This window comes from Dermacentor albipictus, chromosome 10 (genome assembly GCF_038994185.2).
Source record: "Dermacentor albipictus isolate Rhodes 1998 colony chromosome 10, USDA_Dalb.pri_finalv2, whole genome shotgun sequence".
Lineage (NCBI taxonomy): Eukaryota > Metazoa > Arthropoda > Arachnida > Ixodida > Ixodidae > Dermacentor > Dermacentor albipictus.
In genome coordinates, this window is record NC_091830.1 from 33694943 (window position 1) to 33767031 (window position 72089).

General features: G+C 43.9%; 2 protein-coding genes across 5 annotated transcripts in view; both read right to left on the reverse strand.

Annotated features, from left to right (window-relative positions):
* Positions 1–1331: 1331 nt before the first annotated feature.
* Positions 1332–36816, reverse strand: parvin (beta-parvin). 3 transcript variants are annotated; one of them, XM_070527819.1, is made up of 14 exons: positions 36788–36816; positions 34512–34863; positions 29144–29568; positions 27177–27436; positions 25471–25560; positions 25073–25246; positions 21806–21949; positions 16850–16965; positions 13758–13816; positions 11193–11212; positions 7080–7141; positions 6927–6995; positions 5477–5651; positions 1332–1790 (listed from the first exon to the last, which is right to left on the reverse strand). In XM_070527819.1, the coding sequence occupies exons 1-14, from the start codon at positions 36799–36801 to the stop codon at positions 1717–1719; spliced, it is 2034 nt and encodes a 677-aa protein (XP_070383920.1). In that variant the 5' UTR covers positions 36802–36816; the 3' UTR covers positions 1332–1716. The 3 variants fall into 3 exon arrangements, with proteins under 3 accessions (XP_070383920.1, XP_070383919.1, XP_070383921.1); XM_070527818.1 differs by lacking the exon at positions 36788–36816 and adding an exon at positions 36237–36383; XM_070527820.1 differs by lacking the exons at positions 27177–27436; positions 29144–29568; positions 34512–34863; positions 36788–36816 and adding an exon at positions 26125–26294.
* An 8851-nt stretch (positions 36817–45667) lies between these two features.
* LOC139050433 (uncharacterized) overlaps positions 45668–72089 on the reverse strand; it is a 33530-nt gene continuing 7108 nt past the window's right edge. For both annotated transcript variants that reach the window (XM_070526805.1, XM_070526806.1), the window contains exons 2-17: positions 69472–69712; positions 66280–66384; positions 65596–65670; positions 65212–65292; positions 61933–62049; positions 58803–58856; positions 58546–58602; positions 56251–56307; positions 56087–56149; positions 51369–51395; positions 51223–51279; positions 50380–50439; positions 50227–50295; positions 47949–48008; positions 47228–47284; positions 45668–45909 (exon numbers count right to left, since the gene is read on the reverse strand). In XM_070526805.1, the coding sequence (XP_070382906.1) occupies positions 45820–45909; positions 47228–47284; positions 47949–48008; positions 50227–50295; positions 50380–50439; positions 51223–51279; positions 51369–51395; positions 56087–56149; positions 56251–56307; positions 58546–58602; positions 58803–58856; positions 61933–62049; positions 65212–65292; positions 65596–65670; positions 66280–66384; positions 69472–69712 (1270 nt within the window). In that variant the 3' untranslated portion in view covers positions 45668–45819. The remainder of the gene's footprint in view (positions 45910–47227; positions 47285–47948; positions 48009–50226; positions 50296–50379; positions 50440–51222; positions 51280–51368; positions 51396–56086; positions 56150–56250; positions 56308–58545; positions 58603–58802; positions 58857–61932; positions 62050–65211; positions 65293–65595; positions 65671–66279; positions 66385–69471; positions 69713–72089) is intronic.

Here is a 72089-nt window from a genome sequence, read left to right on the forward strand (position 1 = left end):
TTTCTTTGTGCTGTGACATCAAGGTGCATGTCAATGTGCCCAAGTGCGCAAAACAACTTGTGTATTTACTCTTTCGTATAGCAGTTTCAAACTGGTTTTCTGTTCTTATTGGTGTTGAGCAATTACTAAAGCATTCCCTTGTGACACCACATGCTCCAGCAAATGCACATTACTTATTTATCACGCATGTGAACACGTTAGGTGCTGATAGCACAAGCACCAAGAAAGACCTCATGAATGCATGTATAGCTATATATGGTCAATTGGAGTCGAAAAAAAAGTGAAGAAAAGCTCTTGAGGCCTATGTAATCTTGATGATGAGACGTCCTTTTTATCAGATTGGAAACTAAGAGCTCACGACTTACATGTTATAATCATAGACACCGGGCACATTACCGATTGCAAAGTTCTGAATAAGGCTGGGCAGGATACTGCATGTTAACAAACCTAATAAAAAACACCTTGTGTACCATTTCTACAAGATTCCTAGGAACAGCATATTGCTTTATACCAAGCACATCAGTGAAAGCGGCTTCTAGACCAGGTTACCTTAAAAAATAGTTGGTTGATCTCTCTTTCATAGGGATCACTCATAACATGAAAGTGAAACAACATTCCCCTGAGAAACTGTTTTGCATGCACCGGAGCACTGTGCTAATCTGCCAGAACCCACAGGCGTTCACAAACTAAAAGCGAAGCCGAAGGGGTTGTTCGTAAATCGCTCTGTGAACTTGTGGTCCGCTACTGTGAAACGCACACTATTTGCAGGTAGGCAGCTTTCTTCTAGCTTTGCTTGGCACATGGTGTCCTGTTGCCAAGCCGTTTTACTGAAGGTAGGAGCATTTTGGTCTGGCTCGGAAGCATCTTTTGCAGCTCGGTAACTGGCGATGCACTCAGCTTCACGAATACGTGAGGCACAGTTCATAGCGTGCGTCTGGTATGCACGTATGCATTGTGCTTCTCATGGGCATGTCTCTCACCAGTCCACCGTGGCCCGTTTCACATTTGCCTGCCGACGTCACTACCTTTCAGCTGCGCTTAAAGCAGCATCATTATTTGGTGCCGTTGTAAGTGAAGCAGTAGGCGGCAACCAGCCATTATAAGCTAATCCGATGTGGAAGAGAATCCACATGGCAAAACTTCGCTGTTACCGCACACCATCAGAGCACAAAGCTCAGAGAATGAAACAGACTGACAAAGTGGCACCATCTCACGGGGCGCCAGAAAAATAGCCTCCTCTTTTCGTGATGTTTGTACATGCGAGAATTCTCGGTAGAGCCCGACATAAACACTTTCATGTTTAAAAGAGAATTAAAAGAAACATGACCAAGTTTCTCAACAAGGAGAGGTGCAATTTATTGCGGACCAGCCTTCTACAATAACAGCAGAAGAAAGCATTGCAGGCACAATTAGCATCATCAGTGACTAAAGGCATGTAAATAAATAGCTTATTTTATCTTTGTCTGTTATGTACATATTTAGTTTTGCAACTTTCTTTGTGATTATATCATGGCAACTCTAAATCAACATGTTACATTTAAAACAAAAAACGAGTAATTCATTCGGTAGTCACTGCTTGGCATTGCTACAAACAATACTCATAAAAGGCACTTTAGAGTAAAAGCTTAATTGGTATTAAATGTTAAATGCAAGATGCTTGGCAGTGTGAAGTCTCCAGAGGCACAGAACCATCAGTTGCCTTCGGCCACAGACAGCTTACGTGTCTTTATACTTTGTGAACAGGTTGTACAGCACTCTCAAGGTAGACTTCAGGTCAGCATTTACCAAATCTGAAAAAAAGTAAGCAAAGTATGAAGTACAGATGTGGTAACCACTTAAGACTCCGAGTAGCCAGCCTGAACTACTCCAGGTTAGCATCCTAGTACCTTCTATAACGGGCATCCCAGATAACTTACAACACGTATAAAGAAACTGATGCCTGCTAGGTGGACAAAACCACCTGTTAGCAACTTCCTAAAGAATCTTTCAATATTTTTTACATTCTTGTTAAGTAGTTAGTAATTATTGAAGCTCTTTCTGAAGGTTGCTAACACAAAGGTGGTTTCATCCACCCAGATTTTGCTTTTCAAAACACCAGGTGTATTTCTCTCAGTCTCTTTGGGTGGAATTACTGCAATATACACCAAGAAAACAAAAACGAGTCAGGAATATTAAAGCTGTCACTATGGTGGCTGCAGGAGGATTCTGTCACTGATGTGGTTGACCGCAAGTTGATTTGTTATCAATATCTTTCTTTGGTAGCTATGACAACAAAATGGCTCGTACAGCTAGCAATATTATCTGTTTACCACACCTGTCTTGGGTGTTTTGTCTCCACATGATCACATCATTAAGCGCTGTAACCATGTTTCACAATGCCAGTCGCCAACCAGCCCTGCTTTCAGCGACAGTATCAGGATGTTAAACAGTGCAATCTAAGCACGAAGTGGTACTTGTGTTACAAGCCTCAAATTTGACTTCCTGCTTATGCTGTCATCATCCTTAGCGTAGTACAACCCCGTTTTCGCATTCCCAAGACTGCCCAGTGGGTCATGAGAGTCAGTGTAGTGGATGGTTCCAGATTGATTTTTGACTACCTGGGTAAATTTAATGTGCACCGAAAAATGGCCCATGAGTGTTTTATACCCTTTCTTGACACGCTAATATCCCTAATCCTCAACAAAAATGGCCAAATTCTATTACTGTAGAATCCTCCACAAAAACAATGTAGACAATATTTTAAAAGCATTTATTTATGCAAACCTCAATTGTTTATTGCAAAAATGAAGCCTGACAGCAGTATATAAAAGAAATCAGTATCGCTGACTAGAAGTGGAAAATTGCAAGAAAACTGAGTGTTGTAGACAAGCTGTGCTCCTCCTTTCCCATTTATTCCAGAAACGCGCAGACGAACGCAGCTTGACCATGGCATGGAAATGGCTATAGCACACTTTTCTTTGTCAACCCCTCGAGGTTTGGTGTGACTGCTGTGGGGTTGGTTGATATCTCAGTGGCTATATTTGTGTGTGTGTACGTATGTGTGTATATATATATACACACACACACACACACACACACACACACACACACACACACAAACACACACACACAAAGGCTACACACGTGCCAAATGTGAGCACATAGAATTGGACTCATGTTGGCTCCGCATGCAGACTGATGAAGTAGTGTCAGTAAGCGCAGCTCTGTTCTGTGTAAAAAGGAAAAAAAATGTGCAGATCCAATGCACATGTTGGCATTTACGTGAAGTGTGAACCTTTAGGGAAGCGGTAATTTAAACGTTTCACAACGGATGGCAATATGTGTGTGGCCAGTCTTGACCGATCCTGCAGAATGTGTCACTGCGACACAAGAGGTACACAATGTTCAAACGCAGAAGGATATGCACCACAATTTTGTGTGCATACACGTCATCACCATTCGTCCCTCAAAAAGCGTCACACACCACTTTCACCTTCGTGATGTCTCACACTGCGCATCCACTTGACTTGGCATTTGCATTTCAGTATATCTAGTGAGTGGTGTAGTAGATAAGCAGGAATATTTCATGAGATCAGAGCTGTGACCATTGTGGTGGATAAATATAAAGATTGCATGAGGTTGCTCGCTGCATACATAAACACAATATAAAAGTAAACACAGCAATCGTACACACGACCATTGCTTGTTGGATATATTAATAATCATTGTCATCACCATCATCTGCCTATTTTGTGTCCACTGCAAGACGAAGGCCTCTCCTAGCAATCTCCAATTATCCCTGTTCTGCACCAACCGATTCCGACTAGCGCCTCCAAATTTCCCAATTTCATCGCCCAACCTAGTCTTCTGCCATCCTCGACTGCGCTTCCCTCCTCTTGGCACCCATTCTCTAACCCTAATCGTCCACCAGCTATCTAACCTGTGCGTTAGATAACCTGCTCAACTCCATTTTTTTCTCTTAATGTCTTAGTGAGTTGGATATAATACACATCGCTAGACTGAAGCTTTGCATCGCATGTCTCCCAACATATGCGTTGGGCATGTTTATTTTTTTTGTTGCTTTTCCGCCCGCATCAATATGTGGCTGCTATGGCCGGGAATCACACCCCCAACCTCGTACTCAGCAATAGAATGCCACAGTCATTCAGCCACCATTGTGGGTCAAGCCAATTGATGGTTTACACGTCACTTGGGTGCAGATACTAATACCAAAATTACCAACCAATGTTGATAGTGAAATATTTTTACAACTTTCTTTTTGTAAGCAAACACTCAAAACTTGTGTGCCTGCATCTTGCATGAGTCAACAAAATGCACTACGCAAACAGAAAGGTCACCATGACTTTTGACTATAATAATAAAGCCTTTATTTTCCATCCCAAGGATGTGGGAGGGGGAGAGAAAAAGCTAGATATCCAACTTGACGGGCTCTCGCCTCCCCTAGCAAAGAGGAGACGAGAGCCCGTCTAGCAAAGGGGTATTAAATGCAAATGAACAAACAAACTAAAGTAAAGCTGACATTAGTGCAGAATTACTAATGAGTTGGTAGGTGATAAACACAGAAACAGCATTGATATTTTTAAAGACAGTTTCACTTGGCCTTTTAAAAGAATAACCTTGATATTCAACCCTAGGGAATGTAGAACAGAAAAATTGAATTACAATACAATTACAACGATAACAATACAACACAGTCATGAATGATGGCAAACTATCAGCAACAATGTTAAGGTGGTCTTGATTTGAACTAAGAAGACCAGCACATGGGGCCTGTAATTCGGAATTGTAGTTTGCGCTGGCGTGCAAGACTAACACTGTGATACACTTTTTTCAGGCTGCTTGCTCAAAGTGCAAGGAAATTTGGCGACTTCTTTGGGTTTATTTATTTATTTATTTAACATACTTTCAAAGCCTGAAGGCATTACAGAAAGGAGTGGGTGAAACTAACACCAACTCCTTTCTGGAGTTTGTGCCATTATGCATTCTGTCATTGTAACAATTGTACAAAAGTGCCCAAACTGAGGAAAATACGTAGAAGCACTGAATACCTTACACTGCTGAAAGAAATGCAGAGGCTTCAGGAATTTATCAGAAGCAACACCTACTACTATAACGTAGTCGAACATGGGATGTCTAGCACTAGACAAGCAGGGTTTCACATTAGCTATCGTTAATATAAGGCTAGTCACACTCAGAATTGTCAAGTTGCCATCCCAGAATTGGATTGATTTTAATGTCATACCAGTTTTCAGTAAGTTCTGAATTGAATAGAAATAACTTTAAATAGGAATAGGACCCACTTTAATATCAATAGAATTAAAGAAATGAAATCGACAACACCACTCCACAACCCTGGTCAAAGTGTGACAGGTGTCTTGTTGAGTGGCAGACACATTTGTAATCCATTAAAAAGGACAAAGGACAGTGAATCTGTTTGTTTGCTTCAACATCTCAGGAAGACGTGGACAAGACTAACCTTCTGGTCTTGCCTTGGGTTTTGGCAGACCGGCATCCGTCATAAGAGTAAATGAAAAGGACACATTGTGGACCTTCTGGTCAAATGTTGAAGGTGTTGGAAAAAATGAATAGAGGGGTACGAAGTACCCTTCGACCAGGCCCATGAGGAGAACCAGGTAGATGCCATCCTGAAACTAACAAAAAAGATAACTGTAAGCTTCTACACAAAAGTTGTAATGCGGTAATGGTTTTCTAGCAGGAAACAAATAGAGAACTACAGACAACTAGCGTATGGGTAGGCTAAAGGGAACACATATTATCAGAGTATAAAGGAATTTCTATCTGTGTGAAGTCTGGAAATAACAGCTTTGTGAAAGGCAGGTGCAAAAGATGGCACTGGGTCTTCTCTATGTACTGGCATAGCGCACTGACAGCACTTCTGCAGGCATCAGCATTTGCACCACCTGCCAAATGTTCGCTAGCTGCCTGCCTGTTCCCATTATCAATGGAAGTACCTATAGTTTTATAACATATGTTAGTAATGTCCATGATTGGGCTAGTTGTTATGCATCCTTCAAAATGTAACAGCATGACTTGTAACAAGAACCTAAACTGACACCTACTGGGTACGTAGGTTTACAGGAGAGTACAAGCGTGCAGTATAGGTGAGCAAGTGATTATTTTCATTGGTATTTGAAACTGTTATGCACTTCTTGCTTTTTCCTTTGTTCTTTGATCTCAATTTACATGCATATAGTTCTTGTTTGTAATAAAGTCTCAGTTGAAAGCCAGCCCTTGTATTTGTTTGCTCCTCAGTTTATGCCCATGTCCGAAGCCCCATCATTACATTCTGAATTAGACTTGTTATACTTAACAGAACCTAAAATTATCTGCATTTGAGTATAATATAGTATGAATAAAAAAAAAATCTTCCCCTAAACACAGAAACATTGACCTTTTATGCGAGTATATGACTCATCTACACGCCCACCACACTGTGGCTTATGGTATCACGAACATGCCACAGCAGATTAATGCTCCCAGAATTCCAGAGGCATTCCCTGCTGGCTACCACTTGTGTTCAGCGGTCCCGCGACAAGCTCAATCTTCTGTCACTGTAGTGGCAGCATAAAGTGCCCATTAAGCTGTAGTGAAATGTCTTAATTTAGTAAAGGACACTCATACTCAGTAGCAGCCTATCACTGTTCAAAGGGGGGGGTGCAATGTTGCTTTGGCCAAGAGTAAATGTGCACACCAAGCCAAAATGCCGTCATATACACATTCCCCATCATACCAACTGTTGTGTGCAATATGACCACTTCCATATATGCCAACAATGACAAAAGGAAAAGGGCACTTTCTATAGGTGCACACGCTTCACTGCACTGAATAAAACCTGTGTGCATCGAACTGTAACAATGGCAGCACAGAAGCTTTTCTGCTTCGACTGCGTCAGCGAAATCACGAACCTGTGTGTCCAAGTCCGAGACCTCGAGGTTGATCTTATTAAGGTGCTTGTTTACGAAGCTCATGAGTGACTGAAAGAGCAAATGGAAACACGTGCGCATGAAGCATTACAGAAATAAAGGCAGAACAAGAAGCTGCATACGTAGAAAACTAACCTTTTTCACAACTTGTAGTTTGTCCGGGGCATGGTCGAACAATGTATCAAAGGCATCTCGTTCTGCATAAAAAAAGCAAACTGTGTAAGCTCTTGGCATGGAATGTGGTTGCTTGTAGAGCAATGCATGGCATGGCATATAAAGGAATCTAAAAGGAATCAATCAATTAACCAACCAATGTTCATTAAACATATTTAGTTACAAAGAAAAATATATATAGAGACAAGACCCCAGAACTCCTCTTCCTCACGGAGTTGTATGAAGGGTCCATAGATTAACAAAGTATATGTTAAGACATTGCTATAAAGACCATACAAAGCAGGTACATAAGTAAAACAGTCATTAAAGATAGAACATATTAGGTAGTACAAGTAAAAGAAGACAGCACGCAAACAATAACAAATGACACTCTAACACTCTTGTAAGTTGACTACAAGGCACATGAAGCAATCAGGAAATGATCACGCGAAGTAGGTACACAAGGAAAACAGTAATTTACAACAGAACATAATAAAAAGTATGTGTCATGAAAAACAGCAAAGAAGCAAAGCTTTAACTTTAGAAAGTTGCAAAAGGTTATGTAAAGCAATCAGAAAAACTCGAATCAGTAGTGAGTTGCAGCTAGAAACACACATGGTTGCAAATGTATTGAGCATTACTGGGATTAAAGTTCAAGTGTATGAAGAATTTGAACGCGCAAAACGATGCTATTGATCTGATACCGTGCGGTAGTTTGTTCCAAGTTTGGCTGCAGCAAATGAAATCAAAAAGAAACCATAATTTGTTTGAATGGCTGGTTACTAGAGAGTTCGCTGAAGTTGATCATGTTCGATACGGAGCTAGAGGACTGGTGAGCTTTACTGAAGAACAATTAACTACAAGATGATATTTGTAGGTTAGAACTAAGATGTAAAAGTCAGTGCATGACTTCACGGACTGAATGCCTAATAGTGAATATGCAAATGATGATGAATCACATCTAAAAAAAAAGCATTGCATGCTGTGCAGAACACTGTGCCATTTGTAGTTGATTTAATGTTATACGTTAGGCTAGTACATAAACTATGACTGTGCAAGTGATATGAATGTGAATGAAAGAGTGATATAATAATAAGAGTGCTTTTAATGAAAGCAGATGCCTCAGCTTATAAAGAATTTTTTTTGTACATTTTTAGTAATTTCGTGCATATGCACGTAGCGTGACAGCTGTGAGTCAAGGTAGATGCCAAGAAATTTAGTCTGTTATTATTTGCAGCACGTTATGATTAAATAAGACACAGTTGGTATTAAGTAATCTCATGTTTTTAGAAATACAAAATTGAACTAGAAAGCTAGGAATACACTGCAACTACAGTAATTTGTAGTATATTTGCATTACTTAAGCTAGCAAAACTTGAGTTGAGTCTCAGGTGTTGTAGCTACATGCATTTCAGTTGGAAAAAAAAAAACACAGTAGTTCTAAACAGAAAAGCAAGGAAGATGGTTAAAACAAATGAAACTCCCCCATCCTGCCTAAAACTTATGAAAATCTGATGCCCAAATGCAAATTTTAAGTTATGCATTGCACTGTTGAACACTGTCACTTGCAAAAGCTCTTCCTTGCACCCCATTCTGGCAGTACCAGTGCATACTGTAGCATGATTTACACATGCTTTGCTTTGGCAGGGGGCATGTAGGCAGTTCCCATTTCGTTTGCTCAATTGTTACTTCGCACATAGTTGGCATCATTCTAGTTCAAATCATGACTTGCCTAGTGTGCTTTGTAAACAAATGCATAGCTGAACATCAAAGTTTTTGTGAGTTTACAAGTGTGCTGTTCTCTATTGCGATGGCTGAAATGGAGTTCTCTGGCGATTACTTTGTGTATACTAGTTGGATGAGCACCACTGTCTTCGAGAAGCCTCTCATTTGATTCGCATCACTGATGCTTGCAGTGCTATGGCCAGCTGGTAATGTACAAAGCGTTCCACTGTTAACACATAAGCATGGCTCCAGCTCTATGCCACAGAAGCTTTAAGTGCCAACTGAAGTAGTCCTGCAACTCCAATGCAGTGCGAAGGGACGAGATGCAAAACTAACAGCACCTGCATCATGTTTTCTGCTACCAAGCACAGGAAGTGCTGTAAAAAGGGTAGTGCTTCGAGGCATACAGTGAAGTGACATTTGCTCACTCCCTTCTGGTGGTTAGATGTCATAAATCAAAGATGTCGTATATCACAGTCGATGGCTAGATGTCGTAACACCTCTGGAAAGTGACAGCACATTGCTATTGAACCAAAACAAATATGCCAAGCTTCCACTGCTGTTTTGGAACCCACGCCTCTGAAACTGACACCATGGCACAGGCTATTCTGCTGTTCATGTTTATGCAATGCACACAGTCTGCTCCAGGTGGACCCCACGGCTCACAGCTCAAGCCATGCACCTGTGTGTATGTGGACAGAGGACTGCCCTGTACTGCTAACAGAGCAACTTGGCTTTCAGCTCAGGCAGATGCATTTTGTGCTTGTCGTCTCAAATGGCTTGAACTGACTGCAGTCTGCATGCCCCTGTGCTTTACTACTGTATCATGCCAGTTTCATATCCAAGCCAAACATTTTTTGAACAGTCATAGCCATACAAGATGTCACAGCCATTGTGTGGCTAAAAAGTTTGCACCAAGGCCTCTAATAGTACTTGTTTAAGTGAATTTCAATGCTTGTAGAGTGGGATTGCATTGGGAGTAGGGACTGCAATGCAGCTTTGTGTCAGAGGCACTCTACTACGTTACTCCACTTTATTTTAATCACATTGCTGTCCCCTTGGAGTTTGAATCTAGTGAGTTTCCACTGTATTTGGTTAGGCCGCAATGTTAAATTACATTTTGGAATGCCCAATTGGTTATTGTCATGATGAGTGGAGGCCTTGCATACACAATGTATCACCAATGTTTCACCACAATGTATCACCAATGATCGTTTTTACTGTTGCATTTGTATTTCTGCAGCAGTAATGAGCAGCATCACAAATACAGTACACTCATTACAACAGACCCGCATACAACAGACTTGGATATTGGATAGAGGCAATTTTTGTAAAAATCGGGCGTACAAAGAGCACTTTTGCCATGTCGACACTGGCTGGCAATTGACTTGTGATGGTCAGCCGATGATCGCAGCTCAATATCTCGCGTGCAAGGGAGGGAGGACAGCGGGGCAGAAGTGCGCCGTCTTTTGCACGCGCAACACGGAGGTGAGGCGAGGGAAAGAAGGGGAGAGGTCTACTACATTGGCTGCTGTAAACAGTGTGGTCGCATGGGCACCATATCCTGAAAGCGATCTGCGATGTGGACAAAGTGTGTGCCTTCACGGACCTAATCTTTAAAACGATCTGCGATGTGGACAAAGTGTGCTCAGTGCCGGTAGCTTTGTTTGTGCTGTGCTCTCGACATTTAGTTCGCGTCGAAGCGAAACTGCATGAAGGTCAATTCACTTGTTGCTGCTACCACGCTTATCTTGCTTAACTTGCTATCGCAATCGATGCTTCGCCTTTTGGGCGAAACTGTGACTTTCTTGTTTGCTTTTTTTACTTTGGACATTTGTAACTCACTCCTTGCAATAAAGTTGTTAGACATCGCGACGAGAATTTCAGAAGTGAGGAGTCTCGGATATTACAGACTTGGGATAAAATGGACGTTTTTTTGTCGAATTATCAGGGTCCGTTGTAATGCGAGTCTACTGTGCTACTAACTGCATCTGCTTGGGACTATGAAACATTAGATCAGAGAAGAAAGACTGCTTTGTATCGGAAAATAAATTTTCGCCCCTAATAATCTTATGCTGTCAGTGAAGAGAATAATGTACGCTCTACTGATTTAATGTTTAAATTTAGCGTCCATTTAACTTCCAAAAACACATCAGCAAACATTGGATTCCATTTACTGTTTTTATCATTCACAGTACCAATCACAGAAGAGAGTAATACTCATAAAGTAACATAGAGTAGAAAACTGGTTGAAATACATTTAAGAAACTGTTATCCCTTGACGAAAGTATCAATAAATAGATGCACTTACAATATTGTTTACTCCTTAATGACAAAACCACAAATGTGGAAATGCTGGTTGCCACTTACCAACTCTCATGCCAAGGTCACTGAAATAAAGAATAAGACGCTGTAAGTGTAAGTGAATGGCACAAGAATTATAGTAGTTTACAAATGAAATGGGAACAGGACATTGATACATGCATATTGCGTTCACGTAACAATATTATAAAATACAGCACTATTTGTAATAACTCAAGTGTGAGATTTCTGATGGTACTTATTTTGTCGCAAAGGATAATTTAGATTCAAATTAGGTGAATAAGCCAAAACCATGGAATCTAAGCCAACATAGTGAAATAGGAAATGAAAGAATGCACTCTAGGAAGTCTCAAGTTCATGTTTAATCTGTCCATGGTAGTACACTATGATGCCTCTGTACACAATCACAAGGTTGCTCATTAACTTTTCAAATTGAACATTGCGTTCTTCCATTTGGTGACATTCACGAGCAGCAACATAATGTATGGAGCTGTCACTAATATAAAAACATCACAAAAATCCCAAAGCTATAGGGAAAAGGCTAAATGATTATGGCAAATGCTACGAGGAGCTACTTTACATGTTTACCACATTCTTCTGATAAGGTAACGGTTGCCCATTAGTATCCTGTTTGCCGAGATTCACAAGGTTCTGCAAAATTCAAACAATCTATGTTGCTAGGACTTCAGATCAATTTGAGCTCACGAACGAATAAAAGCAATGTCCTAGATACACTTAGGGCACAGAACACCATCGCTTAGATGCCCAAAAGACACCGAAGGTTACTGCGCACATACATAAAATGTGAACTGCATTTTTGGGTTTTCCCTTCATCTGATTAAGCTCAATGTTTAAGAATATCAACAGACTTCAGGTTTACGCCACTGGCTATTCTAAGCCACTAAACATTGAGCAAAACTGCAATCTGATGTAAAGTCCCCCAAGGGTATGAAACAGTGTTGTAAACAACAAAAACTGCATGGCAGAGACAGATTACAATAGCAGCAGCATGGTGACGACACTCTGTTTACTGATATACAAGAGTGCAAAAAAGCCATTCTTGCAGAGGAACTATGAAAATGAGTGCTCTGCTGAAAGCTGCACTGAAAATTACTGGTGCACCTCACACTAGCTATGCTGCAAGAGCATACTGAAGCAGGACCACATTAAAGCCCTTGCTCTCTGCTTTAAGGCAAAAATTCTTCCACAATAGAAGCTTCTACATATCCTCAATGAGACACTTCTATGTATTCTCAACGAGGCAACATAGTACACAACGTTGCCTTTGTCCACAACAGTTTTGCATACTGTGGCCTCCAAAATACAAACACAGATGGTGCTGCTTTCAAGAGTTTGAAGCTAAACATTTCGACAGAATTGCCTGTCTGGTTGGGAAATTGATTAGGACTTGAGGCTGACTCCAGCCGAATAACTGAATTTTATTAGCCCGACGTTTCGGAGCCCATTCGGCTCCTCCTTCAGGGGGTTGTTCTTCAGGGGTGGTGGTGTGCCGCCTTTAAAGCGTTTTTCGCAAAGAAAGGAAGGGGGAGCACGGGAGGTGGGGAGAAGAGTTTGCACCATGCACAAAAGCCTGTGCAAGCTGAACTCATAACTGCTGTGACGGTAAAAGTGCACTAATCCAAGCTTATGCCATTAGTGAACGTAGCAGCACATATGAAACGGAGGGTGTCTTATATAATGAATTAGCAGTCATTCCTTAAACTTCCTTACAATTTGCCTCAGCCTCCACAAACCCTAGGTAAAAAGATGGCTGTTCCTCTTTTTTGTCCCAGTCGCTCTTATCTGGAATCACATGATTGAAACCTCTCAATCCTAAAGTACCAGTACACAATGGGAAAAATGTTAATTTGTTCAATATGAAGTTGTTCGGCGTCAAACAAGAAAAGTACCATGCAGGCCTCGCACACTTAGGTAGACAAAATTTTATTGCATCATTCTAATTTGAATAGCATTACTTCATCTGTTTTCGCAAAATCCAAGTGTTTTTGGCAAGATACTTCTTGCGGGCTGTTTCTTTCAGGCTCAATAGAGATGAACACCTGCAAAAAGGTGTGATTTGTAAAGTGCTTTCACAGCTGGTATTCAGCAGTGTGAAAGGTGGTGTATGTATGTACTCAGGCCTCCAAAGTTTTCACAACATCAATTGGAAGCTTAGTACCTAACCCAGCAACTAAAAGCTGGATACCAGCTATGGTACTTCTGTTTAAGATTTGGCTACTGCGTTTCTGTAGGCAATTGAATCTTTCAGTTCAACTGACTCAATTTATGATTCCATGATTTAATTAAGCTTTAATGAGGATTTGACTAAGTAAACACGCAGCTAAATTTTTAATATAAGAATACTATAATTGCAAAATGCAAAAAAGGATAATTAATAAATGCTTGTCAATTACCACACTTTCTGGTGCAAAAGATGTGTCTATATACAAAAATGGTGTGACATATATGCATCAAATGTGATCAGGGACTCTGTAGGCACTAGACTGCTTCAGCTGAAGCAGTACGAAGTTAATTTGGACATAACTAGGAGAAGCCTTTGGATTATAATGTGAATGAAGATGACGTCAATGATCATGCAGTTTTTGTGCTTACTCATATGTTGACGTCAGCTCTTCTTGAACAGTCCTAGGGTGCAGGATTCCATTGCGTTTCTGCAATCATTCAAATGCATAGCGAAAAAAAAAAACGTAAGGATATGTGATAAAGAAATGCAGATACGGGATGACCATCTCTAGATGTGAATTTGCAGTTTTATTATATGTCTGGATGACAAAAATTGGTTTCTTGATTCCAAAGTAAATAAAGTGCCATCACTGCCACTACCTGTATGTTTATGTGTCTTGTATATTTGCACTGCAAAAACTCAGTGTTTAAGAACAATGTACCAACTAGCCTGTGAATGAGGATTCTTTTGGAGAAGGAATAAATGCTGTCCTGCTTGCCACAAGGGCCACAAGGAAAGTTACTTTAACACAAACAGGACCAGAGCGAAAAAATTCATTATAACATTGCTCTGATGGATTTCCTTATAATTTTGCGTATTTCATGAGCAATACAACAGCAATGAAAATAAATCTGTGTTTGTTGTTAGAATAGATCAGGTAAATTGTATTCAGTAATTTGGAAACACACAAAAATTAGCCTTAAAGGTAAACTAAAGAGTTGAGGTAGGCAAATGTAAATTTTTAAAATTACAAACAGAATACAAATAGTAAATATCGAATCTCAAATCGAATATAGAACAGCCAAATGCAGACACATGCATTTACAGCATGAGTATTTATTATTAGGTACCATGCCTGTGGTGACTTATAATAAAGACAGCTAACCATCAGTGACATGCTTTCAACACAAGATCACCAACTGTCACTAAAAAAACTGCATGAACAGCTTCTCAGCAACTTTAGAGCCTGGCTGCACACAAGCTAAGAATGGCTGCTATATGATCTCGTCTTCAAAAATGCTAAAGATGTAGTTGCTGAAAAGTTCAAAGTTGTGTAAAAAGGAAAAAAAGAGAGAAAACCTACTAAAGGACCTGTGCGCTGTACGCACATGTAGAACACCCATTACAAGCAAACATCACAGGTTGTAGCATAAAAGATAGAAACAGCTATCTGACAAGACTGACAAAACGCCAAGCAGACTCCGAACAAAAATCACCGTTACCGTGTAGGCTCTCGCCACGAAATCGGAAACAAAGCTTGCATTGCTTCGAAGAATTTAATTGTTCCTCATTTCTGATAATTTCTGATACTTTGTTTAGCAGACGGAAAGCAGTAACGAGATTTTAATGTCTGGGTGCTGCGAAAATTTGGCTAGTTTAAAATATTTGAAAATAGCAAACAGTTCTTTTTTGAATATGAATAGTTAGTGCATAGTATTTGACTTGCACTTGGAAGCTTGAACATTGATCACTGCTAATAAAGTCAATAACAGTTCTGAAATGCTGGCCAGATCAACCTTGCCATAAGCAGGGGCCCATGTATGAACCAGACGACGAACACAAGCTAAAGGTGATGGTCAACAACACTTCGATGTTTACCCACCAGCTAACTGCGGCATGATAGATTTTGGAAGCATCTGCTCAGAGCTAGCTCGCTGCCTATGAATGAATGTTACACTCCATTCAAAACTGCACACGAACACCCTGGAAATGTTTCGTGACTTTTCCTATAAAAAGAAGAATTCAACAAATTTCAGTGATCCAGGCGGCTCTGAATTCCTTTACAGTGACAGCAGCAGGCTCTCCCAATGAATGCTGTCATCTGCTCAAGAACTCCTTTGAGATGCAGAATACACTGTCTTTGACCACTAAAGCTGTGGCTTCCAAAAACATGTGCACAGATGCTGCCACTACCTGAAAGCTGTGTCATGCATAAACGCCTACTCAAATTACCGTTTAGGAAGGAGGTGTGATAGGTAAGTGTGAAGCGCATCCAAATGCACATTGCTGCAGTGGAAATGGCAATGGCAGGGAAAATTTCGCTTTTGCAAATGCCCAAAATTCGCAATGTAAAAGCAGTGCAGAACGCCGTGGTGTGCAAAGAAAAAAAGAAGGCACGTGGTGACAGAAGTACAGACATGGGCATTCATTATCAAGTGAATTTTAGTCAGTGCTTGCATTCGAACATCTTTCCTCTAATCACGTACCTATCTTCTTCACAAACTTTGGTGCTTTGCACTGCTTTTACATTGTGAACTTCGTCCTAAATGGCTATCTTGATTCCATGCCATATGGTGAGGTTGAGCAGGTGTCCCGACGGCAACAACACCAGTAATGAAAGGACTGACAGAACGACATCAAAAAACCCATTCTCAGCTTGTCTCTGTCACAGAAAAAAAAGCAATAAAAGTTTAGTGGGGTGAAAATATTGTTAAATACACTGCGTAAGAATGATCAACTGGGCGAGTGGGTTAAGTTGTCATAATGAAAAGATGGAATGCATGTGGCTGTGATCCTGATTTTCAAAATGCGACCATCATGGCTAGGCATCTAATCGGACGTTTTGCAAAATCCCTGAGGCCTTCCACATCAAAAGAAAAGGCACAGCACATTCTAGCCAGGCATCGGTACCACTTTGTTATAAAGAGTTTATATTCCTTAGAAACACTAACCATGTTCCTTGAACAGTTTCCATTCATTGTTATACTACCATGTGACCTCTCCTATACCTATCACGATTTTATATATTCTGATTTCTTTCCAAAAAAGACTAGCAGTGAATAAGGGCTCACGTCATCATCTTTTCTTAGTATACCTGTCTTGTTAGTGGTCCTTTTTTCCAGCATGAAATTCACATCAGTGCTGTGGCTTGGATAAAATGTTTGCCAGGAAATTCGTCATTAAACTTTGAGGTTACATGTATACAGACTGCACAGAGGGGTTGTGGTGGTCACTGCAGTGAAAGATTTTGGATTAGCTTTGACTAACCGGAATCCTTTAACGTGCACTTAAACCTAAGCATACAAGCAATCATGCATGGCACGACTCCCGAAATGCAGCCACTGCGTTAACTCACTCTCTCTACATATAATCAATCTAGGTTAGGAATTGCATGCAGAGTCTAAACACACAGATGTACGCTGTGTTTAAGCAATGGCTTAAGCTGATTTCATGCTTTTTAGCGTCCCTGTAAATGAGAAAGATGATTTTTTAAAATGTGATCAAACATTCCCATTCTTACCTGAACAACAACAACATTCACGACCACGTTTTCAGGGAGCCTGACTGGTGCTCTGAAGTGCCGAGCCAGCGCGACCAACAGGTGAATGATGGACACCACATTCTTTTGGTGAATGCCTGAGAACAGAGATGAGCTTTAGTAAGTGGTGATTTACTGAAACATGTATAAACTCCAAGAAATTATAAAAAGAAAAACCTATGTACTTCTGGCACAAAAGTTGTACTCTAATAAAGCCGAGAAAGAAAGCAAACAGCTTACATAGCAGCAATTTACAAAAACAGCAAACCTAGCCTTGAAAACCACAATCACGCCTTTGCTCCAAACTTTCCCCCCAACTCTGCCAAATAGACCATGCTACCTACCACTTAAGTCTTTAATCAAACTAAGTATAATGGGTAGTACATAATAACTGAAGTAATCTTGGCCAAACTGCAAGGCTGGTTATAGTGTCATTTTTCTTTATCAGTCTTTCAGTCTTTAAAAAGCATCAAAGCAGACGAAACATGCCCCTGGTCGTTATCAGATACGATTTAAGCTGCACCATGTCATCTCCAAGATTTTTCAGCACTTCACAGGCATTTGCAGGCAATGCATAATCTCGGAGGTCGTGCTGAGGAATCATATGTTCAGAGTCGTGTCACTTCTGAGCAAGCAGTAATGGCGACATTCTTTTTAATAATTTAAAGGTTACAGGGTCACCATCAAATAGTCATCTTGATCATCAGCCTGTTTTATGTCCACTGCTGTATGAAGGCCTTTCCCAGTGATCTCAAATTACCTGCAAATTTCCTTATTGATCACACCACCTAATTCTCTGCCGTTCTCGACTGCATTTCTCTTGGCAGCCATACTGTAATTACTATAACAGACCACCAGTTATACAGCCTAGAGATTCATGGCCTGCCCTGCTCCATTTTTTCCCTCATATCTCCTTCAGGTGCTGCAGCAGCATTGCCAACCTTCCAAACCAGTTAACCACTATCTCACACCGAAAAATTCTCTAGATTTCCCATTATTTCTGCAATATGTGGTTGGTTCAGTTTGGCGATTTGATTTCAGGCAATATACTCTTATTTGTTTCGTGAAAATAGGCTGCAAACCTTATAGTTTCAATTTAGTTCTAAGCTCATTGTGACAATAAATAATGAAGTCACTAGACCCTGACATAATGTCAAAGTAAAAGTTTCTATGCTAACAACACAACCTCCTGCGTCAAGTCATATTCACAGAAGACATTAGCACACATTACTTTGTTGTCATTTCCAGAAATTCTGGACATTGTCCTTGAGGCCATCTGTTGAACATCACCGCAATTTTGAAATAATATTTCAACAGGCCATTAGGATTTCAACAACTTTCAGTTAGCAATGTTGAGAAGGTATGCCCTTTTAATATAATGTGTAATGACAGCACTTATTCATAACCTTGTGGCTGCATTAAAGCAGTTTTAAAGGGACTCCGAAACTATTTTGATGATTTTGTACAAACATACTGAATTGTTAGGCTAGGTCATTCTGATCATTGGGCAACACACTTAATTGCTCCATGTGAAGTGTGTAATTTTTTATAAGGTTTTAAAAAATGTACATCACTACTAATCCCAGCAGCACTGCTTCCCTGACCCCAAGTTTTCAGCCACCCCATCCCAATTGGTGTGTTTGGCCCGAATGGCATCAATTGGGTGAGGTTGGCTACCCAGGTCCCATCTTCAATAATTTTTCCAACTTTAAGCAAACAAAGTCTGTTCATTATAGTTGGAATGTTGGTTAATTTGTTTCTATAAAAAATTTTAGGGGATGAGAATACATAAGGACAGCTTATCCCTACATGCAAGCACTTAAGGCACACAGCAAGTGTCGTCTGCGTGTGTTACAATGTTCTCCATGTTCACTCGAGCTGCATGGTCAGTGTTGGTCTCGAGCTTTCTTTTCACGAGCAACATGGATCGCCCTTTTATGCTGTGAGAAGCAATTATATCGAACGGAAACATGTCAAGCTGCGACATTGTGCCCCTGTGCAAGGCAACATGCGAGCGAAGTGGTTGCAGCACATCAGGCTGTCAGTACCCAATCAGCACCAGCATCTGCGCGCTTGCAGCTGACACTTCACGATGAAGGATTATTGCCACAATAGACCTTGGCGTGTCCAGTATTCGGGTAAATGCAAGCGCAAGTGAACTAGGTGTTTTACGGGATGAGTGGAAGTCCAAACGTGAACTGCCTGCATGGTACAGCCATCTGGTGACACAGAGCTAATATAGCAGTCACCAGGCGTATTCTATTTTGCTGCTGGTGTAAGTTTTTGGCAGAAGTGTGATCGTGAACACTTCTTTTCAAATGTTTCAAATGTTTTACACTTGTTCACAGCAATATTAACTCTGTGTTTGGGGGGGGGGGGGGGGGGGCTAAGATCTGGCTATCAGGCCGCTAACGTATGTTTACATTAAAGCTCTTTCATCACAGCAGTAGTAGTATGGAGGGGCCTTTGCCAAGCTATCAAAACAACCAGCTCGCCACCAGTTATGGGAATGCCAGACACGGTTGGCACTATGACAGGATGCTCGCAATGTATGCAGCTTGGATAGCTCTTGGCGGGGATCAACAGCCAGGTGGCTAGTGGAGAAGCTGGATAGACAACTGGAAGTAGATGACATGACGTCAGATCATGATGCAGAGCCAGTGGAGGCTCAGCTCAGCCGTGATCACTAAACGAATGAGTTGAGGAGAAAAAGCATGGCTATGGAGGAGAGTAGCTTGTAATCATCTGTAGCTCTCTTTAAGGCAAACTGCATCGAAATTTCACTTGGGCTAAATTGACCATAAATGCTGAGTGTGTACTCTAAAAGTAATCTTTGCAAAGCTGCAAGGCTGGTAATTGTTTAATTTCGATATTAGCAGCTATTAAATAGTGCCTATGCTGATGACGCGTGCACCTGGCGGCAAATCGGCAGGTGCAAAGCAGATATGGCAAATATTGAAGAACCGTATGCAACTGTTGATCTCTCAGTTGCACCACACTGTGCCTAGGCGGCCAGGCGCATTGCTTGCTCATCATTTAAAAGTTGACAGGCGTCTCTCTCGGCGTGCGTCCACCCTGTTGCATCGTGATTTGAGCCGCTGCAAAAATGATGCTGTGTTGTGTGGCCATTAGGCGCTTGAATACATACTCAAACATGAGCAATGGCTGTGCAGCATACCATGCTGAGTAGATGAGGGCCAAAGACATCTTTACTGTCCCAGCTTTCACAGTGAAAGTGTGCGCCTCGGCATAACAGGCAGTAGTGACACAGACCAGCCAACGTGCACAATCCAGGCAGCCTTCTGAAGTATTATCTTTTTAAGTGTTGCCCACTGAGTTATGTTTGTGGCCTTCTGTGAACTCAGACACCCGAAGGGACAATGTGCAAGATTCCTGGACATGTGTCCCAAACTGTTTTGCACCGAGAGCAAAGCGCTAAGATTAAAGAGAACCTGATTAAAAAATGGCTGTGGCTTAGGTAAGGTTAAGCCCAGGATGCGAAGCATACTAGCCTTTATTTTAGTTGTTGAACCACTGTTTAGCCTGGTGAACTGCTGTTGCTTGGCTATATTTGGTTCGGCTAGACGAAGAAACAACTCATGCATTACTTCTTCGCCTTCAAGAGTGGAACGCGACAGCGTTCCCGTCGACCCGCCAAGGGGTGTAAGACAATGGGCTACAGGGCAGCGACTACGCGTCCCGCATTGGACGCGGTGAGCGTCGAGCAAAGCAGCGTTCGGCGCGGCAACGAAATGTGCGCCTGAGCAAGAGACGCACGCCTTAGAAACAGCGCGTTTCTAAGGCAACACCGCATTCACTAGAGGCGCTTTTGTACCGCTTTGAAGCGTTGTACTCGTGGCTCAGTGGTAGCGTCTCCGTCCCACACTCCGGAGACCCTGGTTCGATTCCCACCCAGCCCGTCTTGCAAGAGTTGAGCCAAAGCCACTTCTCCTCTGTCGTGACGTCACGGTGTCACGTGATTTCATGGTCACCGCCGCGCCTGAGGAGCTGGGTTGAGCCCTCGTAATATGCTTCGCATAAAAATTGCAAGAAAAATGGGGACCGGACCTCCCTTACAGAATGCAACTGTGTCAAAGCAGTGCTCCACCTCCCGATACTAATGTAAAATATGTGAATTGTTTTTGCATGCCATGTTATGATGTAGCACTAAGGTATACAGGTAAGTGTTGTCTTTCCTACAAAGCAAGACTCTCAAACAAATGACCACTAGGATTCTGTCCATGGTTGCTTTGCCTATGGGCATCTGCCAGTAACATTTAGTACAGCTGTGCATGGTTGGCTGTTTAGCACCATGATAGATTAAGAGCTAGGGCTCATGTGTCCACTGTCACAGATTTTTGCTCATGCCCCTTTGTTTTACATTACAGCATATGTTTGTTTTGCCGGTTACAAAGAAGTATTTTATTCGAGTGCACAGCAACCAACAGCACGGCCATCGACAACACATTTATCAACATCTCATTCAATTGTACATAAACTATTGACTAGTATGCAACACAACTTCAAGACCTAACTTCAATAAATTACCCATTTACAGAAAGAAGCATGGAAGCATTGCTGTGTTAGTCATGCAGCTCACACTCAAGGTTATTTCATTCAGTCTAGAATTATCCACACTGACATCTTGTATAACTGTAGGTTGCTACACTGTTGAAGATTTTCGTTGCCTGCAGTATCTACCTTTCAAAAAGTTATACACTGCAAATTACCTAAATGAAATCATTTCTACAACCTGGTCCACCCAGAAATGGACAGTTTCTATAGTGAGAAGAAATGAAGGCAAATGGACCTTGCAAACTCTACCACCGTGATAAACATAGTGTAACACCCCCCCCCCCCCCACACACACACACACACATATTATAAAGGAGCACATATTATCAAAAGAGGCAGTACCATGTGTACAAGTGTACTCACTTTCAACACTCCACTTGTACTGTCCCCACTTTGGAAGTCCAAGTACCTGGTTTGCACAGTCCACAACGGTTTTCAGTTTCTGCTTCTGACCTTCTTCTGACTGCGTCACTTCTACCACATCGAGCTTCTTCCCACTAAGTTTCTCTGTGAAAAAAAAGAGTAATAAAGTATAGTTTACAGTTTTGCACAAGACGTTAAAGGACGTTACAGAGTAAAAATGAGTCTAGGCCACTAATTAATCTTTCAAAACTTATTTCTATTCATTTGGAAAAGGCATAATTTCCCTTTCCTGAATTTTACGCCGACCCCTCAGTGTCAGTACATCACAGTGACATCAAAGATTTCAAGGTATTTTTTTGTGTTCTCTTGAGGCAGGGAATGTTCTTGCAACTAGCTAGGTTGAGTCATTGGTTTGTTTACAAAGCAATGTAGACCTTTCTCACTATTAAACACGACCTCTTGTTTTCACATTTTTTCTAACATATTGATCATCTGTTCAAAGTAACAGTGGCCATTTGTATATTGCAGAAATGTAGTTGACTAATACCAGGTTAGCTTTATCTACTCTTTGGAGTCCCGTTAATACAAAACTGGTCATGCTCAGAAAGCTAAGTGTGACGGTGCTGGAAGAACTAGCAACCTAATTATTCCAGATGCTCTGATAATAATGCTGAGAATTGGTGGAGTTCGCATAGTTCACTTTTACTTGCCAATAGCACGATACTAATCCACACAACACAAAAGAAAAGGCACATACACATACAGAGTGCTAGTAATTAATCTTCACATGAATTAGAGTATTCCTCGCATGCTAATTCATCATCAACATCATCATCAGCCTGGTTACGCCCACTGCAGGACAAAGGCCTCTCCGATACATCTCCAACTACCCCGGTCGTGTACTAATTGTGGCCATGCTGTCCCTGCAAACTTCTTAATCTCATCTGCCCACCTAACTTTCTGCCGCCTTCTGCTATGCTTCCCTTCCCTTGGAATCCAGTCCGTAACCCTTAATGACCATCGGTTATCTTCCCTCCTTATTACATGTCCTGTCCATGCCCATTTATTTTTCTTGATTTCAACTAACATGTCATTACCTCGCGTTTGTTCCCTCGCCCAATCTGCTCTTTTCTTATCCCTTAACGTTACACCCATCATTCTTCTTTCCATAACTTGTTGCATCGTCCTGAATTTAAGTAGAACCCTTTTCTAATTAGATACATTGAAATTTATGCAGGAATCAAACTGTTTCTACAATGAACGGGGGTTCTGGCATAAAAAGGAAGCAAGAATCAAACAATGATTACTAAAGGAATATGAGCTGACACATCACTTGCACCAATACGTCAGGCAGACCTCATGCTTGAGAAACTGTTTCATGGTACCTCTTCCCTTCACAGTAAAATACAAGTATGTTTAACACACTGAGACAGAAATTAGCCTATCGTCATCATCTATTTGATGTTCACTCTGGGACGAAGACCTCTCTCCCTGAGGTGAAAGGTGTTCCTTTTCATATTGGTTTAATGTGTACCAAGCAAGTTCAATGAAATGCATAGTGGATGAAAGAAATGGAAATAAGATCCTTTACATTTAAATGCATGCCATCCATGTTGCTGCTGTGCCCATAGTGCTATGCAATCAAGCAACAAACGTGCCGAAGTGATTCATTACAAAGTATTGCACTCATGTCATGATGGTTCATAAGATTTCAGTGGCTATCGCTCCTGTGTATAATTAACAATGCAATGTTGACATTATGCTATTAGTAAGCTGCCATGACGGTGTAGTGGCTATGACTTTGTGCTGCTAAGCCCGAAGGCGTGGGATCGAATCCCAGCCATAGAGGCCGCATTGTGATGGAGGCAAAATGCAAGAAGGCCTGTGTACCATGTTCTGGGTGAATAGTAAAAAACCACAGCTGGCTGAAATTAATCCAGGATCCCCCACTATGGCGGGCCTCATAATTGTATTGCAGTTCTAGCCCATGAAACACCAGAACTTAATATTAAAAATTTTAAGTTATTAGTATCAGCATTAAATTGAGGAGCACATAGTACAAATGAAGCGAAGCTATGATTTAATGAAGTACCTCCAAAAAGCTTAGGCAGTCATATGAAATGTTCAAGTATAAAACATTATAGATAGTTTCCCCGTGAAGTCTGGGGCTCAGCTCCTCACTGTGCTAGTACCCATACCATGGTGGCTATAATGACTTTAGTGCACAATATTATCACATGTGCACTGTGTTACTTTATGATGGTGATCGTTTGTCACTGGGTTATCAATGTTATTAATGAGCTGCTCGGTGCAAGATGTGCCTGTCAATCGTGCCGTCACATTTCTTGTTTGTTCAGCTTCTTGGCGTACAGCATCCCAAGATGGTCGCAACAATGGCGTCAATGCAAACCATCTTTAGTTAGTAATTGAGGGGTTAAAGGGGAATTGAAATACTTTTCTAACTAATCACAGAATGACCACACTATTGAAGAACACTCTCTCGTAAACTTCAAGGTAAAAAATTTTTTTGAATTCTCCTACTATAGATGGAGTGATGGGACCGATACAAAGCCTTTTCTGTCTTTTCATTTCTGTTAGCATGCCGAAAGCTACACAGCAGAGAAGCCAAGAGGGCATAACCCCACGCAAAGGTTGAACGTCGTGGTGACGAAACAACTTGTCGCAGCACCCCTTGGCGGCTGTGGTAGGGTACACTATGCAGCACGCCACTTCTATCTTGGAGGCCATGTGCAGCAGACACAGCTAAGCATTACTGTCATGTGTAGGCTGGCAGTACGAAGATGCAATTATTTTTCTGTCCTTTTCAGAGTGCCGACATATATATATTTCATTTATTTAACTAAAAATTAGCAATTAAGCACTACTGAGAATGCTCTCACGAATTCAAAATCAGCCAATAGTGTTAATGGGTCCGAATGCTTTATGATGACACTCCATGACAACACTGCGGAAGCGAGAGCAAGCAATTCTTTTTTGAATGTTTTTGACAAGAGCTTGGAAGTTCCCTGCTGCATGCAGTACAGTAATATTTAGCTCACATGTTCACAGCAGCCTCTAAGACAGATCACAAAATTTTTTTACTATGTTCAAGAAGTGATTTAGGTACCCTTTCATCGTAATATGTGTACAAAGCTCCTCAGAGAGAGCAACATGACAATACATGATGGTTGTCATGTGAGGTGCAAGATGTCCCAAGAGCTATCTCAATCAATTCTGAAAGTTTTCAGAATGGGCAAATGTGCTTACCGAGAAGTTTCTGTAAAACTTGTCCATCAAAGAGATCCTCTTCGATATCTTTCACAATGATTCGATGGCTGGCCAGCTCGTCGTTGATCCATTCAATGAGTACAGCTATCAGTTCCTTAAACTTTGGGTCCTCATAGGATGGTGGCTCAATCATGGCCCTTTCTTCCATTTCGTCTGTACAATTAAAAAAAAAAAACATAATCGCCCGTGGCGGTAAACGTTCAAGACAAGAGTTTACAAAACTTGAACGACAAATTGAAATGACTCGAGTTCCAACAAAGGCATTTCCCCGTAAGCAATATCAGTATCTATCGAAATGCTGACACCGATCTTAAAGAGGGGTGCCAGTGTGCGCAGCATAGTAAATGACCAAAATCACATAAAGGAAACTGTCATACCAAGGACATAATCCTGCGGGGGCAACTCCGGCAGCGTTGGACTTCCAGGCGTGTCGATGGCATTTTTCCCTTCTTCCTGGAGCTCGACCACTGCACGAACAACACAGTCTCAAATTTCAGATCAACGCCGCTTTTTTTTTTCTTCCTATTTACAGTGCTGGTTTGCCCATATCTGACGAGTACCGCGTTTATTTGCGAGCAACTCGTACAAACAACAGACATGACCACGGTAACGGCAGAACTACTAAAGTGCGCATGATTGTCACTACAAGTCGCGCAGTTACAGCGGTATTTCACGCGATCTAGATAAACCTTCGCGGTCTGTCAACATAAACACGGCTGTTGCAGTACAGGGAGCAAAACAGTCTGGCTTTGGGGCGTGGTGCAAGAGTTTCAGTCGGCACGAGAACAAGCCGAGGTCATCAATGTACCACAATGCCTTACATTGACTCCTGCTCTAAAAGAGTAGTGACTACGTTTGAGACCTATAGAAACATGGGAACAAAATTAAAGAGAAGCGCTGTTAGCCAAGAACTAGCACACGACCATACATGGTCACGAAGAGAAAGCTCGTTCATACGATCGCTAGATTATGACTGCTAGCAGCGATAACACGGCACACGCGGCATTTTAAATGAATGAATCAGCTACTACCTTCCTTTATCTTCTTCCTCCTGCCAAGCGTTCCTAAATATTCCAAGAAGGACTCGTCTTTTTTCTTCTGAGGAGTGGCAGGTTTGGGTGACTTCGGCCGCGGGGACGCCATTTCCAGTTTACTCCTACGCGGTCGGCACCTCAGGCCATGCAAGAGAGCTAAGCACACATACACGCCATCCAATGCGCCAACGCATTGGACAGGCGGCGCCATCTAGGTAACATCTAGGAATGTAGGAGCATTGCGCGGTTGTTTCAAAGGAAATGTGCCAATCTCGAGAGGCTGGCGCAGCTGTGCAACTAAACTGTTTCCTGGCGCGCGAACCGAATCTTCAGTACGTTGTAAAAAATGATTGCAAGCACAGTTTCTTACGAAGTGCTAAGCCTCAGGCCCAATTAGCCTAATTTCTTAGGTCAAGCCACGGAGAGCGAAGTCATAAGATACTACAGCCTGGGAAACTTGTTCACATGCCCTTTCGTGGCTGTTCTGCTTATCTCAGAAACATGAAAATAAAGAGAAGGGTAAATGTCCGACGAAGCAGTTGCACAATTCCTACGGAATGCGAGTCAGAGGAGAGAGAGAGAGAGATCATCTTGATTGGCAAAGGGCTCATTGTCCGAGGAATTATTTAAGAGAGCAGGCTTCATTCCAGAATACGGGAGATATACATTCATTTAAACAGCTGCAGCACAGTGAAAGCTATAAGGGTCGTATAATGTGGTTTAATGCGGCCAAGAGGGCAAGAACGGGACTAAGACAAGAGAAATTGAGGACGACACAGGCGCCATACCAACAAGGTTGCCTAACAACCACTTTGTAGTGCATTTTTTCTCAGGGGCGTTTCAAGCAACTAGGGGATACTATCCAAAGGGACTGCCCCGTACTCCACCGCCAATTGAACGTAGTGAGCGAGCGATATCATTCTTTGAAACGCGCAGCCGGTTTTCGTCCCTGATTGGCTGATGAGATCCGTAGCTTTCGCTTCGCCGCACAGAAGTGGCGAGGGGGAGAGCATAAGTTCCGCCATTACAGGGGTCTGTGTCCCGCTTACTTTTTGCTCTGGACGCATCCGCGTGGGCACTGAGTACGTCGTGCAAACTGCGGGCAAACTTCCTGCTCTTGTGAGGGCGAACTAACGACAAGGTCGCGACGCTGATCTGCGGTGACCGCTGTCCATCCATCGGTACGCGGACCGGTCCGATGTCCTCGTAGATGTTCTCGCTGGAGTCGGTAGAGTCCTCGGTACCACAATCCGGCATTGGCGGCGGCGGAAGGTCTTCGAAATCGTCGGTGTCGGAGGACGACGTCATCCTGAGGGAAGACACGGCAGAGCTCGATTGTATGCAGCACACATTGGGCGGCCTTTACTGGCAGTTAGCTATTGTGGGGTTATAGAGAAAAGAAAGTTCCAGGCTCTTGCCACGATTGTATAATTTGCTCAATGACGTGCGAACATTATACAGTTTTGCGCACTTTGCGAGAAGAGACGCCACTTATAAAGAAAAAAAACACAAATTCCGAAGTGTTACGTGCCAAAACCACGATTTCATTAAGAGCGTCGTAGGGCAGGGAGAGAATATAAATATAGATGAATTTTGACCACCTGTAGTTCCTTAGCATGCACCTAAATCTAAGTACAAAAGCGTTTTTGCATAAGAACCCCATCCGCATTTACCGACAATTTTTGCGAAAATATGAATAATAATTATGCATGTTACATTCAGTAGAAAGCGCCTTAGATCAAGAACAATCAACTGCACTGTGAGACGAGCGGAGTGAGACCAGCGCCGCAAGATTTATATGACCGCACTATTACAGCGAAGCAGTCGATGGCTAGGTTGTGGAAAAAATTGCGTCTATCGAGCCGCGTAGATCGAGAATTTCTCCCCGTACGTGGGCCGATGCCGAAGATAGTGCAACGCCGGGCCGCCTCACGGCGGAGGTGCAATTCGCCATTAAGCCCACATAAACAACTTCGCTGGTCGGCCTTCTTCAGAGAGTGGAAGGGCACTGAATTTTATACTTGCTAACCTTCCGGCATGGAACAACGTCTATAGGTAAGAAACAGGAAATAGTGATGTCTCCCCCCCCCCTCCCGTTACTGGCAAAAAAATCTCGCTAATGACGTAAAATGTATTTAGTGGGATGTTGACACTGTCATAGGTGTGTACACTTGTCGCTCAATAAGGCGGGGAGGGGGGCAAGGCCCATTGCCGATATACGTGTTTCCACATGTCGACGCCGCGACTTCCGTTAACCTGACTAATCCCCATGGAATCACCGCTGCAGCAGGGAAGAGCCCCAAGTTGCCGAGCATTAAAAAACGAGAGACGTCGCGACAGTTACGAACATACGCACACGCACACACACACACACACACACACACACACACACACACACACACACACACACACACACACACACACACACACACACAAAAAAAAAAAAAAACGCAGAAAGGCGTGTTGAAGTTCATTGAAGGTACACGACCTCGGCGTTTTATACCAGGCGCACCTGAAGCGGAAAGGTAGTCAGGTAGTTTTGGTTGGCGAAAAAAAAAATCTTTGCAGAGGCAGCTCACTTTACGAATTTCGCTACATCCCTTTGCGCCCTCTCTAATATAGGGAGAGTCAACTGCCCCTCCCTACCCCCGCCGGCCGCACGCTTTCGCAGGGCCTGTGACAGCGCCCACCGAGACAGCATTGTTTCTTTTCCGTTCTTCTTTTTCTCTAACCTTTCGCACTTCCCCGGTACAGGGTAGCCAACCGGAGATACTTCCTAGTTGGCCTTGCTTTCATTTCTTGCGATTTTCTCTCTCGCTAATGCAATATTACCAGTGGCGTAGCTAGGTCGTCTGGTACCCGGGGCCCATGGGTCTTCTGTCACCCCCCTCCTCCGGGTGTAGCCGGCGGGAGGGGTGTCTTCAGACGTATATGACCCCCCCCCCCCCCCCTGTTGCTAAGCCATTGAATATTACTTCTTCGATAAAACCGCGAACAGAGCTGTGAAATCACTCACGTTTCATCCTTGCTGTCGCTGCGTGGGGGCGCCCCGGGCGCCGGTGCATGACCGCCAGCAGCGGCCGCACCGGGCGTTGCTGCGGCCTGGTGGCCCGGCGTGAACTTCCAGCTGGTCTCGTGGGTGTCCAAGAAGTTCCCCAGCGTGGCCGACTTTTTTCGAGGACTGCTCACGTCCTCGGGACTCAGGGGGACCAGCACGACCGTGGGAGGCGCGGCGGCGAAGTGCACTACCCCGGGTCGGGCGGGACGCGCCGGTGACGTCGCCGAAGCATCCGCTGTGAGCTCAGCGCCTCCGTGCAGCCGCGGAAGCGCTTGCTCGTCGCCTGTGGCCGTCCCCGTTCCTAGGAGGCCGGCGTGCGGGTTCGGAAACTTCTTGGGTGGCAGGGGAAAAGCCGGAGTCACCGCCGTCGGTCTGGTGTCTTCCTGAAAGAATCGCGTTAACATTCATTCATTCATTCATTCATTCATTCATTCATTCATTCATTCATTCATTCATTCATTCATTCATTCATTCATTCATTCATTCATTCATTACATGAATATTATTATGTTGGATATGAACCTTGGCGCTCTTTGGCCATACCTGGCCATAAAACCTTATATATAATTCATTCATTCATTCGTTAGTTTAATAGCTCATACATTTGCTTGCCCGTTCTATCCACGAGATCAAAGTCGACGATCGATTGATGATTGGCTCTGGTATCAATCAATCAATCAATCAATCAATCAATCAATCAATCAATCAATCAATCAATCAATCAATCAATCAATCAATCAATCAATCAATCAATCAATCAATCAATCAATCTCTTGAGTTTTTTTCTTCGAGCTTCAGCCTCAAAAGCTTTTTTGCCAGCCATTTCGCTGACGCATCTACACGTATTTCAAGTTTTGCACTAAGGTGGCTCTATATCTAAACTATCCGGAATTAGGCTTTATTATGTGGCCCAAGATTTTGTTGCGGTTGGCTTTTAAAGTGTCCGCACCATCTGCACTCACAAAGCAAACGCTTCGCCACAACGCATACTACGTTTGTGGAGCGTACCTCATCCATAAGAAGTGAGCGTCTTGCGCCAGCGCAACATCTCTGGTTCCCTCTGATCAAAATGACAAGAGTCAGGCACGTACCCAGCAGGGGGGGAGGGGAGGGGTAGGGGTGCCCGGGCCTCCCAGAAATTAAGCGGCATGTCCCCCCCCCCCACTCCCCGTCCCCACCACCAATCCTCACATACATTCCTAAAGCGCCGCCAAATCAATGTTGAGACTTGACAGCTATCCGGTGGTCAACCTTTTACCGCCTTTCTCACTATTTTTGTATGAAGGTATTTATCGGCATCTCCTGGTGTGTGAAGGCCAGTTTTCTCATCGATTCGGTGCCCGCGTGATTAACTCGATATGCGTTCAGTCGTCACTATCCATTGAACGGTCACGCGCATGGCTGTTACTTTGTTAGTTCAACCTTCTTTGTTTAGACTGATCCAGGGACCAGGAAAGGGATTCGGTTCGTAGTCAGCTGGCCTGTGCTTGAGGAACCAGCTGTAGCCGGACAAAACGCCAGTTGAGTTTAACATTTCTTTTTGCTTCATTATTTGCTCGAGTGGCGGCTCGCCGCGACGCTGGTAGATCGTCGGAACCATATACCCGCGATATAGGTTAACTAAAGTGCAAATTAAAATAACGCGAAACAGAGTCCATCATCAACCCCTGCAATAACTCTTAAACCCATAAGCAATATGACGGTCACCCGTTAGCTCGTCTGGTTTTTTCCCTAATTATACAGCACTTTTTGTCCAAAATTGGCAACTGGAAACAAGTGTCGCAAGGAGTTGAGAAATTAAGCCAAGGCAACAGCCAAACAGGAAGGAAAAGCGAAAATTAACAAATTTAACCATCCTTTATGAAAATATTTATGGATCAACGTCTTTTTACTTAAAAAGGAAGTAGAGAAAACGCTGCCGGAAGTGGAGAATAATTCTGTGTATTTTGAATGACACTTCTACATTTATCAGTCGAGCCGCCCGACGTAGCCACTTCTCTGCTGTGCTTATGTGCTTGTGTATCTGTTTTTCCAACCTTCCGCGGTGGGCACAGTACGTCTAGAACCGCAGCATCCTGCGCTCTGCGCGGTTGTACGGGACTGGCGGCCACTCATCATTACGCAACTTCCCAAATAACAATACGAGTCGGTTTTGGCACTTCACTTGGTAGAGCAGTAAACGAGGGATCGAAAAGAACTGTGATTTTTTTTTGCAAATATATATTTCTCTATAATTCTTCAAGAGTTAATAAAAAAGATGCAAAGAAGAAAAACAAAACGCTATACTATGGTCGGATACAACTTAAGTCTGCAGTGAAGCCCCGCGCACGCCTTCACAACCGCCAGCCACTGTTCCTCCGCGAGGCTGCAAATAATTCGTACTTCAAACCTTTTCTGTTACCCAAATAAGGCGGTAACCCCCAACATAAAATTATTAGCGCGTAATTTTATACGTTTTTTCCTCGCCTATTATAGTGTAATGGCGAAAGCCTAACTTTTTATTGAAGTTAAATAAAATGCTTGCTTCTCTGCAACTATTTATTGTCAAGTTTCACTTCAGTTGGCACTAAAATTTCATGAGTGAAACGGGCTCAGCAGTGAACCGCACACTTTTGAAGATTTAATTAATTATGAAGTTTTATGTGCAAGAACCACGATCTGATAATGAGGCACGAAGTAGTGGGGGACTCCGGGAATTTGGACCACCTTGGGTTCTTTAACGTGCACCTAAATTTATGTAGACGGGTGTTTTCGCATTTCGTCCCCATCGAGATGCGGCCGCCGTGGCAGCATTTCGATGGGGACGCGACCTCGGATCCCGTGACCTCGTGCTTAGCAGCCCAACACCATAGCCACTAAGTAACCCCGGCGGGGAGACTTTTGAAGAGTGAAATGCTCAGACTCCGTACGCTCTGTCCATGTCTGTTGCACACCTCAGTGCTTCCGTCGATGAAAGGACTCTTCAAGAACAGCAGACCGCCGGAGGTATCAAGTACGACACGATTTTGAAAAGGTCGCTTGACGACGATTTTGTCTGCTTCTGTGAGTGGCTGGCGGAGTAACACAACCCCGCGCTGTCCGTGTGCCTTGGTTGCCAACTGCTGTTTGTTTAAGTTGTATGCTACTACAGAAATCTACTACAGGTAGAGGCCTTCGTCCTGCAGCTGACATAAAATAGACTGATGATGATGATGTGAATCTTTGTTTTGCACTTTCCTTTGTTTATTTGTTCTTGGCAGTGTTCTTCCTGCGCTTCTTTCCTGCGCGAGTCCATTCGATGTGGTCCCTTGTTTGCCAAGTAATGAAGAGGTGTATCCCTCAGGCATACTACCTGTGAGACACACCTTATTTCATTTCTCTTTCACTGGTTTACACGTCTTTATGGCGAATGGCGGGCGTTATTCACATTTGTTTTTTTTGAAGGTACCCCCCCTCATTTGCATAGAAAGGTTACCTTGGGTTGCCCCCCCCCCCCAGCGAAAAACAATCCAGGGTACGTGCCTGGGTGGGAAGTAGAAGTACGGTTACGAAACGCTATAACTCTCTTTCGAGTCACCGCAATGGCACTGCGCTAGGTAAGGGGAGGTATAGGGCAAGAGTGGAGGCGACAAATGCCACTGAGGAACGCGCCTCGCAAACGGGAAAGCGAGAGACACAGCTGAGAGCCGTGCAGTCACGCGACGCGGAGGCGGAGCAGCGGAGAGCCGTAGATCACGCGCGAGGCGGCAAAGGAGCACTCGCCGCCGGCACAGCGGCAGTGCCACAACAGCGGGAGACGTCACCGCAACGGCGCTGTGTGGGTGAAGGGGGGTGAGTGGATAGGCGAGAACAAGTAATCCGGCTTTGGAGGTTAAGGGGAGGGCAAGATTCCCGTCTATTGCGACAGATGGCAGCAGGAGTGCAGGCAGCTAGAGCAGCGCGTGAGCTTGGTTACGGTGAGGCCGATGGTGAGGCTCAGCGGCAACGCAAAACGCAGGAACGGGTGCCAAAGAGCGGCGCTCTAAAAGTCCACCTCCAATCGCACCTACTTTTGCATGCCTGACGCCTCTGTACGGTACTTTTTGATGGTATGCACCCAATATGATCAACAGGGAGTCCACTTTTCCTATAAGTTAAACCACCCGAACAGGTGCGATTTTTCTATAACGAATATACTTCGCCCATGATTATGCCCTTCTAAACAGAGATATGCTTTGAAAGCACTATGGTAGCTTCTTCTAGAAGCAAGTTAATTAGTTCAGGTTAAATTGTAGATTCTTATTAACTTTATACGTATATAACGGTCTTACATAGCGCCGGTGTAGGTGTATATGGACAGTTTATATTTTGATGCGAGAGAGTCAAATGGCTCATTGAGAGAGAAAGCCGGCATCTGTGATCTGCAGCAGCGAAACGGCAGGTAAATTCCAATTGGCTGTGGCGCCACGTCACAAGCGCGCCACGACGGAGACGAGCGGGTGAAATAGAACACCTGCTGACACGATAGCGCGCCATGTGTTACGTGAGGGGGGGGGGTGCACCTTCGCTTTTGCCCTCGGAGGCCTGAGTAATCCGTCCGTTCCTTGTCAGCACAAGCTGTGGCCTGCGTTATACCTGCGCCGCTCGGTAAGGCCAAATCAAAACACAGCAAGCGCCTCAACGCGCTCTCCTGCCCGCGAGGAGTTGATAACTCGAAGGACTCCTCAGCGGCGTTCAACCGAACATTAATGGTTTCGCATTCACAACTCATAAGAAATTCTTACGTGTCTTCGGATTTTTTAAAATGAGAATCAGAATAAGTTGCTTTACAAAAAATAATTTCTTACAACATAAAAATATTTGCACCGTCAGTCATCAGGCTAGGGAACGGCTCAATGTAAATGTTGTTGTTTATAGGGCAAAAACACACCAAACATTTAAATGAGTAACAACTCGAACTTTGTTTTTTAGGCAAAGGGCACTATATTGCAAATGTTGGAAGAATGCAAAGGACATTTGAACTATTTTGATTACAAAGCAAAATAAACTTGCACACAGACAGCCCGCACAGAGAACATATTGGAATGTTCTTCCCATATACCTGCAGTTATTGAATAAGAAACAACATTTCAAGGTGCTCAGTAGTCGTCAGAGCTTATTTTTCTAGTGTAGTCCGCGTTTACGTCTTTTGCTTTTTTCAGATTCAGGAAGTTTTTATACTTATGGTATGTATGTGGATGGTTACAGGGGAATGCGTAATTTCCACTTTCTAACGGCGTCCTGGGGTAGCCGACTCTTGGTAGCCTACTTTCCCGTCTCTTCTGCCGTTATTAAACTAGTCACCAAACGTCACAGCTGCGTATCTTACGTCATCGGAGAGGAACAGCTCCCGCGAAGGCGGAGGCAGCAAGGACTCCCCCGGCGGGGCCTGCAGCGAGTCCCTCCTGACCGGGGGCGGGGGCGGAACCTTGCGTGGTGGCGGAGGCAGCTCGTAGATGGGACCCTCGGGCGCCACCTGTATGCCGACGACGCGAGGCGGCGGCGGGTCTTCGTCGGAAGACGAATCTCCTCCGGCCGCCATGTCCGAGGCGGCTGTGGCGGCGGCGCTGTTGGCGTCCAGGAGTGTGGAGCGCCGGAAGAGCCGCTTGCTCACCGCCCTTATCTCCTCGCCCGACATCTTGCGACGAGGGGCGTCGCCCTCTGGTGCCGCCTCCACGAACCTGCGTTCGAGGCGCTAAGGCGTGTGGTGACGTATGTTTTGCAGAAGGGTTGCAATCCGGGCCGGTTGGTACACAGTTGAAGGAAAAGACCAGTCACAAAACACAAAGGACATGAAGGTTGTGGTGTGAACCTTTCTTGCTGACCTTTGTGTTTTGTGACTGTTTTTTTTTCCTTCAACGACGTACGTTTGACGACCCCGTATAAGGTCACGTCGGTTTCGTTTGTTTGGAGCACAATTGGAACATTGCTTGTGGTAGATAGTGCGATCACTCCTTTGTAGCTGGCGTATATAAAGAAATATAAAGAAAATTAATTACGGGGTTTTACGAGCCAAAACCACTTTGTGATTATGAGGCATGCCGTAGTGGATGACTCCGGAAAATTTGACCACCTGGGATTCTTTAACGTGCACCTAATTCTAAGTACACGGGTGTTTTCGCCCCCATCAAAATGCGGTCGCCGTGGCCGGTATTCGATCCCGCGACCTCGTGTTCAGCAGCCCAACACCATAGCCACTCAGCAACCACGGCGGGTGCGTATATAAAGAGCGGCGAACACCAATCGCACGATAAATTACAACGTTAAATGAGGCACGATAGCTAACAATTGCAACGGCGGAATAACAATGACCAGCTGTGGTTCTATACGGTGAAAGAGGTTCGGCCATTACCAGTCGTGGTGGCTCTGTGACGATGGCTTTACAGGTGCCGCTGAGCACGTGGTCGCAGGTTCGATTACCGGTCACGATTGTTGCGTTGTGGTGAGGGCTGTATGCAAAAACTCTCGTGAGCAGTGCTTTGTGCCCACGTTAGAGAAACTCACGTGGTTGAAATGAATCCGCACTCCTCAATTACAGCGTGCCTCATACAAAACTGAAGTTTCAGAACGTTAAGCTGTAATTTAGGTTTAGCTGTCTTTCTACCATAATGATGCATAATTAGGTGATTACACATTGTGATTCCGTGCTTTGTTACTTTATTACTAAATCTCTTTCAATCTAGCATTCAAACTAGGATTCAAGCTGTTTACTGTACATATTGCAATACGGGGGTTACTGCGCTATAAACACACGGACAACAGAAGTAGAAGTGGACAGGACTGCACGTGTCCTGTCCACTTCTCTATTTCTGTTGTCCGTGTGTTTATAGCGCAGTAACCCCCGTATTACAAGATGAACTTCCACCAACTACCCCAACTTGCCGCTCTTCTGTTTACTGTACGCATGTGACTTCTTAAAATCACTGAGCACAAAATAATGTAAGGGTAGTCTCATATATGCAGCGAAAATGGGACGGAGTTAGAGCACGAACTAATTAAGGGTCTGGAGTTAGAGTTACGAGCTATGCTACGTCACTAAAAGGAGTTGCTTTACCTTTGGTCCGGCGGCATAGTTTGACGATGACAGCAATCCATGAAGAACCGCTGTGACGGCGTCGCACACTCAAGCAGAACACCACAGCTCTGCTACTTAAATGTCACGACACTGTGTTTTGGAAACAATAGTCGAGACACCAAGAAGTAAGCAAATGTTCACGTGGACCGGAAGGCCGCCGTGGAACTGTCGAATTAAAGGAACGCTATGTACAGGACGAAACTTCGCACTATTACTTAACACCCGAACCAGAGTGCATTGGGGAAGCACGTTTTGGAGAGGCAGCAATGACTTCGCAGCAGAACTTCAGGGATCAACGTCACATCTGTTTGTTTGCTACCTGTCGCTCACGCACACTAACGCACAGTTACACTGCTGAAGCATTACTTCGAGCTCGAAAAAAGAGGTCAACATTACCTATAAATGTGTTACTTGAGTAATATAGATGCAGCTGTAAAGAAGAGTTTGAATCGATGCTAAGCGACCCCGCTTATGTGCTGCCTTGAGCAGCACCAATCAGAAGAGGTAAATGTGACCTGTATATGTCGTACCTATTCTTACACATTCACATCCTGATGGAAGGAGAAGCTTGAGTCGACATTCGGAGACCCTTGTGACACTACGCGTCACTTCAAATATTAATGTTCTGCTGGTGACCCGTTGATCGACGCGTCTCTTTGAGCCGCAACTCGCAGAAGTGGTCGATATTACTTATTCCTGTGGTAGTTATCTTCGGTAGATCCAGATGCACAGAGACAGAACCTCGACTCGACACTCGTTGGCACTGTTGAATGACACGTCGCTTCAAGCAGCAGCCCGCATAAGTGAAGTATGTTGCCTCTTTCTGTGGTAGTTATCCTTGGTACGTCCAGACGCGGGCAATCAGAAGAGCGTCTGCTCGACGCTTGGTAGCACCGTTGATTGAGTCGTCGCTCCGAGCAGCGGCTCGCAGAAGTGGTTAATATTCCTTAACCATGTGGCACACTCCGATGCAGACGTACAGAAGAGTCTCAATTCGGCACACAGTGGCACTGCTGAAGCGCAAGTTAAACCGCCAGGTTGCAGAAGTCTTCTTCGGTTCGGCGAAACGCGGATCGAGTGCGTTGCCCTCGGTGCGTCCGTATCGCGCGTTCGGGTCCCCAGAACAATGTTCCTGCTCCGATGTCGGCGCTTGACGTTCCCTGTTCGTCTGTTCGGAGGCCAGGAAATGAACGCCGATAAGTGGTGGGACGGGCGACGTTTCCTGTTCGAGAAGAGCAGGCGGGGGCGAGGCCGCGCTTCCTGCAGCTTTGCCGTAAGGGGTTACGCTGGCGGAACTAGATGCTCGTTACTCGGCAGCGACTGCTGTGCGTTGGCGTGATGCTCTCACCCCCATTTTTTATGTTTCGGTCTGTTATCTTCATAGGAGGTCGTGTAACCTTTCGAGAACTTTTGTTATTCGTGCCAACAAATCTTCATCTAGTCATTTCAATGAAAGAAGATGTGTCTGGAAAAACAAATCAGCGTATCTTACGAATAGATGTGATCAGTGATAACATGCCTAACGTGCCTCCAACTAGAAGTTAATCCGCTACTCCAAAGGTTTACGGGTGAAGAAAAATCCAAAACAAAAATTTAATTCCACCTTAAAAGGAGAAAGGTGCTACTTGGTGCCTTCATTTCGGGGCGATGACAAAGTTTCCGGTCATAGCTTCCTTTTCTACAAAAATTACTACTCTACCCCCTATGCATACTGTATTCAAGCAGTACTCACTCTTTCTCTCTCTTCTTCTTTCTATTCCCCTCTTCCCTTATCCACGGTGCAGGGTAGCAAACATGACATTAGTATGAATGACCTGCCTGCTTTTCCTCTCCTTGCTTTTTCTCTCTTTCTTGCTAGAAAAAAACTCTGGCGCGGCTTTTTACAGTATCTGCAAATATGGAGGTTCAGAAACCCTCTGAACGACGGGTAGGACCAGCATTTGCCTGTATTTTGACTCGTTCTGGGTTAAATGGCTTCGCGACTTTGCAAAGCGATCACTTTCAGCAATATATCGAAAAGGCAACAGTGTCAAAGGTGAGACATACCTTTCTCGATAAGTCCCAGTGAGGGCGACGCGACACTTTATTCCATCTCACAAGTCATTTGCAGTACTGTGGAAGTTGCAGGACTTCTTAGTCAATAGGAAGGCCGAATGCCTCTTGAGAGGTGTTCTTACGCGCCACTGCGTCTGCTGAGCGGCTGTTCAGCGGCAGCTGAATTCGTTGTATACGACGTGCATGCGCAAAGGTCTTAACACGGAAAGTATCGCTGTAACGTACCATATACCCAGCAATAACAAAACTATATAGTCCTGCCAATAATCGGGCAGTTACACGCGGAACTATATTTCCCTGCGCAAGCACAATGCCCGTGTGCGGCTTGAGCCTTTGACACTGCTGTAAACGACTTGCGAGCTCGAGTATAGGCCCTTTGTACCCGCTCAGGTTGGGTACACAAAGGGCGTCAGTTTCTTGATGCTCATTTCCCGTAGGCGTCACGAGGACACTTCCAGCACTTTCGCGTCTCAGGTGTGCCCGAGCCGAGCGAGGCAGCAACGGTCCTTACACTTGTTGTATTTTTGGTGATATCTTTGCCTTTATGGACTGAGATTTGTGAGATAACAAGCGTTTCGATTTCTGTAGTATCTGAACTTGTACGAAACTGCTGTGTCCGATTCATTGAGCGTTTTCTATTCCATTGGAGGCATCCCTCTTGCATTTTGCTCCTCCCTGGCTCTTCGATCAATCCCCAACATCTGCGCATTCCCAAGCTGCCAAGAAATATCGAAGGCTTCGTGAGGGTAAACCACGTCCCCATTTTTTGATATTCGGAGAAAACGCGCTCAACGCTTCCTACGCTATTTCAAATTTGAGGCGATTTGACTTACAGTTCTTATTACGTAAAAGAAGATTCTGGGATCGTGATCTCGTCCGTCTGCGATGCAACAGACCCCCAAAACGCTGCCAAGTTTCTCGAGATCCACTAGCCTGCACGACAGCTCGTGATCGACTGAATGATGAATGCTTCAGTGAGCGTGCGGGCTGGAACTTCTCTCCTCCTCCCTCATTGTAGAGTCCCTTTCTTTCGATTTCACAAGTGCAGGCTGACTAACCCGGGCTCAGCCTAAATAACTTCACTGCCTTTCCCTTACAACCCCAGCTTCATTGCAAGTCCGAACATTTGAGAAAGCTGAGTGCCGAATTAGCGACAGCAGTTGTCATTGATAAATGGAACGTCACCAGTTTATTATTGTAACAAAATATCCAGCCTTGGTTAGATTTCGCCACAGTTCTTATGACGTCACCACTAGCCTGTGCGGGACTTTCTAGGTGGCGTTGGCACCTGTATTTCAGTTGCATACGTTTTTTCTGACATGCGAAGTACGCGATCTTGCAGAAAATGAACCGATCCATATTTTAACATATATTTCTAAGCAAACTTATGCTCCCTTGAACGTTCCTTTAATATCGACAATAACTCACTGGTCCGCCTTAGAAATGGACGCTGACCTGCTTTTCAGCTTGCATAGTTGAGCCAGCGTTTCTCAGTAGAGTATCCGAACGAACCCATTGACTAAGACTGTTATAGAATTCGTAATGACATTCAACTCTAAACATCGCTGTATTCAGCCTCGATGCGGAGTCTTACGACGTGTTATTCAACGACCAAATAATTTTTCAGGGCTGTTAAGAACCGCCTAAAAAGCTTTTGTAGCCTTTCTTGAGTCAAACTCGTTTGTAGGTCGAAGCAGGATGAGTGGGGTGAGCCGGCCGTGCCTATACCTTCAGCGTTCGTTTGTTCAGAGTTTATATATGCGCACACCACTCGTTCGCACTATTCGTAGATTCCACATCACTGCGACACGCAATATAGCTGTTCAATAGTGCAGCAGTGAATCTATTTGAACGTGCGCGTTTTATGTGCCGATTATCGCTGCTGCTCCGTGGCATCCTTTGCCACACAGCACGACCTTCACTGCCTCAATGATGGTAGTCCGACATATTTACTCGGGCTTACATACATCAGCTGCCTAGACTTGACTCTGGTTTCTCGACGTATTGAAAGAAACGTGCAATGGTTTCCAGACATCGAATCACATGGAAGCGACCATATTCCTGGATACCTGAAGATCAAGGGGCTATTTAAATGCTCCTCCACGACCTACCGGCGAATTGACTGGTCGGCGCTTTGGTCGCACATGGAAAAAGTGCGTCAGCAAAGGAACCATTCAAGTCTCGAACACGAGATTTAAAAAAGCCATGCAAGAGGCCACGCGCGGTTTTCAGCCCTTGTCGAAATATGAACTTGAAGCCGGACATCAGCGACTACGAACGATTCGCCGGCAGGCTGAAAGAATATACGGGAGAACTAAATCCATCCATGATATCAGAGAAGCAAGACGGATGCAAAAGAAAATTCAGTGCCGCATTGATGCACTACAATATCTAAGATGGAAACGTTTTTGTGAGTCGCTGGATCCCTGTCAGCGATATGGATATGGAGATATGGGGAACCGTGCGTGGACGTAGCGTATCAACGCAACAGCGCGTTCCTTTCAGATCTCTCGCTTTGCAGCAAGGTCACAGTGAAATTGACATTGCTGAGGAGTTTTGCTCAAGACTTGCCTGCTTGCAACCCCAACGCGCACTTAAACCATGTGCCACTCCTGTCCCTCCGTATTCCCGCATGGAGGGAGGGAAAGAGAGAGGCAGAAGGCAGGGAGGTCAACCAGAATAACGTCCGGTTGGCTACCCGACACCGAGGGAATGGGAAAGCGGAAAACAATAATGACAGGGAGAGAGAGAGAGAGAGAGAGAGAGAGGAGGGAAGGACCGAAGGAAATTAGCGGTGAGTTCGCTGACCCGTGTGGTCTAATAGTAGTTGCGCTAATAGTCACAGACGTTCACACAAACCCGTCGTGTTCAAGATGAACAAAAGTGCCTTCACCGCTTTATGGGTCGACGAGCGATGGGGGCGGTGTTCCAGCAGCAGCTGCACGGAAGGCTAGCGGCGGATTGTCCAGTTTTTGGAGAGCGTTAGCAAGCTCTTGGCTTTCTGGGGCATATCGTGGACAATGGCACAGCAGGTGGTCGATACTTTCTTCGGTGCCGCAGACCTCGCACGCAGCACTGTCGCTGACTTCAATTAATGTAGAGTATGCCTTTGTCAAGGAAACTCCTTACCAAAGGCAACAGAGAAGCGTAGCTTCACGTCGGGGAAGTCTGAACAGAGGTCGGAGTTGCAGTAATGGGTTTAATCGACGCAGTCGTGTAAGTCTCAAGTTTGGCTAGTTACACTCAGTCAGTGAGAGACTGCGTGCCAGGTGTCGAAGCGGCCTTGCGGCGTCCGTTCTCGAAAGCGGAATTAATGAATGTAATGTTTTCGGTGGAGGAGCTTGAAGCGGCATTGGCGATTTGCAGGTGCTTCTCGTCACCTGGGCCGGGCAGGGTTGCCTATGCGGCGCTCGCCAACATTAGACAGAAAGCACGACTCATGCTGCTAAACCATCACAACGAGTCTTGGCGCAATGGTTTGGTCCCACGTGAATAGAAATACAGCCGCTTGGTTCCACAAACTAAAGCCTGCCAAACCACTGTTAGATTTGTCATCGCACCGCCCCATCGCTCTGGCCAGTTGCACAGGGAAAATAATGGAAAGAATGATGTTGACGCGCCTGGAATGGTACCTGGAAAATTACAACGTGTACCCAGATGCTATGGCTGGCTTCCGGCGAGGGCGCTCATCCAAAGGTAATGTCATCGATTTGGTGACGTTTGTTCAACCTCAAAAACGTCTGAAACGACTCATTGCGGCATTATTCTTTGACATAAAAGGCGCCTATGAAAATGTAGCACATTCTGCCATTATTGAGGCTCTGATTGAAGCCGGAATCGGTGGCCGCACTTTTGAGTGGCTGTGCAGTTATTTGACCGGCCGGCATTTCTTCGTGATGAACGAGGATGGCGCCATGGCTCAACACCAAACATTGCGTGGAGTACCGCAAGGTGGAGTGTTTAGCTCGACACTATTCAACCTAGTGCTCTTGACCTAGTCAGATGCTTGCCCAACACAGTTCATGTATCAATCTATGCCGAGGACATTTGCATTTGGGCGTCAACTGTAACATGACTGCAGGTACGAGGAAGGCAGCAAAAGGCAGCTACGTTAGGATCACTGTACTTGCGAAAACAGAACTTAGAGCTGTCTTTAGAGAAATGCTGCCTTGTTATATTCCCTCGGAAGGCAATGAAGCGTTACACTGTAAGTGTCAATGGGCAAGCGATTGCAAACGCACGTAAACACCGCTTTTTAGGGGTAATTATCGACCACGACCTATCATGGAGCCCGCACGTTTCATTTCTAAAAAAGAGGTTAGTAGAATAATAGATCTCCTCAAGTTTGTCTGCGGAAAGTCATGGGGCACGTCGGTGCGGTCAATGCTGCAGCTTTATAGCGCCTTTTCCCTCGGTTTCACAAGATACAGCCTCCCTGTGCTCGGTAACACCTACAAAACAAACCTGCGTGTACTCCAGGGACTACAAGCTCAAGCCCTAAGGACGTGTCTCGGTCTTCCGAGGTGTGCGTCTACAGCGGCAACGATTGTCATAGCTCGAGATCACCCAATATCAACGTACTTGGCAACCGACGCTCTCAGGTCGAATATTCGCCAAGTTGCCCAACTACCTTCTCACAATCTTGTCGCTCTATCCGCAGAAAGGCCACACACAACTTTCAGTCGTATAATTGTTGCCAATCGTACCTCATTGCCATCGAACTGCATGCCTGCAGCAAGACCATCCTCACCTTTATGGTGCTTGCACAAACCTGAAATTCGCCTCACCATCCCAGGAATCACGAAGAAAGACAACATGCCGTCGTCTGCCCTTAATCAGGCCACATTAGAACTTTTTCATGAGGTACACAGTGGCCGCGTACACGTTTACATCGATGGCTCAGTCACATCTGCAAGTTCAGCTGCCGCTTTGGTGATACCAACAAAATCCATCAAAATACAGATAAAAGCGTCACATGTATCATCAACGACAGCTGCTGAACTTGTAGCCCTGTGTGCGGCTCTTCATTTCCTTCAGGAGGAACCACCCCATGCATGGTAAATCTGTAATTCTAAGGCAGCCCTACGGAGTGTACTGCGCCATGGATCCCATGAACAGCTCGTCGCAGATATCAGAGAAGTCCATCATCGAATCGTTGACAAAGGACCCGATATAATATATCAGTGGTTGCCTAGTCACTGTGGCAAACATGGCAATGATCCAGCAGACGCAGCTGCACGATCTACCCATGGATGACGGCGTGAACTGATCTCCCCCTACACATTTCAGTTAAAATACGCGCTTTTGCAGATGATTGCGTTTTATATCGTGCAATTAGATTTCCTACGGATCATGTTGTCCTTAACAATTATTTTGCTGACTTCTGTAACTGGTCCAAAGCGTGGCAAATGAATATCAACTTTTCCAAAACTGTATCCATGTGCTTTACACGACGCTCATCCCCTTCCCTCTTTGCCTATGCCTTTAACAATATTGCTTCAAATAAGGTCTTCAAATTCATATATTTAAGTATCCTACCAACACACAATTTGCCATGGTCGAAACACATTGATGTCACCTGTAATAAGGCCCTTAAAAGACTAGGTTACTTACATCGTACGCTGCGTCATGCTCAAGAAACTAAACTACTTATATAAAAACCCTGATTTGCCCCATCGTCGAATATGGCTGCCTTATATGGAACACTGTGGCGTCAAAAAACTAGATTCAGTGCAAAAGGCAGTGCGTTTTGTTTGTAGGAGATATGACAAGGAATGTTCGCCGTCTAACTCTCTTCCCCTACTTGGTCTCACTCCTCTTGAAGAGCGTCGCAAACTTGAATGCCCAAAATTCCTTCACACGTACGTTAATCAATTCTCTCCTCTCCTCTCTGGACAACTACTTCACTTTTTCCAAACCCTCATGTACGAGGGGTCAGCATGCTCTAAGTATCTCAACCTTTTTTGCCCGTACTGATTCCTTTAAACACGGCTTTTTCCATCAACAATTGAAGTATGGAATTCCTTACCGGGCAACATCTGTTCGCTATCACTGACACAATTCACGCAAGCTTGTTTATAAATGTTGTTTGTTTGTTGTTTATGCCACTCCTGCAATAGCCTCATTGAGGCTACAGTATGCATAAATAAATAAATGAAAGAATAAATAAATAAATAAATAAATAAATAAATAAATAAATAAAATAAAAAATAAACTGCGTTGCCATTCCTCTTTCGAGAGCCAACGCAGCGAAAAAAAATTTCCGCACTTGGGCGTGACCTGACATTAGCTCTGTGGAATTCATCCCAGTTCACAAGTGCACGCCTTCATACGCTGGACGATAATTCACAGCTCCGTATTCCGCCCGACCTCCCGCGGCGTAACTGCACCCTTCTAGTAGTCTATGGCTTGGAGTCGTATGTTCAAATGCGTACTCTTTCCTTATCGGCATGGCCAAGGGTGCAACTTGTGTGGGTGCAATGAAACAAACGCGCACCTTTGTCGGTGCTCTTGTCTCAAACCTCAAAGAGCAATCCTCTCAGCCACTCCAGACAAACTGGACAAGCGCCCAACGACAGAAAGCATCATCCTTAAAAACAGGCCTACGCGAACATCAGCGCGATCCGCTATGAAGGCGCTGCTGCGGTACTAAAAAGACACGGGACTTTCTGACAAATTGTCACTGTAGACTGTGTGACGTAGGAATGTACCGTGACACTGCGTACCACCACAACGCCTTTGCATGCTGCGTTACAGCGCCCACAAACAGTTAGTGTGTATCGTGTGTACGTGTATGTGTGTGTTTTGCTTTCCTTTTTCACTTTTTCTTATCCTTTTCTCTCTCTCTCACCTATCGCATCCATTTGCCCCTCGCCCAGTACAGGGTAGCGAAGCGGAGATAATCTCTGGTTAACTTCCCTGTCTTTGCTTTGCCTTTCTCTCTCTCGCTGGTGCTGCTGCTGCTGCAGGTCAAAATGTCAATGAGTACACTGGCGTAGAACAAAGTAAGCGTAGCACATGTAGTAATAAAAGGTTATTTCGCATATATGTAGCAACGCGGTGTTGAGACAATCTCGGCAGCAGGAAACAATTATGTGAAATCGCCTTGAACGCTAACCGCAAGAAAGGGAAATCGAGCACGTCCACTTTGCGCGGAAACAACAAAAACAACTAAAAAAAAATGACAACCAACGTCGTAACAAAAGGTAAACGCGTCACAATCGGAATGACCGAGTGCGGATCGAAGCGAAGGCGCTGTCATTTCCACAAGACATGCTAGCACTCGCAAGCACGTTATCGGCTGAAATGTCAGGTTTCTAGATGCGCAAACAGGCACAAAAAAGAGACACCGTAGGTTTCACTCTCGTGGCTTTTATTTCGCGTCATTGTTAAAGTGAACGAGGATTAAAACGAAGTTGTCGGTAGAAAAAACAATCACAAAATAATTTTTTTTCTTCGTAGCAAGCTTGCAGCAAACATTGTGTTGATCGCAGTGCTCAAGATAAGACTATTTGGAACCCCCGCGACCCTTCTTGCCTTGACTGCGCGCCTCTTTTTCGCCAACGATGATGTGCAAATGATGCAAGCTGTTTCTCATCTGAAAAGAAAGAAGTCTGGCATATATTCAGCTTGCTGCAAGCAGCTGTCAAGAAAACTACAGTGGAAGATCGTTATCGGTGCAGAAACTCTCGGGTGCATGACCAACATGAGCATCGCAATTTTGTAGAATTTCTTGAATCGAGAATCCCGGGAAGCAGGTGATATAAAAGAAAAATGTAGCTGAAGCTAAAACTTCAGCTGAAACTTCCAACAAGCGCATCGATGCTTGCTACAAGCATGATTAACTGCACAGATCCCAGGATTCCAGATATGCGTTTTTTAAGTTCATTGAACGTTCTTAAACCATAATATACCATGATTTACGGTGTGCTGTAGCGGTGGCCTCTGGGCTTTCTTTTTTAATTTTTTGCGCACACTGCATATAAATTGTGTTCTAGGACTGTAGCTGTATCGCGACTCATTAACTATTAGAACGAATATAACAGTTAAAACTCGATCTAAAGAAACCTAATTTTACGAAGTTCCCGTTCTAACGAAGCAATTTCCATTCGCTCGCAGGTACCAATAAGTTTGAAGGTTGTCATTAACCCTAATCAACGAAACTACTTGGCTGAACTCGACTTAACGAAAATCATTTGTGCCAAAATCATTTTCTGATTATGAGATACGCCGTAGTGGAGGTCTTCGGAAATTTCGACCACCTGGGTTTCTTTAACGGGCCCCTAAATCTAAGTACATCGGTGTTTTCGCATTTCACGTCCATTGAAATGGGGCCGCCGTGGCTGGGATTCGATCCCGCGACCTCGTGCTCAGCAGCCCAACACCATACCCACGGAGCAGCCACGGCGGGTCTTCCCTTTCCTCGTTTTATAGCGTGCATAGACCAAAATACGAGACAATGAAGCCGCGACCACTGCAGTTGATAAACAGACATTTCACGAATTTACACGTTGCATATCTTGAACGTAAACAAAATTGTACGCCATATCCGTAACTATAAAACATTTATTTATGCGCCGTGCTAAAGCCTCGCTTAACTAGATTCCAACATGGTTGGCGGATATGCATTTTTTTTTGCAAACACGTTTCACTCACTTGGCGGAAACGGCGTTGAGCGAAATTAAGAGCGTACAAACGTCTTCATTTTTGATTCCCTAGCTCCGCAATGTTGGGCTGTGAGACGAGGAACTTCTGACTTTTGTGCGAAGTGACGTCAGCTTAAAGCTGTCATCAAACACCGAACGCATGCACACAACCATTATCATGCATACTACTCGACCGTACATTGCCGTACGTTTGGCTTCTGCCCAAAATGACGGCGCTTAAGCGCTAGACTAAAAAAAAAAAACTCATACCGCTTCCATCTGTGCGAAGAGTTCCTCGTTGGCGCCATGTAGACACCGGATTTCGTTCTGGAATAAAAAGAATTTTAAAGACGTAGGCCTGGCGTCGATCAGTATTCAGCACTGTTAATCAAGCGCTATTAACCGACTAATTTATTGATTATTATGCAGCAATAATGTACTAGGAGAAGTTATGTCTCCTTTTGTCACGGATTACGACATACGGCCGATAACTGTGTGAAATTGACATATTTTTATGCCGAGGTGATGGAGACTCTATTTAAAGCAAGTCAAGGTGAATTGGATGATGTCTGGCGCATTCTCTAGCGAGTCATCGTAAATACGGAGTAATATAATGCTAACGTATTCTGCAGTCAATCATGCTGCGTTTCTTAAAAAAAGAAGAATTCAATTCACACCTCAAAGCGGATGCAAAATTTATTTATTGGCTACAAGCATTACGAGACAGGAAAAATGACTCTTTCGCCATTGCCGATGGCACACGGCACATTGACCGCATTGTAAAGTATGGTATACACTAACATGTTTCCGAATTGTGTATTCGCCGTCATCCTGCACACATTCCACGCCAAAAAATGCGCGAGGGTGGCCAGTGCCACCCTCGCGCATGAGCACTGAATGGCAAGGCAAGTATGTCACAGCACTAGGAGAAATGAGATATGCTAATTGGCCAACCATTTTTCGAATAAGTAATTTCCAACGTTTGCCTCACCTGAAAGCTGTAGACTGGAGCGGAAAACTTTTCGTTCATATTTTTCATTGTCTCTTCAACCTGTGCGGTATGAAAAACAAAAATGACTCAAAATAAAGGTAAAACTTGGCGTTATATATAAATGCACGTGTGTCGAAAGACCAGTGCTGCCAACATTAAGGAAAGTTGCCTAGATCTATGGATTTTAGGTTCTGTTTGTGGAAAAAAGACAATTTGCCAAAATCTAGGTTGATGTTGGGCTATGACATGGATGAAAGAAAGACTCGGAGATGTAAACAACAACTGCTGTGACGCACCGATTACGATACCGGAAACCACTGATGCCACTGCGTGCTTTGAAGTCACCTCAAATTACGTTCGCATTTGCTTGGGTTGTATGACTTACCATGGCGCATCAGAATTGCGCAACACATTTGAGAATTGTAGATGGTGAGTTTGCAAGACGTATCCGCTCGAACTGAGTTGTGAGGATGACACAATTACGATAAAATTCCCGAAGTGTAGGACGAATGCGGGGGCATTGCAGTTACTTTTGTGCTTCAATCCATAAAAGAGCGTTTTGTTAAAATGCGAGTGGAACAACAATGCATTTGTATGGCTAGTTTGATGGCGCATATCTCACGACAGCTGTTATTCTGGAAATTAATTGCAAGTGGATACGGTTTCCAAACCCAACGGACGAAATTCGTGAATTGCAATATCTGCCATAAAACGATTGATTAGGAAGTCACTTAGGGGAATTTTATTAATTATTTGAGTGTGAAGATAAGGGAATGTGAATATAAGGGAATCGAGATAAAGCGCAGCTTTTCGCTGTTCTAAGTGTACTACAACGTTGTGGCCTCGATGGCATGCCTACCCCCATGCTCACGAACAACTTGCTATGGCAATGAAGAGAAAGCTACAGGGATTCAGCTTCTGCATATGTGTTACCATGCCGAATAATGCGGCAAAGTTTGATAGCGCTTTAGATTTCTCGGAGAATGTAATGAATCACGCTTTCTTCCATGTGCAAAGGTGTCACATTTGCCGAAACAGGGGAAAAAAGGTAGAAAAAAATGCATTATTATTTACATTTAGCAGAGTATAGTGCCTCATTCTACGAATACGAAGCATATGATTACTCTTCCGAAGTTAAAGGGTCTATCTACCGCTCGGAACATGGCCTTGGATTGTGCTGAGAATGAGAACATTGCGCGTCAAATTGACGGAAGGTATCATGCTTGTATTCCTGTATACAAGGAATTATATGTTTAATTTCGCTCTGAATGCGGTGAAAGAATGACGTGGCGTCGTTCGACAGGGAAACAGTACAACCATTTCGTGTACCGTCCCGTAACCAAAAATCCGCGCAGGGAGAGTTGTTGTGCTTGGATACGATAGTGGATACAATTTTGCTTGAAATTGTGCTTTATGCTCTTCTGCTAATTTCTTTTGCGGGAGAATATTTTTTTCCCGTTTCCAGCTAGTGCATGTTGAAAGGTGGCGCCGCCTTGTGCAAACAAATGGAGTCATGGTATACGGAATGGTGCATTTACGCATGCCCCCCGAGATCACCTTCGCATTTGCTAGTCAGTGTTGTTGGGTTCCAAACACAGTTTTAAGAGGAATCTTCTGCAGATTTAATAACTTTTTTTTTCAAATATTTCTACCCGCTTGCCAGAGAAACTACTGCACGTCTGGGCACTACGAATGGCAGGCTTTCTCTTGCACTAGGAAATAAAATGTGCAACTTTTTTTTCAGGAGAGCTCTCACATGTACGCTTTTTTTGTCTCAGTAGCTTCCCGGTCATGCAACAGTTGTCCTCGACGACTTGCTGCTGCGCGATCATTCCAGTTTGAGTGATCTAAGAATTTAACGGTTAAAAACCACCTTAGAGGTAACTTTCAAACAAGATTTGCCGTCTATTTGTGCTACGCAAAGAATAATGCACTAACAGAAAAAAATTTACAAATCGAAAAGTCGCACCTTGATAAGATCTTAGGGGAAATCTAGAGAAGCTTTAAATCCGAGCTCTGGAAAAAGTTGCTTCGGAGGTTGGCAGCACAACACGACGCTGCCTTAATTTTCATAAACAGATCTACTTTCACCTTCGTAGTTGTGACTTTTCATTGGCTGACTTGAGCCGACTCTGCTTTTGACCTGCAACAATATTCAGCCGCCGCAGGCACGTATCGAACCCATGATATCCTGTTCGACAGCAAAACTCTATAGCCACTGAGCTACCGTCGAACGTAGCCGAGCACGTTGAATTGAGACAGTTTAGAGGGTGCTTACCGCATCCAGACGGGCTTTTGTCTCTTCGCTGATAAAGGACAAAGCTTCTTGGAGGGAGCCCTGACATTTCTGTGGAATAGAGAAAGGAATTAAATTGGTGCCCGCTTACTGAAAACACCCATGCGCTTGTGAATGCAAGGCACATTCCCTTACCTCGAGATCCGAGACCGTCTTTTCTGATTTTGCAATGCGTGTTTCACATTGAATTTGGACCTGCAGAAATATTTACCAGGTGCATCACCTTTGCCTTTTAAGTAGGTTGGGCATAATTGAATGAATTATTCTGCTCACGCACGACAAAGCAAAAACACTATTGCACATTTCACGCTATATGCGTGCCAATTTGCGCGAACAGCTGAATTTATTTTATTTCAAAGTAATTGTTATATTTTAACGATTTTGTTTAGTGCTTGCATGCCTTTCACAGCTTTTACGCACAGTCATAAGTGTTCACAAATAGAATTATTGATATTTAGTATACAAGTAGTCCATTATCTGTATATTACCAGAGCACGCACGCACGCACGCACGCACGCACGCACACACACACACACACACACACACACACACACACACACACACACACACACACACACACACACACACACACACACACACACACACACTCACTCACTCACTCACTCACTCACTCACTCACTCACTCACTCACTCACTCACTCACTCACTCACTCACTCACTCACTCACTCACTCACTCACTCACTCACTCACTCACTCACTCACTCACTCACTCACTCACTCACTCACTCACTCACTCACTCACTCACTTCCGGGCTACCTTTCTTCATTACCAAGGAGCCCCATCGGTTATTTTCAACGAAGATATTTGTGTGGTGGCAATGCAGTATGCAATGAGCTGGTCTATATCTACCATATCGACATATGGGCTTGTAAGAACTCGACGAGAACGCACTCCGATAAGATACACAGATATGCGTTACAAGATATTGTCCAAAAGACACGCCAAGTGGCCTTACGTTCCTCATGTCTCCTTGGATTGTTGGCACTGCAACTTGGAGCATCTCCACCTCGTCCTGCAAAATACGCGGTGCTAATATCAAGCCCTGTAAACGCCTTTGCTAGTTAAACGTCATATTTCTTTCAAAAAACGCCAGAAACTTACTTTTTCTTTGTTAGCCGCCTTTTTAAGCTGCAAGAAAGAATGGAGAACCAATGAAATGTTCGTCTATAACTGGGTTTGTCTACAACCGAGTCGTGTTCGATAAATTGCCTAAGCAATGGGTCCTGTTTGATGCGGACGAGTAATTAGCATCGGTTAAGCTATGCGAGTGGAACCACCAGCCGTCGCATTCCAACTATGGTGCGCTGGTGTGCGCCGACCATGCTACCGGACCCGTCAAACAGGATGGCTATCACGCCCTTGCGTGTCGGGCGTGGAGCTTTTGTTTCCCTCCCTGTGTGACGCTTCCCGAAGGTGTACCTGGAGGTCGGCACGGTTCGAGGTAGTCCTGAAACTTAGCCCTGAGAAAACCTGCTTTGCAGTACTGGAAGGTCGTTAAAGAACGACCAGGTGAGGAGGCATTGCCGGACGCATGTGGACATAGGATGATAGGGCCCAGGGCCGAACATGACGCCCACTTGCACGGGCCCAACGATTGGATGCAATTGACGACACCTGCACGAGCTCGACGATTGGTTGAAAACGACGTGACCCCGACGGAATGAAGGGGTTATAAGCCAGATAACCGTCGAAAGGGAGAGACGTTCTTGCCGCGAGTCGCAGCTGACGATTTGTTGCCGGCCGTCGATGAACTTTTACTGTTATTTTAATTGTTTCTAACCCTGTGCGTAATGTAAATAAACATTAATCTCTCCAAGTCCCCCTCAACGTCGACCAACTCCCACACTCAACGATAACAGACAGTTTTAGTTTAGCGTACGCTATACCATTGCGTACGTCATAAAATAGCGTGTCGTCACTGCGCGTGCGCAGAACGCTAAACGACCCATAGCGTATAGCATACGCACGCTATTTCTCGGATTTAGCGTTAGCGTCTTTGCGTGCTTTGCGGAGTATGCGTGAAACATTGAATTTGGCGTTGCTTTTGTTAAATGCACTTCGTTCGTGGCAAATCATTGTGTAAACGGCTTTCGCTTAGTCTCAGGCCGCTTGGACGGCAGAGCATTATAAATAACCTTGTGGTGTTTTCGAGGTCGATTCTCGTTTCCAATGAGCCGAAGCCTAACGAAAGAAACGTTTGATATGTCAGTGCCACCTATCGCTGCAGTCGGGAAATAGCCGCAAGGATGGCATATGGCCTCTGAGATCCAAAGATCTCGCAGGCCAAATAAAACTGTAAAAAATGTGCGCTGCTTAGCGTAGGCTGCACTATAGCATATAGCGTACCCTATTAATTGCGCACGCTAAACTAAATCTGTCTAATATAGATAGTCCACACAGGTGGAATATAAACGCACACGCTCATATGACTATATACGGAGAAACTAGGCTGAGTTGATCGGTAGTAGTTTCTTTTATTTTATGTCTTTCTACAGCGTATTGCTTTCGATTAGCACAGAATACATCAAGGCACATTGAAAAATAAAGTTTTTTTGACCCTAAGTTGATGGCGTGAAATGTTAGGGTTGAAGCAGAGAGCGTGAATTTGTGCTCGTGTACATGTTCACGTTCGCTTCCTGCTGCTCGTTTTGGTAGCATGTGTCGTGAAGGTCATGAGTTAAGCAAGGAGACAATACCAAGAAGAGTGCTTTCAACTAGAAGTTTCTGGCTTGGGGAAAAACGTTGGGAACGGGTTGGGAAATAATATACAAGCGCTACTATCCCATGCAGTACACCGAGCGTGGACGTTTTCTCCGAGCATTTCGGAGTGTAGAACTTTTTTTAAAAAAGGTTTTACTCCGGCATCATTGTTTTATGAATATTCGCAAAGTGCGCATTCACTGTGGGAATGCCGGCGTTCACACATTCACAAATGACCAACAAAACCCAGTGTATCATTTCTGATACACTGAATTTGATGCTCAAACCTCTCATATAAGCACTAGAAACCGAATGTCGAGATCATACTCGAGTTTTTGATACGCTGGAGGCAGTTTTCTGTTGCGCATGGTTCAGAAAACTAAGTGCTAAATAATTACGGTGCCAAGTAGGTTATAATCAATTATTACTACACTGTTTTCTTCCTACCTATATAGTTTCTATGGCGAGAAATGTGAACAGGTTTTTAAAATTTCCTTGGATGTAAAATGGTGTTCGGGCATTGTGGGGTAAAGGCCCACCCCAACGAATATTAATTTGTCTAAATGGGCAAAAAAAAAAGAGCAGTAAACAGTGGCCGTTTTTCCTATGTTTCGTAAGTATATGAGCATTACAAAGAATTACTGACCCCTTAGTTTTTCTATGATGGGACGTTTGCCCGGTCCCCTCGGTAAAGTAAACGAGGTGGCTTCTTCATATTTCATGATTATCAGGGCAGGTAACGGGTGAGGTGTACAAAGTTGAAACTGAGTCGGTTAAATGGGGCCTTGTCAGTAAATAACGTATTGTACTGCTCTCGAGCGTTGTGAAAGGGTCTAATCAGAGGCGCTGAATTTAGCTTTTGCTCGAATGGCAAACTTCTCCGGGAAGTTTTACGCCTCTGGAATAAATACAGATTTTGTAAAAAAAAATCTAATCAAGTGTTAGAAAGTGTTCTACGGCCGCTATCTACACTTCCCAATGACCCTACGCAACTGTAGGTTACTCTGGGTTTATATTTTGCAGGAAGGGGGCCATCCTAAGTGCAATTTGTGACAAAATTCTTACGTTCGCGGCCTAGTTATAAGCGTCGGAATTACTTAACTCTCGCTTTTTTATTTTTATGCGATCACAGCCCTTCGCAATTGGTTTCTCCGTTGACCTCGGTAGATTAAATGACGTATACCTTGCTTAGATATTTAGGAAATTAGGGTCACGTTATGGGTAATGATGCACCTTTCGCAGGAGATTACGTATGCAAGTGATAGTAGTTTCATAAGTGTAATGTTTCACGAACAAAGCAGATTTTTAGACACTTTTGGGGACAACTGTGAACGCTACCGAGATCAAATGAAGCTACCATCATCCTGGTGACATTGAAATGGTGAAGCAGGAGGATTTATGGCCAATGTTCTGTCGAATGAAACTGCATGCGTGGATTAATGGCTTAGCGAAAATTCCTTAGCAAGTGCTGGAAAGTGATATGTGTTGGCACTGTTTCAAAATGAGCCGTAAAATATGGGCGACGTGTTCCAGTATACGCGGTTTAAATAAGGCAACAGGACTCTTATTGAAACCACGTCATGGGGCGGTTCAGAGGATGTTTACACATCACAGGAGCGCGGCAGAGAATAAAGGTGACGCGGGAAACTCGTTTGGATTTTTGAACCATGATGAATGTGCACAGTGCCCTCCGGAGCTCCCTGGGCATCGCCACATTAGCCTCTTGAGTGCTGTAAATATCTGTGACACCCCTCAAAAGCACTGCAGAAACTGCAGCGCTTACCTTTTTACTAACGTTCAAGTCAAGAGGTAAGATAGATAGAATAGTAGAGAGGAGGGGGAGAGGAGGCAGACGATGGGTAGAACCACCACATTCGCTAAACGAATCAATAACAGCCTCGCCACTCTTCGCTCACAGTTCCCATGCAAAGGGGGGAGTGGGCAGGTGACGTGAGAAGGCAAGGAAACACCACTTCTATAGACACGACAGATGTTGCGGGCAAGCGGGAGGAATTAAGTTCCAAGGTACGGTATGGTACGTTTCTCATATTTCTGAACAATAAGCACTCTGCAAATTTGTCAAGCGGACAACTTACGCAGGGCGTGCAGGAGCAGAGCCGCTTACAAGCGCACCGTATGGTCTAGGCGACACTACGGAAGCGACCACGCATCAAATCAACACTTCTGTACCCGCCGGGGTAGCTTTGTGGCTATGGCATTGCTCGAGGTAGCGGGCTTGACTCTGACCGTTGCAGCCGCATTTCGACGGAGCCGCAATAGAAAACGCACGTGCACTTAGATTTCGGGACACGTTAAGGAACCTCTCGGTGTCAAAATTAATCTGGATTCCGTCACTACGGCGTGCTTCGTAATCCGATTGTGCTTTCGGTATGTACATTCCCAGGTACAATTCAAATTTCATACTTCTGCCACGACGCCATGTGCCATCTGAGACCATGGCAACACTCAACCCTCTCAGAGGTTACGAAGTACGGCGCAGAACAACGCCTCAAGCAAGCACCTTTCCCTGTGTGTTCTGTGTACAGTGCAGACAAACAGCAGTGGTGCGCGCAGGTTAACGTTTAGCATCGAGTCACCACTCCCGTGTTTGTTTAAACGTTGAAGAAATTAAAAATTTGCCGTTAACATCGTCGCCGCTCATTGTGGATGAACACGAAGAGCACAAAAAAAAAAAAACCGCTTGCATCGATTCCCACAGTGCGTGGGATCTGCATATTGTTTTTTTTTATGCTCGTTGCACTCCTTCCTCAAAGAGTGACCGTATAGTTTGTTTGAACACCTCAGGACGAAGCGACGCCATGATTGTCTCTTTCGCTTTGTTTTTCTTTGATCTCCTAACCCTCTGGGCTGTGCAGCGGGCCGAGGATGCCGCCAGGACCCAAGAACTCCTGGCCGTCACCTAGGCGGGGCCTTTGGCCCTCTCCACCAACTCGCGGGGCACACAATGAAGTTATTTCCTCCTCCTCCTCCTAACCCTCTTTTTCCTGCGTAGCGTAGTAAACGGCGCCTGCGTCTTGTTGGCCTCCCTGACTTTTCTTTCATTTTATCTCTCCTCTGGCTATAACAACGTTTCAGAGATCGCGTTGTGTTATTCTCACCTCTTTTACTTCGTTTTCCAAATGGGATATCTTCCAGAGAGCCTCTTGCAGCAGACCAGCGAGCTGCGAAATTTAAAAACAAACAAAAGCGAGAGAGGTAACACGTAGAAGATTAACACTAAAATGTAGTATCAACAAGGAAATATAAATGGAAAACTACTCACCTCGGAGGATTCGGTTGAAGATACAGGATGCTCATTCCTGGTAGGGTAGACGCGGCTCTAAGAAAGAAACAAAAAGAAACAGTGTTAAGAGTGTTAAGTTTATTTATTGATGTTGGCATTTGCTTGAATCATCGCGAGCGAGTACGGATTCTTAAGCAATGAAAATCATACAACTACGTCTGAGGACAGAGGTCCCAAAATATAAAACTAAGAATAGGTTAGATTTGACTTGGCGATTAGGTGGAGATGTTGGAATCATGTGCTTCTTGCCACTCCACCTCGCTTCTACGGGGATTAAGGTGCTATTACTGATTAAAATTAATTGACAGAAATTCTGATGCACACGGAAAAGCCGAAAAAGAAAGAAATGATGGAGAAAGTAATGTCGCCAGCTATGTACAATGTTGAAAAAGAAATTGAACTTCAGAGGCATGTACAGTAAACAGGAAAATTAAAGAGCGTGATAGAAGGCCCATCAATAAGACCACAGAACAGAGGGCTGACAAAGAAATAAGGTTGTTTTGCTGTGCCCCGAACGCTGCAACATATCCAGATTTGTGAATTGGTCCCAATGAATACGCTATTAACACTGTCAGTATTAGAGGCTAGGTTGACCGCAACAAAGAAATTCCACCACGTGGAACGTACTGCCGTCCATATATATATATATATATATATATATATATATATATATATATATATATATATATATATATATATATATATATATATACACAGCACATCATTCTCCATGCTCTAAACTTGCACTGTGCGCATCAAATCATCATCATGTTCTTGTGGTGAACCCGATGAGGTGATCTCACATTTCCTGTTGAACTCTCCATTTTATGATCAGCGGAGAAAAGAACAGTGCAAGTTTAGAGCATGGAGAATGATGTGCTGTATATATATATATATATATATATATATATATATATATATATATATATATATATATACACATGCTGAACATGTGTATATATATATACACATGTTGAACTCTCCATAAAATGGAGAGTTCAACAGGAAATATGAGATCACCTCATCGGGTTCACCACAAGAACATGATGATGATTTGATGCGCCCTAAGTTAAGTAGGAAGTCGTTAGCAAACGTTACGCACAGCTTGAGGTTTATTTACAGAGGGTCTGAAGCAGTCAGCACCTACATAATGTTCCTAGACATGACCATTTTATTCGTCTGCTCCTAGAAGAAGAAATCGACATTTGAACACATCCACTTGTGAGCTGCGGGGTAGTTACTGCAATTTCAATTTGCTAGCGTTCATTTATATGTTATATTCCCTTCATTTAAAGCGAGTAGGCTACAATGATGGTTTTAGGTCTGCTTGCTAGGACGAATATTTAGTGAACTTTATATGTTAATTTATTTGTACACCACCTTTTCATTGTAAATACAACCTCCTATTTCGCGTCTATCTATGAAGGTCTCGACTATCGAGTTTAAGCCCCGTTACATGCTGACAGTGGAGGATTCTCCGGGACCCAGTCCAGCTTCCATAGAACAGCTCTTATCCTTGTAGTCAACCTCAATTTTGCTGTAAAAAATAAAGTTTGAACTTGAAGCTCAAGAATAGGACGGCAGCTCGTGCGACGTAAAAAGTGGTCCTGGTGTGCGAAGGCGTGACGCGAAGTTCAAACTGTCTTTAAATGAACTTTACACGAGCTATTTTTCAACGTGTGACGTGCCTAGGCAAAGATGTCCGTTACGTATTACTTTTGTTGGCAGGTAAATAAAACTTGCATCTAGCTGAACACGTTCAAGTTTGTTGATTTGGTTATGATGGCGTAAGTATGCAGTTGTATGTGCTAAAGTAGTTTGAAGCCGTGTGGATATATGTATATTTATCATTCTCAATTATCCTGTATCTCGATAATATGTATCTCCATAATTCTACATTCGTATATTTCCATATGCCTATTTTATATTTATCCGTATATATGTCACAGTATCTCGCTATATATATGTCTGCATATTTCTCTAAAAGATAGATTTGATCGACCAAAGCTTGAATGGTATCTTCTTCACATGAAAGCATAGCCTAATTATTAGAACTAATAGCGCGCATTAAACTACTATGATACCAATAGTGTTACTACAGTAAGAATAATCTTACTAACGAGATGTTCTAAGAATAGCAGCACTATATATTTAACAGAATTACTAGTGTATGTCCTATTACAGCTATGGAGCTCAATTTTTGCATCCATCATGAAAACTGGTCGTGACGTAATGACGAAACTGTAGTGCATAAAAGAGTGGCGTTGTGCTTACTTCGAAAGGACTGGTGTTCTCCGCAGTGAACTTGTTAGCTGCATGCGACATGCCAACCTGCGAGTCGAAGCAGAGAATTAGCGAATAACGCTTCACCAGCAAACAATGCCTCTACTGAGAGGTGCTGATGGATGCACACACTCGTCACAGGAGCCTGTATTTTTGCTCAGGGAGATCTAGACATCAAGTATGGAAGAGGCAAAAACGTATTTGGGCATCATACTTGGGCATTTAAGAAAGCTTGGTGAAACTCTTACGTCATCGAAAAGGTCCTGTCGCCCAGTGCCATTGAAGCTCTCCGGAATTCCTTGCTGGAATATGACAGCAAACACACGTTAAAGCGAGAATATATGTTTCAGATTTTCCGTTAAGAGCAAGACCCACAAAGTCACTTGAACAAAATTAAAATCACAGCCGGAGATTTTTAGGGAAAAGCGTGCTGTTATGGGCTCCCAGACACATAATCAATCAATCAATCAATCAATCAATCAATCAATCAATCAATCAATCAATCAATCAATCAATCAATCAATCAATCAATCAATCAATCAATCAATTTTTATAGTACCTTGTCGCCTACAATATTGAAGATTAGTTGGACCAACAGACAACAGGGGGCGCAATTTAGGGGAACCATTAAAGAACTATATGTATACATGTCCGGCAGCATTCAGGTGAGCAACGAACAAAGCGTATTTGTCGTATGCAAACGCAACAAGACGTAAGAACTGAAGATGTACTCGAGCACAAGTTTTCATGTTGCGCTCCGTTAACCTTTTATCTTTTGTACTCCCTTAGCCGCATGTACCTTCCATAAAGTTCAACCAAATTGATGTCATATGTGTACTGCCTAAATAGTCACTAAAGGAAAAACATTGTCAGGCTAGATTGAACGATTAGGTATCGAATAATGAATTCGTCATACGTGGCCAGACGACATATCTTCTAAACGAGGAAATTACAGAACTGGAAAATTGAAGTGGCGCCACCTGTAGTGGACTGTGGAACTTCTAATGTAATGGCAACACAGACTGTCACTGTGTGGCATTGATGGAGGTCACGTGGAGATTACATCAGCTCATCCGTTTTGTCATGGGCGGGTTAAATTGAGGAGCAGCAGCCGGGCCTCCTGCGGCTATTTTCTACGCAACAAAGGGATACACTTCTACACGAATAATATATTGATCTACTTGAGCCTAATATTGTCCTTCAGGGTCCCTAATAATTTTTGTTCCAGTGATTTTCGACAAAAATGACACCAACCTCGATGTAATACGGGCACATTCGATCATCAGTGGCTCCTTTCCGCAAGCTAGTGCTAAAGAGCCAATCATGATCGAGCAATTTGTTCAGATCCGGGTCGATCTCAATCGGAATTGCCTGTGCGACCCCGGCGTAAGGAGTGCAAGACCACTATTTGTTCACCAACGGGAAGAAAACGCCCGCGAAATGCATTTCGAGTACTACCAGACGTCACTGATATTCAGCACGTCGTGTGAGCACATAGAGCCAATAGACAACACTAACTTCATTTGTGTACATAGGTACAGTACTCATCAGCGCACCGAGGTGATTCATTGTACTATACATCGAAAACCAGAGTTGTTTCTGAGCACTGTGTCTTTATTTGGTTCCTCAGTGGCCACCCAGTGGTCACCCAGTGCGCACCACCCATGTAAACTCTGTCGACCGCCATACGGCCCGATTTTCGAGTCTGAATCTCCGAGCAGTGTACATCACAAAGTGACCCTTGCGTAAACAAATACGGATACAGTAACTTTGTGCGCGCATAAACACACGTGCCAAGGCTAATCACAAGACCTCTTTTGATGACAGAACTCTGCAGGAAACAAAAACAGAGGGATGGAATGAACAAACGCCACGAGATGCTTTGGGACGTTTGTTCATTCCTTCTTCCGTTTTCTGTGCTATATTACCATTAAAAAAACACGTTGAACCATCCAGCTCTCGCAGGGAATTTAGGCGAGGAATAGGTCCTTCTCGTATGAAACATACTACTCGGAAATGAGTTGAGAAGCCATTGCATCGGTGGCCTTTTTAAGGGTACGAGGAAGTCAATACGTCGGGCAAAGTGGCCTCTGCCTTATATTTCGACTAAAAATTCAAATCTCATGAGATGGCACGTATTTACAGGCGTTGTTTTAGCTTTGTAACCCTGCAATGCCTATAGAAAATTCACATCGGCGGAGACTGCTGCAAATTGTTGACATTTCTGGACATGGAGGGTACATTTGTGAACAAACAGTACAGAAATGTATTTTTATTCAGTCATAACGTAATTATTATAATATATAAGCAATTTTAATTAGTGTGCTAATCTATACCTACCACTGAAACATTACTGCCCCCTATCAATAGCACAACTACGGGCTTTCTATCTAATTTCCCATAACTTAAATTACCATTTCGAGACATCGAATGCGGCGTAGCATATTTGATGCATTGTGCATTTAAGTTAATTGAATACTATGCACGCCGATCGTCCTTCTGTTTCTTAATGAGTGCCGGAAAGACAGATAAACAAGTCGCCGTTTCGCCCGAGAGGCGAAGCATCGAACGCGATAGCAAATTAGTAGAGAGTTATACGAAGCAAGGATAGTAGTCTTACGGGCTGTGTGAACTCACGATGATGTGTTGTGTTTAGTGGTGCAAGAGCCAGATATGGCCAAAGAGCGTCACGCAAGTGCTAATGTGGTGGCAATGCTCTGCCAATGCGATGGGCAGATGTATTGCAATAGGTAGATGTTACTTGGCTGTAAAATGGCTTAGAAATCAGTCGTTGTAATGCGTGTGAAATTTATAGGCAATAAAACTGTGTACATGACAACGAGGTGTGCTATGACTGCAAAATATATGTTACAGAACTATCACAGAATAAAATTTACGATTACGGAGCTAGCACTACCGCCTCACGAGGGCCCTTAAAATCAAGGGTACGGAATCAGGAGCTCTACAAAAGGCTGTATAAACATGTAAACATTCGCTGACTAACTAAATTGACAAGCACGGTGTCACGCGCGCAGGTAATCATGAACACACCTCACTCGAGGACGTGGAAACTCGCTGTCAAAATTCTGGAGTGAGGAAACGTGGCAGCGGCAGCGAGCGAACTGACATTCATGCTGCGTCTCGCTTCAGCGCGAACTCCGCTTCCTCCCCCTCCCCCCCCCCCCCCCCGCCTACGTGTGTGAGATCGAGGCACGATCGTCGGCAGAGCCTCGCAAGATTTCACTCGCATATGCAGCACACGGTGACGATGTCATCAAGCTTGGACTTCATGCGGAATATCATGGTGACGTCAGAAACGCACCAGGAATGTCCATATAGTTACTATCACAATAAGAAAAGAAAAAAAGGGATATTCACCTCAGGGAGTGACGCCACGTAGAGGAGACTGTCTTGTTGCTTTTGGGTACATTCTTTCATGTGATCTCGGATCTGTTTCCTTGGAATCTCACCCTTGCAATGGGGACACACGGTGACCTTTGGAACGGCCAGCAATAAATCACATCAAGAAATGCCATCTCAGATAAAGCTATACAGGCTAGCAGAACAAGCGAGACATGCCATTTAGTTTAATAGAGAAGGACTGACATCTAGGCAACATGGTACGCATGCAATGGGAATAAAGGGATACGTTATAGCTAGAGAACATTGGCGTCAGTTGAGTATCGAGAACAGAGGTCTAGTAATGCAGAAATTGAGGTAAATGCAGGATACGATTCGAGACTCCACCAGGACGGTCAAGTTCCAGACCGACGATGGTGCGATTCATAATAGTTCTGTAACCAGTACACAACCATGCACAAAAAGAGATAATTGCGTTGCATCATAAGATAAAAAATGCTACTTATTTATTACCATTCCATTGTTAAAAAAAGTAACTCTTTGACATTACCCTTCACAACGACGCCGGCCGTCTAAAGGTTTCATTTTCGCTCGACTCTGCGCCGCCGGCGCTTTCTAGTTGCAGTAGTTTCGTTATCACGCAGTCTGGTGCCGGTTCAGCTGGCTCACGCGAACTCACGCGAACTCACGCGAACTGCAAGTGGCGGAGAGCGAGGCTTACCGCGAATAACTTCGAAAATAGCGTTTACGATTCGGTACGTGCCGTATCCCCTTTTGCGCTGTCGGCTCTGTCACAATGGGTCATTTTCTGACGCCGCTTTTGCGTTTTGCGCAACAAACCGTAGCACCGGCTGGCGGGCGCCGTTCTACTCGCGGACCGCAGTGAAGGGCGGTGATGGCGTATGCAATATCAGGACTGCGGGTGATTCGAATTACGCCAGGGGTATGCGGACACTTCAGAGGCGATGTCATCTTAAACCAAGTACCTTCTTAGCACAAAACAAGCGCTGCGAGATTTCTGAAAAGGTATCTTAGTAGACCGCGTTGACATATTTGCCTTTAATGCCGCTGTAGACCTCGGTCTGCACGTACAAGCGCGACAACGAGCAAACAAGCGTGAATATCGTATGAAGTGTTTTACCGGGAGTCCATGCTCGGCGCTATCTCCCGTTAATACAGTGGCCGTTTCAGACCAGGCACACTCTACGTTGTCCTAAACTAACTCTGCACGTGTTTCACGCGGCGCGTGTAAGTTGAAGACCGAAAACTGCGATCATCATCATCATCATCATCATCATCATCATCACCACCACCATCATCATCATCACCACCACACCACCACCACCACCACCACCACCACCACCATCATCATCATCATAATCATCATCATCATCATCATCAGCAGCAGCAGCAGCAGCCTGGTTACGCCCACTTCAGGGCAAAGGCCTCTCCCATACTTCTCCAACAACCCCGGTCATGCACTAATTGTGGCCATGTCGTTCCTGCAAACTTCTTAATCTCACCCGCCCACCTGACTTTGTGCCGCCCCCTGCTACGCTTCCCTTCCCTTGGAATCCAGTCCGTAACCCTAAATGACCATCGGTTATCTTCCCTCCTCATTACATGTCCTGCCCATGCCCATCCTTTTCTTGATTTAAACTAAGATGTCATTAACTCGCGTTTGTTCCCTCACCCAATCTGCTCTTATCCCTTATCCCTCATCCCAATTCTTCCCAATCCAGGTCTCTGAATACCTCCTGTAAACACGCTGTGAATAGCATTGGAGAGATTGTATCTCCCTGTCTGACACCTTTCATCATTGAGGTTTTGTTGCTTTCTTTATGTAGGACTACGGTGGCTGTGGAGCCGCTATAGATATCTTTCAGTATTTTTACATACGGCTCGTCTACCCCCTATTCCGTAATCCCTCCATGACTGCTGGTCGCCATACTGCGCACCAGGCGCGCCGAGGGTTGCGAAAATAACGAACGTTATAGACGGTGTGCTGGCTACGCTTCAGTAGCGTTGATAGCCGCCAACAAGAATGCATATAGTGTGAAGCGGGAACGCAGATATGAACTTCATCACACCGCCCTGCTTCCTCTTCACATCCTAACTCTGTTATTCCCACAAGTGCCTTGCCCAGCGTGGAGTGAGAGATCTGAGGCTTCACTGAGGCTGACTTCTCCACCTATTCTGCCGAGAAGTACCCTACTCTATCTCTATACTTTAGGAAAATGTAGTTGGATATGGCCGGTAGTTCACACAGAATGCTCGTCACAGGCGTGGGTCTCGAACTTCCAAGTTCAATGTGAAACATGTGCGGAATAATGTTCAGAGCTGGGTTTAGGTGGTGGACTGCCCGCTGCCCTGCTGCATAGTTTACGTAGGCTGAAATGACATGCGAAAGGGTACTTTACCGGACCCCATCTAAACTTTTGGTAATACATCGTGACGATTATGATGTTTATTGACATCCCCTTTGAAACGGGGTGGGGACAAATGTGTCCTTAGCTTGTTTGATTTATGTCTGCTACATCTATCGCTATCTAGAATTTTGACTATCAGATCTCGATCTTACCTTTCGCATTTAGGACGTATATCACTATATTGTGCCTATGCCTACACCCGCAGTGACTCCGGTTTTACCAGTCGCTTTCCTGCTTCCAAACAAGGGAAGCGGTAAAGCGCCATCTACAGGGAGCGTTTTACCACAAAGATTAAAAAAAATTACTTTATTATCAGAGGAGGTAATTCGATTTCAAATGCTCCGCTTGGTGCTGGAAGGCGAGCTTCACTGCCAACCTGCAAATGTTGCCACGAGCAGCGTCCTGCGACAAGCCATGTTTGCGTCACGAGCCCAGCCTTCGGTATTTCTTTCCTGCTTCTTGTCCTGCGCGACGCACTTCTGGCAATGATTCCGCGTGTTCTGTATTGGATGATATGCTTAAGTCACGTGCCACAATTGGTGACGTTGTAGGCAGCGCGTCTGACGTAGGGACACCTATGCGTGCGACATTGATTGCCCTGAAGGAAGCGCACCTCCTTCGAAAGGAAGGGCTTACTGACTTTCGCTTATAACTTCAAATGCTTTGGCGTCGTGCAGCAGTTCGAGGTTTTGGAGACGCGATCGTAAGAGCGTGCTCTATAAGCAACCTGCTTCTCTGTATGCAGTGACCTAACCCGGTGAGGATGCGGAATTGTCAAAAACGTTTCGAGTAGGAGCGCCTTGGCAGGCTCACGTAACGAAAAGGCCATTTAGGAGAGGTTGACTTCTACGATGCTTGCATGCTTTACCTTTAGAACGATGTTTTCTTCTTTCTTGTCAGCCGAGTGTGCGGCACTTTGTTGCTTTGCTGATGGTGGGGGTGAGCGCACCTGCCAAAAATATACGCACTCGTGCTTATCTAACAGAGGGCGTCACGAAAAGGCAACAAGTTCAACGGCAAATCAAGAAGTCTGAAAGCACGGAATATTGAAGATGTGTATCACTGCTTCAAGGATAACATTTCTCTGATGGGGAGCATGTGAAGATGCACAGTAAAGGAAAAAAAGGCTAACCATTTTTGACGGGTGGTAATGTTAGTGCAATGACAGTAACATTAAAACAAGTGACAGTTTTGCTGGCAACAGCGACGTATCGATAATCATTGTCTTACGATAAAAATTGGAACTTATTACCGTGACGTAAAAGCGTGTACTCGGCCCTTCAGTTTTCTTAGCGACCTTATTACAAGGGCAGCGCTTGAGATGGGCCTGAAAAACAACAACAACGAACAAAATGGACATTTTTTAGCAAGAAAACAATGTTATGCTTTATTATTGAGAGATAAGTAGATCACGGAGGAAGAGATAAATCAAATTTAGTCCCTGAAATGAACACTTCATTTCGCAGTAAAATATTACCGATGTCGTGCATGACTATCTGGTTATGACTAGATTTGTAGGCTTACTCGACTATACCTGCGTTATCTTATTTAGGAGGCTTCTGGAACTTTGTGGGTTATTCACTGCCGACGACAAAGAATGGTACACGTTGTATGCCGAATCACGATGCACACCTCAGGAATGTAAAATTTCCTGTGAACTTGGCGTATATGAGGCTTCTCGTGTCCTTGCAGCGAATATTAAATCATTGGTGTAGCTTACTTCGCGAAGAAAGGGAACTAATATTTCGTGGTGTTAGATCTCGTGCGGCAGATCTGGTTGGTCGGCTGTGGCGCTCAGACCTAGCACGTGTCTTATATCTGAGGCACTTTCCGAGAATTTAAGGCTCGCCCAAACTGCTTTAACGTGACAAATTGACTCAAAATGTCGATGAAGAGGCGTTTATTAGGTAAAATATTACAAATGAAAGTTTCGTACCTTTAGGGCGCTGAAGGTTATGGGTACAGGTTCACCTTCACTCGATTTGGGGCAGATGATTCTCAATTTTTTAATTTTGTCTGGAGCTGAAAAATCTGGCGTAAGCTTTGAAAGAAGAAAAAACGTAAATCACTGTTACATCGACGTCCTCTTGTCCAGAAAGAAATCATGGTTATCTAAAGATAAGCAGCACTTTCTGATTGAGCTAGTCCACGAAGTCATCTTTAGAAATCGGAGCGCAGAGTTTAAGAGAGAAAGTAGGCAAAATGCATGCTTGTTCTATTCAATGCTCATAAAACGTCCTTGCGAATGCATTCTGCAACTGATACCGCACAAGATGCACACATTGTGTAATTATTCCCTGGGAACTGTTCTCTCTACTTCGAAGTAGGATGGAACATTTGGTGCCGGTGGTCAAACAGTGGAGTGCTATCAGCGTTCTAATTATTGGTAATTAAAAAAACAAATTTTTTCCTATGCTGACACCGTCGCAGTGTTAGAACGCCTCGACCAGGACCTAAATGTTGCAGCTCACATTGGACGTAACTGTAGCACAATAAAATTCAGCAACGCAGCTTTACGAGGCCGACGGCACACGCAGGCAGCTGCCGGCATCGGTAAAGTCGGCATAGCACGTAGGAACATTCGAATGCTATAACGGTATGTACCGGGTGTTTCAGCTAACACTCTCAAATTAAGAAATACCTGTGTGAGATAGCACAGTTATAGTCCATGAGCTGGTTTACTCTAAGAGATGGACATTACTTGCTAAAAAATGTGTGAAATACGATATCGACTAATTAACAAACTTTCACTAAATAGGTTGTTCAACGAATTACCGTATGCAACTTATTGCAATTTACGCATTCTACCCGAGGACTTCGCATGGAGTATCCACTTGGAAAGAATTCTGGGGATGACACTAATTCCGAGACAATAATTTCTAAACTTTGCGGAAAATCAGATGTGTTGGTGTTCCAGTTACTATTGTGCTTGAATACACAAAATGACATTTTGTTAAGAAATTAAGTGGAACGGCATTGCATGTTTGCCGCAAGTTTGACGGCGCATATATCGCTAATGGTGTCATACATAGTTTTTTCAAGTGGATATACCTTGCAGGCTCACCTGCTAGTTTTTGCAAGTTGTAATATTTTTCATAAGGTAATTAGTTTAAAATTATTAGTGATTTCTGTTGATTAGACGATAATGCATTTCAAATTTTGTGCACGTAAGGTCCGTCTCTTCGAGTAGACCAGCTCATGGGCTAGAATATAGCTATCTACCACAGGGAAGTTTTAACGTATTTCGAAAGTGCTCGCTGAAACGCCCTGTATATAGAAGTACCAAGATTGGATATACTCGAGTATAGCTTTCCCGAGAATACAGGGTGTTTCAGCGAACATTTTCAATGAAAGAAAGATTACGTGTGACAGATAGCACAATTCTAGTCCATAAGCTGGTCTACTTGAAGACGCGGACATTACTTCCACAAAAAAAGATGCATAATCGACTAATAACAAATATGCAATAATTAAGTTTTAAACTAATTAACTCATGACACATATTGAATATGTACAAATTTTAGCGTGTGAGACTACGAGGCATATGCACTTGAAAATAATTTTGTGGATCACACCATTTACGACAAATGCGCCGTCAAACTTGCTACAAAAATTCACTGTCGTTCCACTTGACAAACCGTCGTTTTGTGCAGTGAAACACAAAAGTAACTGCAACGCCAATGCATTTTTCTGCAAAGCTCTGGAATTAATATCTCGAGACCGGTGCGATCCTGAGAATTCGTTTGAAGTGGATCCGCTTTGCGAATTCTCCAGGTAGCATCTGTAAATTGCAATATGTGCTCTTAGGTAACTAGATAAGAAAAAACTTTATTGAATTTTAGTGAATTAGTCGATTATGAATTTGAATTTTTTTGTCAGTAATGTCCCCCTCTTCGAGTAGACCAGCTCGTGGACTAGTATTGGGCTATATCGCAAGCGCAATTAAAAAAATTGAAAGTGTTCGCTGAAACACCCGGTAGAGATACTCCGAAAAGCCTGGGTATGACGAAGAAGTGGCACCGGGTACAGTGAAACATTTGTAAAGCCTTTGGTAGATTTCAGGTAGTCGCAGAACATATTCCTAGGACTTATGAAGGACGTGAGAACTTTATGGCAGCTTCGTTGTCTTCGACATACGAGTTGTTTGTATTGGCACACATGTGCGAAGGTATTTCTTTGTTTGACTTAGTCTGCACAATTCTCGAACCAACCAAACAGAATATAACAGTGAAGCTACTTTCGAGTATACAGTCGCATTTCAAATATTTTGGGACTTCCAAACAAAGTAAAAAATATATATTAGGGGCCAAGTTCTCGTTATTACTATTAGTGAAAAGGAGTAGTCTTCACCCTTATAGGGTGACTAAATTTCTTTTATTTTCATTTTAATAGATAAAGTAAAATAATAGTTACTTTATATTATTCGATAACTGTACGCTGTTCACGATTTGACATCCGGTCAGTTGAGTGCACAGCATTCTCAGTGCGTAGCAAAGTTAGATACCGGAGTATACATGTTGCGTACAGCCGAAATAACGGAACTATCACGATGACCACAACTGATGGGAAATGAAAGTCGACTTCAGATATATGGGTTGTAGCGACTCTGCTCGGAGCTAATCGCATTACCGCCGACAGACATTGTGAGGTCAGTTCTGTCGTAATTCTTTTTTTTGAGGTTAGCTAGGCCTAAAGTAGTGCGCATCACTTTAAAGGAATGAAAGCGTTACGAGACCGACCAAAATACGGCCTTACACAAACCAAGGCCACTAATTAGTGCACTGCCGGCAGGCGAGACATTCATTTTGAATGACTGAAAATTGTCCTGCACAAGTTGGCTGCAGCATGCACCCTACGAGGAACATGTGGTCCTGCGGAAAGCACAAAGCTTGTGTAGCAAAATAAATTCCTATCATTCAGCACTTGCGTTGGCCCCGTTGTCCATGCCAACTCCAATAAACTCTGTCATCGGACATGTTTGAAAAAGAAAGTCGATTCAGTAATTTGATAAGCAAATCTTGGAATAAAAGGAAATTCGAACAACCAGCGATTTTTCTATTAGTATATTCAAAGTTGCGGGTGTTTGCGCATCTCTAGTTCTCACAGCAGAAAATAACTTTCTCCTTACCTCCCAAGTTTTGTATGTCTTTTCACAAGTAGCGCACGTGAAGGCCCCGTTTCGCTCACACATGGCACGACAGGAACTGCAGTAGCCGTGGCTACGCTCGTCTCTGTACAATTCGGCCGACACGTTGTCACACTGAATACACAGTACATCCTCCGGCAAGTCATCGACGAAAGTAACCCGCAGGTCCTTGGGGATGCCGCATAATTCAAAATCTCGCAGCAGTACGACGCCTGACATGGCTCTGCGCAATTAGGAAAAAGAAAGAGTTACGGTTCATTATATGAGTGACACAGTTTTTACCTGGCGCACAATAAAATAAAATTTAAAAAAGTCAAGTGTAGGTAAAATAGTTTCCCCTTCTTCATGCTTGGTTGTTCGCTATCCTTTTTTTAAAATGTAAATGTAGTGTGGTAGTACTACGGCGAATGTTGTTTAGTCGTGCTGTTTTCCGTAGGCAACCATTTACAGTCGCGAGCAAACACCTTGAAACCACGGATCGCGTACAAATTTTGTTTGTTTGTTCAGTGCTTGAGCGTGACGCTGCAGAAGAATCAGCCCAATCCAAGTCTGCGCGTTCAACCAATATAAACAAATGGGCAGAATATCACGTTGTATGGCTGTGACGTAAGTCGTTTTAAATTGTTTGCTGATGCCGCGTGGTCTCTTGCTTTTGTTCTCGAGAGTACCAGTTTTCCATTTACTTCAGTAATGTAGTGTTATAACTGTTTCCTGTATTCTAGCTGCTTCCTTGTTCTTTTTTGTGCCATCGTATCAGTATGCGTACATTTCAATTTCTAACGGGCTACTGAGAACTCTCAGAGCTCGGAAGCGAATGAGCGGTTTCTTCCTCGCTCTCGTTACCCTCCTCACGGGAGCTGTCTCCTTTCGCAGCTCATTTTTTTATTTTATTTATTTATTTATTTATTCAGTACCCACAGGCGCCAAAGGGCATTACAGTGGGGGGAAAGGTTTAACAGAACAGGTATAAACTTTCACAAAATTTTTTTTTTTACCCGACGTGAGAAAAACAACAAAAGTTCAACAGAACTTACAGAATTTTCAAAACACGGTAACTTATACATGGGCAAATTCAATCTAAAGGTAAAAAGAAATAGGCTAGTTGAGTCACTTCAACAGGGCAAAAAATACATCATTTGACACGACGTTGACGACACTGGCAGGTAACCTATTCCATTCCTGTATAGTTCTTGGAAAAAATGTCTTCTTATACAGTTCTGTCTTGCATGGAACTTCTCGTACCTTTAGCGCATGATCCACGCGTTGTGATCGGTAATGAGGTGGCATTATGTATTTGTCTCTTTCTATACCAATTGTACCGTAGAATATGGCATGGAAAAGTTTCAGTCGCAACCTTCTGCGTCGTACCTCCAAGGTATCCCATTTAAACTCTTCCTTAGCACTCGTAACGCTGAAATTAACTTTGTATCGACCCGACACGTACCGCACACCTAAATTCTGTACCCTCTCAAGTTTATTAATGTCACGTGCCGTCGGAGGGTCCCAAACTACACAGCCGTACTCAAGGACGGACCTTACGTACGTCTTGTACAGCAGCTCTCGTGTAGACGTGCTGAATGCTCTGGAGTTCCTACGAAGAAAACCTAACATTTTCCCTGCCTTAGCGGTTACATAGTTAACCTGCTTCTGCCATGATAATTCTGGGGTGTACCAAACACCTAGGTATTTAAACTGTGTTACTTTAGCTATTAAATTGTTATTCAAGGTGTAAGAGAAATTTATAGGGTTCTTCTTTCGAGTAAATGTCATGTTGACTGTTTTGGTTAGGTTTATCTGCATGCGCCACTTAGTGCACCATTCACTAGTTAGATTGAGGTCTTCCTGAATCAGACTGGCATCATCCATGTTGTTAGTCACCCTATATAACAAGCAGTCATCTGCAAAAAGCCTTAGCTGCGAAGTAAGGCCTTCGCCAATATCATTTATATACAATAAAAAAAGTAAAGGCCCCAGGACGGAGCCCTGGGGTACACCGGATGTAACTGCTTGCGGGCGCGACTGAACCCCGTTTACGACCACGACCTGCCGGCGCAGGGTAAGATATTCTTTAACCCATGCGACAACCTGCGGGTGAATTTTATATTTATGCATTTTTTCTATGAGCAATGAATGGGGTACCGTGTCAAAAGCCTTTCTGAAATCGAGGAAGATACACTCAACTGAAAGCCTTTTATCCAAAGCAGAAGCAATATCATTTGTGAATTCTAACAACTGTGTAATACAAGAAAACCCCTTACGAAATCCGTGTTGGGAGGACGTAATCACAGAATTAGTATTCAAATGAGCTACAATGCTCGTGAATAGAATATGCTCTAGTATTTTACATGCGATGGATGTCAATGATATTGGACGATAGTTTGAAACGTCGCTTCTAGGGCCAGACTTATGAACAGGGACCACAATACCTGTTTTCCAGTCATCAGGCAGGGAGGCTTCGAGCAGCGACTTGTCAAAAATTAATTTCAAGTACTTAGAAAGCGGTTCAGCGCATGATTTGAACAGGAAGTTTGGTAAGAAGACAAGTGTACACTACGTGAACAAGTGAACAAGAAGACAAGTGTACACTACGGCAGTAGCAA

Coding starts and splice junctions, on each gene's coding strand:
- parvin (XM_070527818.1), bottom strand. CDS start 36,277: ATGGATTGCTGTCATCGTCAAACTATGCCGCCGGACCAAAG. Junction 29,569..34,511: donor AGCTGTTCCTCTCCGATGAC/GTAAGATACGCA, acceptor CGATTCTTTCAG/GAAGACACCAGACCGACGGC. Junction 7,142..11,192: donor TGACCTTGGCATGAGAGTTG/GTAAGTGGCAAC, acceptor TTTTTTATGCAG/AACGAGATGCCTTTGATACA.